The sequence below is a fragment of the Rhipicephalus sanguineus genome, unplaced genomic scaffold, assembly GCF_013339695.2.
Source record: "Rhipicephalus sanguineus isolate Rsan-2018 unplaced genomic scaffold, BIME_Rsan_1.4 Seq843, whole genome shotgun sequence".
Lineage (NCBI taxonomy): Eukaryota > Metazoa > Arthropoda > Arachnida > Ixodida > Ixodidae > Rhipicephalus > Rhipicephalus sanguineus.
In genome coordinates this window covers 17128-89216 of record NW_023616115.1, presented here as the reverse complement: position 1 = coordinate 89216, position 72089 = coordinate 17128, and the positions used below count along the sequence as shown (strand labels likewise).

General features: G+C 47.9%; 1 protein-coding gene across 1 annotated transcript; it reads left to right on the top strand.

Moving 5' to 3' along the window:
* The first annotated feature begins 30859 nt into the window (after positions 1-30859).
* Positions 30860-64947, top strand: LOC119378475 (uncharacterized). The gene is made up of 6 exons (XM_037647604.1): positions 30860-30889; positions 33706-33781; positions 61669-61737; positions 63596-63684; positions 64506-64850; positions 64936-64947. The coding sequence occupies exons 1-6, from the start codon at positions 30860-30862 to the stop codon at positions 64945-64947; spliced, it is 621 nt and encodes a 206-aa protein (XP_037503532.1).
* Positions 64948-72089: the final 7142 nt, after the last annotated feature.

Sequence of the window (72089 nt, the reverse complement as noted above, 5' to 3'; positions counted from 1 at the left end):
AATCTGGAAGCCCGATGTCCATGAGTATATCGAGTGGTCTCGACCTCGATCGCATTAAAGTGACCGTGTAGCAGAACCTGAGCCGGATCAAGCCTAATCCGGATCGGCCCTGATCGCGACCAAAAGTGCCCGTGTGACACCGATATTGATTACGGCATTGTCTGATATATGACAATTCACCTGATGAATGTTTACGCTTAGTGTAAAGGCGCTGCAGTTGCCCCTATTAGGCTTCATACTTTGATAGACCTTTGAAAACAGCGCTTGTTTGCGCCACGGGATACCACGTCTACCAATGCTCACTGCATGTAGCTGATTTTCTAAAATGCTTCTTGGGCTGTATCCGACTGTAGAGCTGATAAAATTAGTGGCTTGAGTGTGAACGCGCAGCGAATCTCAATTACACCAATATCCGCATGCAATATTCTTTGCAAAAAGTGACTCGCTCAAAAGAACAGGTGCAACCTCTCCTGCAGTGTCACTTCCGAGAAAATAGAGCCGCTATTTGTAACGAGCTAGCTGATAGTGCGAGATATCACCTTCCCTCCACCTTTTGTCGCAGTAACACTTCTGTGTCATGTGTAAAATGGTGCGCATTTGTGCAGTAATATGTGTTACCACTTTTCTGTTTTCTTGATACTGTTTTTTATGGAACATTACTACATCATAACATAGTTATGCACTGCAATTATTCTGGCGCTTAATATGATGCGATGCTCTTTTTGGTTACTATCAACCAACGAGTTGCGCGTCTATGAAAGTAAATATCCTGTTTACAGTGCACTCTGATTTGGCTATGTTTTTTTTTTTTGCCTAATGAATATCACAATTCGTCTGTTACTAAATACTGTAACGATATTTCGTCAGCCATCATAACGTTACTAGAGGCGTTTACTTATCCTCAAGTTACTTAATGTCTCCTCTCCCAGGTAAACCGAGTGTTAGTTTCTTTGACACCAACGTCAAAATACTATTATCAAAATCGTTCTCCGGCGCTTCTGTTATTGGGGTAGCCGAGTTACTGCTGGCGCCACTTGATCGTACTGACACTGCGCAAGTCTTGTTCAGTTTGGAGGCCAACGCTCAAACCTACTTTCACGTCGATATGACATATGGATGGACAATGTATTATTGACGAAGTGATTAAAAGATGCGACGCTGTAAGTACCCGTGTTGCACATGCGTGCACAGGAAAGAGACAAAAAATATTCAGACACAGGCGGACATGACGCAAGCTAAACTAATCAGATGTAAATGTAAAGCATGTTATCATGTAGCGAAATAACGCGTGCATGACGGAACGCTCCATAAAGCTCCTTTAAATTAGCATGCCCCATTTACACGGCTATCTGAAGAAACTAACCTATAGAAAATCTCATGACACGTATGACCATATCCATAATCTCGTATGATGATACGAGAACACATATGATTCACTTGTGTTCATACGAGATTATTGGATGCGAGGCATATGTCTCATATGAGACTTTCCGGTAGGGTTTCGAAATGACTATATAATTATTTAATAACGTTCATTTCAGTGTTGTCGATCTTATTATCACTATTTTTCAAAGTTTCATACACCACCATGGCGCTCAAGTGGCCCGAAATCACGCGCCTCCGTTGAATTCCGCGGCGCATCCGCGGCGAAAATGGTGCCGTGCGCAGCGTGCGCCGGCGGCGGGCGAGGATGAATCGAAAGAAACGCGCACGCGGGGAGAGGTCGTTACTTTCCGAAGTCAAGGGGCTTTTGGTGTGCCCGCTGGTCTTTTTTTTTTTTCGTTCGACATCACGCGTGGCTACAGAAAGCAGCCACTTTGTCGTGCGCGTCTCAAGGGCAGTTTTCAAAATGAAGAAATGTAGGAGCGTTGAGTGATAGAAAACACGCTCAAGCTCCTGCGAGATCTGCGTACCACCAGAGGCGAATGGTGTACATAAGTAGCTCGCCATTATTTCGCTGGCGCATACATGGCGCGTGGCTGAGTTGTCTAGCTTTCGAATCCCCGGTCAGGTGCTTCAGAAATTTTAGATGCGAAGCAGCTCTTTGACTGACGTGTGTAACGCCGTACGTTACGTGCGTCGGTACGAATGCGCCGCAACGCGTTCCCCTCGCGCTAGGTGTTGGAGCGTTGCCAACTAGGTCACGCCACAGGTTTGCGTTGACGTCACGCTCCCCTCGAACGCTTCCCTCGCAGGTACGCGCTGACGTCACTCTCTCCCTCACCGGCAGCATGGTCGCCGTAGCGCCCGCAGCTGCCGGCTGCTCCGCCCGCTCGCACACCTCTGACGTGTCATTTCTCTCTCGCTTCACCCGCGGTAGTCAACGCGAAACGCGCGCCTGCTCCGGTCCAGCGTCCGTGTCTCGACTCTGAAGAAACACCGACTACTAGTCTTGCCAAACGCTTTATTGAAACTTACACGAAACCCAACCCACCTCCCGTGTCTTTGCGTTTCAAACAAACGTTTACACCAGTAAACGCTACACCGAGTTTCGCTTCAAACCGCTCTTCCACCCCGCGATGACGCTCGGTTCAACCGGTTAACGCCGTGCGCACCGCTGCTGCTTCGCATTCCATCAGGGTTCCGTTCGGGGAGATGGCCCAAGTTTTTTATCTGCTTTATTTTTCTTTGTCAATATATTATTATATTAATTATATATATATTATATATATATATATATATCGCATACTATTAGGGACATGACGGCGACGGCAAAAATCCGACGAGAGTGTCCATATAATTTCCGCAATAAAACGGCCCCGCCCAGGTGGCGAGAAATTATGAAGTGCAGCGAATAATCTGGAACGTCGGTACACGATGTAAAATGCAGTTGAATTATAGGCGAATCCAGGGTCAGTTATAGCTGGGTCATACCGCGCCAATGGCCCCAGCCATTTTGGCGACCACCTGAAACGTATACGATAAAAATGACGCGTACTGATTGAAGTGAAAACAGCAAATTTCTAGAATATTTTGAGAGAGAAAAGTTTCGGCCACGCGGGAGCCTTACGAATTTCGCAAAATGTCGCCTGAGTGGTGACGAATGAATGAATGAAACAACTTTACTGCGAGAGCCGTCTAGTTGCTGGTCCGGCCAAGACAGCTCAGATGTAGGACGGAAGAGCTTAGCCTCCCTGGCCCGCTGGATAGGCCAGGTTGGTCCTGAGATCGGAGCTGAGCAACATTTTCCGCCATCGTTCCCGGAGAGGCTCTGGAGAGTCTGTTTGCTAATAGGGACACCCCCATATGATATGGCTTAGGGAGGCCTCTTCTATTTTACATGCCTTACATGTTGTGTCTGGGTAGATCTCTGGGAACATCCTGTATAGCAGAAAATGGTTGGGATAAGAATTTGTTTGCGATTTGCGCCCCTCTGTCGCATGTTTTCTATCTAATTGTCGTTGAGGCGGAGGGGAAATTCGCCTCAAGTCTCGATAGCCTTTGTGCATTCTCGTTGGTTATTCTGTCTTTCATTAGTAGTAAGACGTTGTGGGCGGCGATCTTATATCCTCACGGACTCGAAAAATAGCGTGTCGCTATTTCACTAACGGCCGTGTACCTGCGTGCGTCGCCCGCCTCTTAGGTGCAACACTAGGGCCAGGAACATTGCATCATATGGTACTCCGGACATATAGCAAAAACGAGTAACGATAGAGCGGACACTGCAGCTCGAGCTATTACTCACTGAGCGACTGTCCGTCGTCCCGATACCCGTCTGCTCCAGGTTGCCCACACTCCTCGGGGTATCCTAAAACACCAGCGTCGACAACGACGGCAATACTCCCCGCCTCACTCTCGGCTAGCTGTTAAAGAAGCGCATGAGTGGCGCCGCCTGCAGACAAATACATATCCGCACCTGCGTTTAAACATGTCATTCACCCAACCGCATACGCGGGTGCTTGCCCGTGGTGTGGAGGATAGCTAACTCATTCTCACATTACGTGGGAATGTGAATTAAGGCCCCCAAAATTAACTCGCCTCAAATGCCGGCGCAAAAATTCAGGACGGAGCAGTGGGAGACCCTGCTCGCCAGCGAGGAAAAGGAGGCCCAAGTGGCTCTCCTGGACCACGCGCGGCGGGCTGCTGAGGCCAGTGGAGCCCTGGACTAGGGGCCCCACCCACCTGCTTCTCAAACCCCTCTTCGTTTAAATGCGAATGCATTTCTTAGTCGGGTGTTGTCCTGCGTCCCTGGCCGGCGTGCGCACAGGTGTTATCTCTCCGCGCGCGCTCCTCCTCGCCCCTAGCAACCGGAGCAGGTGGTGAGCGGCGGAGGGAAGGGAGAGGAGGAACGCACGGGCGTGTGATGGCGCTTGCATCGCGGAGCAGCTAAAGTCCCTGAAACTTCGTAAAGTAGCGACATACGTGCATAAAAGCGCGCCTCCTCTCTTTTCTCTCTCTCCTCTGCCCTCTCCGAGGCTGACGCCGCGTCGGCATTGGCCAGCTTCCGTCACGTGGGAGCGCGCCGCGTTCGTTTGTTTACACTCGCTCGCTGGTCGCTCGCGACTGCCATCTTTGCTCTCGAAGTGCGGGCTCGCTGGTTCTCAGCGCACGTGTTCTATGGATACGCACTTTCCCTACCGCGTGCGTTGTGCTCTGTGATACCTTGCACAAAGACCGACGTCGCAGTTGGTTGCCATGGGCTTCTGCTGCGCTTTCGGATGCCGAAACAAATAAAGCGAAGGCAAAAACCGTCCGGAAGCGCAACGAGTTGCGAAGGAAGGCTTAGTTACACCGAATCGGAAGATAGAACTTTCGGCCGACGCTTTCGACGCGACTGTGCGAGGTAAGCTGCTATCCTCCCACTATAAGTACTCGTCGAGGTTCGCGCAAATAGCTGCGTGCTATAACGCCGTAGACAAGTGTCAGTTAATTGTGCAGTACGTCGCTATTCCTCACACGTTTTATTGCTGCTTCTGCGGGGTCAAGAATATGTGGTTAGGTTTTCTGCTTGTCGTGATGCGCCGACTGGTTTGAGTTTGCGGTATTGGTTTGTGCGCCTAGCATGACACGCCGACTACGGAGCACGCCGACTGACGATCAAAAATGTGATTGCGAAACTTCAGAGATTCGGCGAAGTTCTTTTGAAGAACAAAGCTGCAGTGTGAAAACTCACACTAGGAGTGGTACTCTCTGTTTGTTTTGTTGCGTGCTCGGTTTTTTTTTTTTTTTCCTGGAGCAAAGAGCTTTCTCTGGCTCTTGTACGTCGACAGATCCGCCGGTGGACTTGCGATAGCAGGTAGGTAGGCAAAACGTGCGTGCTCAACCGAGTCGCAGGGTGCGTTCATCGTTTAGGAACCTCACGTACACGTGTTATTTAGCGCGAAGTTTTACGTGCCATTTCGTGTGGAGTTTATATCCGCGAGTGGCTCTCCGCCGCGGTGGAGCAGAGGTTATGGTGCTCGGCTGCTGACCCGAAGGTCGCGACCGACCGTGGCGGTCACATTTCGATGGAGGCGAATAGCTTGAGGCCAGTGTGCCGTGAGATGTCAATGGTCGTTAAAGAACATCAGATGGTCAAAATTTCCCGAGCCCTCCACTACGGCGTCTCTCATAATCATATCGTGGTATTGGGACGTAAACCCCAGATGATATTATTCCGCGACTGGAGCTCTCGCGAAGGAAACGTTTACGGTGGCAGCTGGCTAGTTTATTCTTCCACTTGCTCGTTCATTGAGCAGCGAGTATAGTTCGTATGTCAAGTACGTCTACGAGGCGCACTTGCGCACTATGGTTGGTGCGTCTAATCTCTTAACGAATCAACCAACGCTGTCTTGACTGGAAATGATGTACGCCTTCTGGCGCATTATTCTTTCAATGAAGCTCCGAGCTGCTGCTTGAACTGACAGTCATTTTCTAAATAAATATTAGTCGCCACTCTTTAACTAGCATAATACCGCCAACACCCACTCCCCATGTGTTTCTTGCACTCTAAAAACTGTCCCTACCCTTTGTGGAGTCTTCTTGCCCCTCACCAACAACCGTCGTGTGGCTAGTTTGCGCTTCCTTTCTTGAAAACTCGGCGTTCACCGCTTTCCTATGAAGGTGCTGTTTAATAACACGCACGCCATTCGTGCCTGGAAGTACGGTGCGCCCGGCGATTATGCAAGGAAAGACACGCGAGATTGATGGTTATTGTTTCGGGACAGGAATACGCCTCTTAGCACGCAGAGATTTGGCGAAAACGAAAAAAAAAACAAGCGAGCCAAATGCTGGATATCGTTTTGTGGGAAAGAGATGCCTCGAATACGCCCCCTTTTATACTGCAGTGTACAGTGCTACATAATACAGGCACGTATAGCGGCGTTAACTATATTTACCCAACCGATACTTCGGAACGGCTACCTCTAGTGCGTACTGGCAGCCTCAGTGCGTCATTGGTATGCACGACGAATTCGCCTCACGAGGATGACGTATACAATGTATACGTTTCGGAAGGCTTCATGTAGAGCGGGACATTAACGTTCAACATTACGTATGTCCTTTACAAACGCGTCCTAGCATCTCCTAAACACAATATAATTTTAAAAAAGGATACCAAAAGCTAGATGGCTAGTGCGAATGCTTAAAGCGCGCCGCCTGGCAAGCGCGCGCTCTCTTTGCGAAGCGTCGTCTGCTACGCGGGAGCAAGGTAGGTGGCGCCATGCTCGAAAAGAGAGTGCGAATGAGAGGAGAACGAGGAGGAACGCGAGCGGAGGAGGAAAGTGTCGCTACTTTACGAAGTTTCAGGGGTTTTAGGAGCAGCGGAGGGTAAGGGAGGAGGAGTGTACGCGGTGAGGGCGCTCGCATCGCGGAGCTCGCTCGGCGGAGAGAGAGCTCGGCGGCTCGGGCGCTCCTTCTCGCCGCCCTCGCACCTTATACATCATGCAGGGAGCGCGCGCTTTGGTGTCTTGATAGCGATGGAAGTCGGTGAAGTCGAATCTCTCGCGGCAACGATACCGCTAGGACGAAGTGTAACACAATGCAACTTGAGCATTACGCCTCTCCCTGGTGGTGACGTCACTGCAGTTGCTTCAACGTCATCATGGGTTGGAGAAAAGACTGCTGCGAAGCGAAGAGCGCGTAATGCCGATCGCATGCGCTTGAAGCGAGTCGCCTATGCGGAACTCCGGGCTCGGGAAGCCGCTGCGAAATGCCAACGACGAGTCGGAAGGTCCTGACATGTGTGCTCGGCATGCTGCTGTCCGGCAACAACAGCGAGCTGAGAACGCTGCAATGAACGTTACGTGCACACTCGTCTCTCTTCATTAATTATTTGCACACTCATCGGGTGCACCCAAATGCTTTCGCATTTCCTCACGATCCCCTTCGGGGAGGTGCGGGGGATTTTCATAATCATTTTTCAATTCAATTCGTTTTCGGCAACAGCATCTACCGACGAGGGTACCCCTTGGGCTTCGCGGCGGATTAGTTCTCGCGAGAGCACGTGGAGCGTTTCGTTCGGTATTGTAGGTTGCTGTGTATGTATGTGCCGGGAATCAGATTCGATATATAGGTTCATTTAGACCGTCAGTTCTTGGCGCTGTCTTCGAATTCACAGGGCGTGTTGCGAAATACGTCCGTGCGCAAAATTCCTGATGGCGACTTGCGAATCGCTCAGAATGAAGCTGTGCTTAGTGGAGGTGAGGGCCATGACGATGGCCACCTCTTCAGCTTCCTCTTTCCTTGTAGTTAAGACAGTACATGCGTTAATGCATTTTCCAGTCGCTTCTACAGCCGCTGCAGCATGTGCTCTCTGCTTCGCTCGTGCTGTGTATGTTGAGCAGCGCTTTTGCTCGGTGGCGTCTGCGTTCTGGTGTTGGTGGTGTTCATGTTCTAGGGTGTGGATTTGTCATGATTTTGGTGCGGATTTGGTTGGGAATGACTTGTTCTCTCCCTGGTGAACGTGGTATGTGATACTCAATTTTGTCAATATGTTTCTGCCCGTTTTAATTGTGGACAGCCTCTCTAACTGCGAGACACGCTGGGCTTCGACATTCTCCTATCGTGTTGTGAACGCCTAGTTTCAGAAATAGTTCCATGCTCGGACATTCTGGAAGGCCTAAGGCCTGTTTGTACACTTTCCTGATCAGGGCGTTATTTTTTGTTTTCCGCTTTGTGCCGATTGTGGAAGGCCGCTACGTATGCAATGTGGCTAATTACAAACGCCTCTATTAAGCGCATGACGCTTGTTTCCTGCATGCCTCGGTGTCTGTAACTCTGCTCACTAGCCTCATTGCGTTAGCGACTTTGCCTTCTAGCGTGTGGACGGCTTTCCCGTTGGCTCCTTTGGACTCAATGATTAGTCCGAGGGCCTGTGTATGCTGGACTATGGGTAAAATTTTGCCATCGGCCGTGTAGACGCTCAGCTCTTCGTATTGGCGGCTGTCTACGTATATTATCCCGGCCTGCTTTTGAGCGTTGCTCTGTACAGAAGAAATTCCGATTTTTCTGGCGAACATTGATGACAAGGGTAGCTGTTTGCGTTTGTTGGTTTGGCATGACACAGGTTGAAAGCGCAGAAGATGAAGACAGAGAAAGAGGCTTGACGCACACAGCGTTCGTGTGTGTCAAGCCTCTTCTTTGTCTTCGTCTTTTGCGCTTTCAACCTGTGTCATTGATGACCAGTTCCATTTACGTTTCTCTCAACTGTATCTGCAGCTTCTTGCAGCCTCTGTTCTATGTAGCCGTTGCTACCGTCACCTATCCAGGTGGTGATATCTTCTGCATAGATGGAGTTATCAACTGCATGAATTTGGTCGAGTTCCTTCGGTAGACCTACCATTATCACATTGAGAAGCAAAGACGAGATCACGGAGCCCTGTGGCGTTCCGTTGCTGCCCAACACGTAGAGATCTGATTTAACATCCCCTATGGTGATCCTCATTTTCCTCTTTGACGGGAATTTTGACATAGTTGTACGCTTTCTCTCCCATGTTGAGACTCGATATTCGAGCTACAATCGCGCCATGTGTTGTGTTGAAATATTTGTGAGATCCAGCCCGAGGAGGGCCCGGGTGGATCTAGAATAACTGTCGAGGATTTGATGTTTAAGCTGCAGCATGCCGTCCTGCGTAGATAAATGCAGTCGAAAGCCTTGCATTGTATCTGGATAGTGACCACCGTCCCCTTGGTAGTTGTGTACTCGATTGAGAAAGGCGTGCTCCATTAGCTTTCCCACGAACGACGTGAGCGAGATGGATCGGATGTTTATAATGTCGATTGGTCCTCCAGGTTTAGGTAGTACAATTTTTTTGCTTCTTTCCATGCCTCGGGTATCTCTCCGCTGATGCAACACTCGTTGATGTCCTCGGTTAAGAATTCTATAGGATCCTCTTCCAGGTTTCGGAGCATGCGGTTGGTTACGGCGTCCAGCTCCAGTGCCGATTTAAGATTTAGCTTGTGAAATACTGCCCTGATCTCTACCGTGGCAATTTGCTGGTCTAGCTTTCGATTGACGCCTCTCGAGTAATCTGGGTGTCGCGCGGGCACGGCCTGTGCAACGTATATGGCCTTTAGATCCTCGATTATCTGGCCCTCGTTTCCCTTGTGATCGTGCATTATTTCAGAATGGTGCGCCTCTTGCGTGTTGGTGCTTGTCTGGTCGAGAAGGAATCTATGCAACTTCCACGTCTGAGAAGCGCCGAGCTGCCTGTCCATGTGCCCGCATATCTCTTCCCATTGTTGCTCGTTTAGTTACCTGCAATAGCCTCAAGGTCCTTGTTTAGTTGGCGATCTTTTTCCGTATCCCTCTTTGGTACCTCTGCTTCCTCGATCTCCCTTCGAGCGACTGTTTCGCCTGCCATAGGTGTGTAAACCTAATTTCCAGCCTGTCGAGGGGAATGTCCGTTGTTATGGCACGACATAGCCAATCCTGTGGCACACGGCAATAAATACTCAATGCGTAGTAGAATGAACTACGATCGCTTTAATGGTGACATAGAATCTGAAGAAGGAGAAAAGCACGTGCGTAATGGGTCGCTTCTCCGCTTCCTCTTCTCTTCTTTTCTAGGTCCCAACATCTTCCGGGGCCTCAGTTTTGGTAGCGCCGATCTCCAGGTAGTATATCTTCTGCGCGGGTCTTTTCAAAACTTTTCCGCTACCCAGGCGTAACAAGCAAGCGCGAACAATTCCGTCATTGCCGAGGTAAACTTCTTCAAGAAGATCCAGGAGAACGATGTGCAGATGGTAGAGTGAGAATATACTCGTGCTTCCAAATTCTCCAAATTCTCCAAAAATGATCCAACAAACTTTGGCGGTGTTGTAAACGCCGTGAATATTCCTTCGCACCGCTGTGGTTCACTGAATCTTCTGTTGTATCACCATCCGGCAAAGTGGTAAATTTTTGGTCTATAAGAAAATGTGCTGGCGTAATCGCGGATGGCTCACCAGCTTCGAGGCAGGCGTAAGGAAGCGGTCGGGAATTAACCACAGCTTCGACCTCGGTAAGTAGCGTACCGAGTTCTTCAGCAAAAAGGCTGTTTCGTCCGAGGACTTTTCGTAGAGTCGTCTTCACTGATCTAATTAGTCTTTCCCACCAACCGCCCCACCACGGCGCCGCATCTACGATGAATTTCCATTTAATCTGCTGTGTCGTGATGAACGACTGGAAGCCGGTTTCTTTGATTCGGTCCATTACCTCCCTGAGTTCTTTGGACGCTTTCTTGAATGATCGAGCGTTGTCTGAGTAAATGACGCTGGGCAATCCTCTCCTAGCAATAAATCTTCGGAATGCTAGCAGGAAGCCTTTCGCAGTCATTTCGTCCACCAACTCCAAGTGTATCGCCCGCGTTGATGCACAAGTAAAAATTACAATGTAAATTTTTTGGTCGCATTGTCCAGCTTTTTTGGCAAAGACTGGTCCTGCGAAATCCACTCCTGTAGTGTCGAATGCCTTGGATCTTTCAATCCTGCAGGTCGGAAGTGGAGCTTGTGGCGGCGAGCTTTCTGTTGGAATGTGATCTTCCATTTCGTCCGATATCTTCTTCAGCTTGTCATTGCTGGATGTCAGCCGCTCCTTCAATGCGATGATTATCGCTCTATCGACGCTGTCGCTTTCCAAATAGCTGTCGCCTCGTTGATTATCTTGGTATTCTGAGCGCGTGCCGATGATCTCTTCTGCTTCAAACGATCCATTGCTGCAGTGTACTCACAGGAAACCTTGGGCTTGCGTCCACTGGTTGACGTAGCTGGGCGCGGCCACCGACGAGGCTTACCAAGCACCGACGATTATTCCTCGGAAGAAATCGTTCTTGTCGATGCTGCCGTCCGTGGCGGCGAGCTTGCCGTTGCTCTATAGCGAGCACATAACGCACAACGGTTAATGACCGCCTTCACTGTTCGGCGAGCTCTTATAACCCAGAAGCGCTCTCTCAGGTGGTTTAGCGTGGCGGTTATGCCTCCATGCATTGTGCGAACATGGGAATCTCGAACTTCAAGAAACGTGAAGTAATGACCGCCAGGTAGCACCAGTGGGTGTTTGTACCAAGGCTTTCATTTAGGTTTTGTAGCCTCCCACCAATTCGAAGCAGGTTTCTTCATCTAGAAACGGTCGCAAGTCATTCACCTTTGAACTTTTAGGTAGAACCTGCTTCTTAAGAAGCGCAAACATTTCACCACCAAAGGCTTCACTTTGAACTTGGTGTATCCAGTAACGCTTAGTTGCCAATATTTCCTGTGTCTTCAGAGATCCATACCTCGGGCAACTTTTATTAGCGTTGTGTATGAAGTGCCGTACCCACGCCGTGACATTCAGCAGTTTGATGAGAGAACTGTGTCTTGTTACGTCAAAGATTGGCGCTCTCCGCTCATGCGATTTGTCACCTATTTGAAGGGCTATATGTCGAGTTGATTGCTTCCTGATCCTGTTCAGCAGCTAAAAGCTTCCTGAGTGGCCATTCAGAAGGGCTCAGCCGCAGCCAACTCGATCCTTGCCACCAAACGTTCTTTTGTATGAAGGCGTCTAGCGATTCACCCCTTGTTAGCAAATCCGCAGGATTTTCGTCACCTGGGCAATGCTGCCAGCTGCAATCCCGTATTTGAGTCATTGCTTTGATTTCAGCGATGCGGTTTTTAACGAAGACTTCTTGCTTGCATGAATCTGCTTGAATCCAATTCAGGACAATTGTAGAGTCTGTCCACATAAAAGAAAGTGGTCTGTCAAAAGAGGAGTATGCTTCTTCAATATATTTAGCATCTGCTGCCTATTAGCGCTCCCATTAGCTCGAGGCGTGATAAAGAGAGGGCTTCACTGGGGCTATTCTAGATTTCGCAGCAATGAGACTTGTGCTGATGTCGCCGTTAGCTAGCTCAGCGCGAACATACGCGCGCGCTCCATAAGCTTCGTGCTTGAGTCCACAAAGACGTGTATTTGAATGCCACGAATATCAGCTGCCTTTGACGTCAAACGTCGGGGAACATTGACCTTGGGAAGGTGAACCAAATCACTTCTCCAGCTCATCCACTGTCGTGCTATATCATCTGGCAGCTCTTCATCCCAGTCGAGATTACGGACCCACAGCTGCTGAAATAACATCTTTCCTCGGACCACGAAAGGAGCAACTAGTCCCATGGGTCATAAACTCTCGACACCGTTTGCAGAAGAAATCGCTTTGTATCTTGAGCCTTCTCCAGGAATGACAAGATATTTTGAGAGCTGTAAGTAAGGCTGTCGGTCTCCATGTTCCATGTCATTCCGAGGACTTTTGTTGTGGTTGACGTTTGTCCGCTGCTGTTAGGTATAGCTTCGTTTGAGTCGAATATGTCCTGCAGCTCTTGACAACTTGTTGTCCATTTTCTGAGTGGCATTCCAGCGTCATTCATTATGCCTTTGTGGTGGGGTAAAGCTCTACAGCTGCTTGTAAGTTATTCGCCCCAATCAGCAAATCATCAACATAGAATGACTTTGCAAGTAGTTGGGCCACTTCGTGCTGCTCGTTGTCTACACCAGTTTGAGGTGATGTTTAATGGTCGTTGTAAGCATGAAGGAACTTGACGTCGATCCGAAAGGTACTCTTGTCATTCGCCAGACCTGTATGTCGTCTTCCCTGAATGGTAATGTCGGCTCTCAGCAAACCACAAGAACCTGAAGAGATCTCTGTCTTGTGGTATAACACCAACCTGCAGAAACGCTTTTTCTATGTCTGCAGTCATTGGTACTTTGTACCAGCGAAATCGCATGACGACCTGTAGCAGCTGAGGATTCAAGTTCGGCCCGGTTTGTAGGCAATCATTCAGCGATTTTTGGTCTCTTGCATGCGACGAGGCATCAAATACCACCCTCAGCTTCGTAGTGAGAGAGTCCTCACGGATAGCTTCTCGGTCCGGCATGTAATATGTACGCTCTTCATTGGGTTTCCTTTTGGAGACTACTTCCGCGTGTCCCGAGTCAGCGTACTGTCGAATGGCATGGTCGTACCGTTCCAGCAGGCCTTTTTTGGTTGATAGTCGTCGTACACGGCTCTGAAGGCGGATATGTGCGAGGTAGTTGTCTTCAATTAATTCTATGTCAGGTTCTTTGCACAGCACTGCAACTTTGTACCGTCGATCCTTCTTGACAATATTCTCTAGGAACCTGGACAACGTGGTTAAAGAAGTTAGCTGTTCTTCCTCTGAGGAGATGCCCATAACATCCAAAGTCCAAAAGGACTGCAGCTCATCATTAATCTCCGATTGTGAACGTGTATCTGTTCTTAATACACATACCATCGCTCTGGATGTGCTTTGAACAAAGCTTTTTCTTCACAGGCCCTTGTAGTGTCCAACCCATATAGTGTTAATAGCCACTAGTCCTTCAATTTCTTGGCTTCTGATGACTTCACCGGTGATGATCTTCCATATTTGGTCTGATCCAATAAGCAGACTTATTCCAGGCTCGGATTGCGCCATAGGAATGGTAAGCTCGTCCGCTAATACCATCTTCAGTTCACGAAGGTTCTTGCCAATGGAACAGTCAGTATTTGTCACTGCGACATCTCGACAGATCACTGGTATCGTTATAGCTTCGATGACCTGTTCTTTGTCTCCAAACTGACTTCTCACGTGCACTTCGACTATTTTACTTCGTCGTGGTTGGGAAGGTACTTCAGACGCAAACGTGTTGATTGCCAGCTTCGTTTCTCCGATTACTTTCAGCTGCAAACGTGTAGCGAGTTCTTTTTATAAATGAACGCTGGCTGCCGCTGTCTAAGATTCCTCTTATGTAGCAAGCCTTATCTTCTCTTCCCACCCAAGAAAGAAACGTTTGAAGATGTACACCTTCGTCAAGTTGGCAGCTCGTTACGGCAGTTGATCTTTCCTTCTGATCTGGCTGCGTTTCGTTAACGCATGCTGTCGTTGTGTTCAATTTCCTAGTACTCTTTTCATTGGCGTTTGGGTTGCACATAGTTGTTGCGTGCCTTTTTTACAAGAAAGGCACTGTATGCGTCTTCGGCAATCTCTGGCTAGGTGCCCCGGTATAGTGCATTTATAGCACTTCATGTTTTTGCTTAGTCTATCTTTCTTCTCTTCGAGCGTGAGAGAACTGTCGCAAACCTCCGTTTCATGTCTCAGGGATTTGCTGAAGAAGCACTCACCATATTTCGGCTTTCCCGTATGCGCGATATGCAGCACAGATGCCGATGGAATATCCTTGCGGTTGTGAGTGCAATCTGACGATTCTTGTGTCCCTGATCGCTCTCGGCTTTCGATTTCGATGCGGGTAAACTGTAGCAAGCTCTCGAGCTCCTGACACGATGACACTGTTTCTTCGTTTGTAGCAACCGATGTTCGGAGCATGACTTCACTTCTACGGCGCTGTCGGTGAAAAGAAATGACGATCTCTTGCGGCAGTTTTTAGTAGAATGTCATAGAGCATCGCAGAAAAGCTGCTTGTCGGCACCCCGAGAGCGTCGAGACCACGCATGTTCATCTGGACTTGGTCGTATAGATTGCGCAGCTGTTGTACGTCAGACGCCAGTCTCACGCATCGAATGTCTCTCAAGGCTCGTAGGTGATGTTGCTCTATTTGCCGTTTATCCCCATATCTGCCTTTGAGTAGCTGAACTGCATTTCCGTAGCATGCGCTTGTAGTCGCAAATCCAGCGATTCCTGCAGCAGCTTCTCCTCTCAGGTAAATTCCGAAGGTAATGGAACTTGTCCGTCTCGCTTAGTGTCGCATTTGAATGCACGGTGCCTTCAAACTGCTCCCAGAAAGCCGTCCACTCACGTATGTTTCCGTTAAACGGCTTGATCTCCAGTCGAGGTAGGCGGGGTCCGATATGTGCATTGCCGACATTCGTAGGAGCATGGACGGTACTTGCTGAATTTCCAGCGTCGACGGCTCTCGGCGCGTTGTTGATGTCTTCGATTCGGTGCTGTAGGCGTGCAAGTGTCGCTACTGCTTGGTCTTCGTAGTCTGCTGCTGCGGCGTATTCAGACGCGAGCTCCTCTGTTGGAATTTGATCTTGCATTTCGTCCGATACCTTCTTCAGCTTGTCATTGCTGGATGTCAGTCGCTCCTTCAATGCGATGATTGTCGCTCTATCGACGCTGTCGCTTTCCAAAATAGCTGTCGCCTCGTTGATTATCTTGGTATTCTGAGCGCGTGCCGATGATCTCTTCTTCTTCAAACGATCCATTGCTGCAGTGTACTCACAGGAAACCTTGGGCTTGCGTCCACTCGTTGACGTAGCTGAGCGCGGCCACCGACGAGGCTTACCAAGCACCGACGATTATTCCTCGGAGAAATCGTTCATGTCGATGCTGCCGTCCGTGGCGCCGATTAGCCGCAGATCCCGGGTCTTCGGCACCATATGCAATGGCACGACATAGCCAATCCTGTGGCACACGGCAAAAATACTCAATGCGTAGTAGAATGAACTACGATCGCTTTTATGGCGCCATAGAATCTGAAGAAGAAGAAAAAGCACGTGCGTAGTGGGTCGCTTCTCCGCTTCCTCTTTCTCTTCTTTTCTAGGTCCCAACATCCGTCTCCACTACCTGCGTGACCTGACTGACGCTGCTCATTACGTTTTCACACCAGCTCTTAATGTTAGATGTAGGCGTAGAAGTCGACTGTCGTCTTATGTCCCTGAACTTGTCCCAGTCGACTTGGCGTTGCGTTCGGTTGGATGACTGAGCTTCGTCGTTTTCGCGAGGGTGTGTGTTACTGGTATTATTTGGTCATTACCCAGATCATCGAAGGTGTTATGCCACGTCGCTCCCGGGGCGCGTTTGGTCATAGTGAGATCCGGGGTCGGGTCCCTTCGGACGCTCGTACCTAGAGAGCATAAACTCCCACTTGCAGTAGAGCCCTCGTCCCGTAACTTTTGCTGCCTCTTACACATGCATCGCTGAGCGGTTCTTTAGTGTTCTGTACGGACGCCAACAAGGATGTCTAATGCGTGCCTAAAGCTAGTTTTCTAAAAATTGTTCCCATTGACCTTGTCAGCACTAATCTTGTTTTGCTATGCTTATCTAGCCTTCATCCTTGGTTCATAATTTATAGACTACCTGGTGTCAGATATTTCCATGACAGTACACTTCGTCTCATCAGTGCGATTGCTGCTTTAACCAAGTATTATAGCCAACGAACAAAGGAATGTAATGAGGGAAAAAAAGAAGCCTGGAATATTTTGCGCCGATCATCTTCATACCTATTATTCTGTTGGCGTCCACCTGAGATATAAAATTCCAGCCTATGCTATCGACACGGCGCGATATTGCTTCTTTGTAACTCATTGAAGAGGAAATCGCAGAGCGGCAAAGATGCAGTAGTGTTCGCATTCGCAACTGTTTACTCCACAAATTTAGCAAAGCTACATTATTCCTACTGTGCCAACTGCCTCGGCGTTGCGTACGTTTCGTTTTTATTTCTACACATTCTGCTCACCTCAAGATCAACACGACCTGGCAAACGTCCGCATAGCTAACGGGAATCCGTAACGACCGCATACAACGCCTTGAAACTGCGACGCCGCAACACAAGCAGAGCAATATTATTTCAGTGATCACCGTCTTTATTTTGATGCACGTATTTTTTCAGGGTTGAGAGTGATTATACACTTGTTAAAGCGCTCAATGTGTATGAGCTACTTGTTTTGTCCGGACATGACGGAATATTGTTGTCTCATGTATATATTGCTTGTGCAAGCATGAACACTCAGAATAAACGGTGCAAGCCTTACTATAGTGACGTTGTTTTTGCCAGTCGAGACCAGTTTGGTCACCTGGAGATTAATACGCCCGAGAGCCACAATTTTATTAACGAGCGCTAGCCGATCGCTGCAGTATTTTGTTTATTCTCGTTGGGTATTAGGAACGAGAAGAAACAAAATACCACAGTGAGCGAATAGCATGACCTGCTATTCACCACGACCCGTTCTCACTAGCGAAAATGAAGTTTGCATAATGATGATAACGATGGAATGTGCAGCACCATCTCTCCTCGTGCTATTGCTGTTCACTAGATCACCGCTATTTTTATTTTCGTTCAACAGCGAAGGGTACAGTATCCGGTCTCTTAGAGGCAGTAAAATACAACACTTCCTTACAAAGAGCTAATTGTGATTATCTGTGATATTAATGTCACGTTTTTTTTTATTACAGAGGCCGTCTCTGGGATCACAAGCGCTGTCTTGCGTTTGTACGTATATTAAGGTTCTTATCCATTCGTATGGAATGGTAAATCCAGCTGAGCAAGTAAAGATTATTTGTATCTCATGTTTTCCCATCCTTCCATCAATATGCCCATTGATATATGCAATAACAACGCATACGAAAGAATGAATATCCCGAAAACCAGAAAAATTTAGCTCTATTTCTAGAAGACAACATCGTCCAGCATATTCTTCATCGTGCATGGGAACTTTGCTAGTCGACGGCTCTGCTTCAGCGCGCTTGTCGTTATCATCATCACCACTTGTCATGATCAGCGTCTTCTTCATTAGTTCAACGCGTTTATCACCAGTATATTCATCATGATAGTCCTTCTTGGGCCTCTGCTTCCTAATGGTTCTGCTTCAACGTGGGCTTCACCCTCGTTCATTATAGCCACCGTTAATGCCTTTATTCTTATATTTGAAGCTTTCATCATCATCGTCATTATTTGCATTCAAGGCTCATTTACTACTCCACAGCACTGCTTCAACGTGTTCCTCATCATGATTATCAATACGCACATTGTAATATTTGAGTGCAATGCTTTCATCATCAGCAGCAGCATCGCTGAAGAGGCCTTTCCTTGCCGATCGCTGTGATTCAACGGGTTTATCGAAGCTCTTCGAATCAGAACATTGGCTTCATCTAGGCTGCTGGAAAATAATGACATATTAGGCCTTCACCATTTACTGCGCGTCTCGAATAAAGCAAATAAATTCTAAAGACATTTTCTCGAAGGCATATTTAGCTCTATTACCGAAATGTGTTCCGCAGAGGAAAGCTAGCGAAGCGATACAGATACGAATAAGTTTATTTTGATTATTAAAAAGAGGTTAACAGGATGTCAGTATGCAGATGGAGGTCCCGAAGTCAAAGACTGCAATGGGACCTCCTTTACAAACTGTAAGTAAGAATAGGTTACAACAGTTAATGTACAATATACAATAGCTGCTTTAAGCATGAACTTTAATTAAGGAGTAGAAAGTGTGCAAATAACAGTCTTTGTGGGAGTGCGCAGTTATACATTAATCAATCGTGTGAATTACATGACATAAAACAAATGAGAAATGCATAACCAACGCGGCAAAATATATTTTCAATGAAGCCGGTAAGCGCAGGAAGACGGAACAAGAAGACCAGGGGGCGGGGGGGTTCAAACCCCCCCCCCCCGAAATTTTTCAATTTTGCTTGCGTATATATACACGCACACATACAAACGCACGCACGAACATACATAAAGTATGGTTGAACCCCCCCCCCTCCCCGAAAAAAATTTCTGGCTACGCCGTGAAGAAGACTACACAGAGAGCGCTCTTCTTGTTCCCGTCTTCGCACGCTTACCGGTTTCATAATGTCCCTGTACCAACTAGCTCGGACCCAGCCTCTCATTCAATATATTTTGAATGATTTCAATAAAATGCTTTTTTATCTATCCAAATTGAAACTCGGCCCTAGCTCGTTTCACTCATCCGTTCGCTGCGCTTCGTTCGCCACCTAGTCTCTGTTCCTCTCCAAGTGCTCCTCCTCGCCGTGCGAGGAGTACGATCACGGAGGGCGCGCACCTGCTGACAAACAAGCAGGTTCTTGTTCGCCTGCTCGTGACATCATCTAATCAGACAGGTGACGTCACAATGGCGGCTGGGGACAGCGGCAAGGCACGGAAAGGAGCACGTGAGTGTCTGGTGGTGGGTTATAGGCCATCTAAAAGTGCTCCAGAGAGGCATGATAGCTAGACATCGCCATTGCAAGAACACAAGTTGACCCTGCTCTGCAAATCTGGTAGGTTGGACGAGAATTCCGAGTGCACACGCCAGCACTTCGTTCACCGAACCAAGCCTGCCGAATCTAAAGCAGACAACTGCGTCTTGGACATGAAGAGTTTTGGAAGGCCGAAGTACACCGCCTCGATCTATCATACACCTTCCACAATGACTGGTGTTAATCACGCAATGCCGACCGTATACATGGCAAGTTAATACGGCTACTTCAACCGTTCGCACAGCTTGGTCTTGCATCACGGCGACATGTTTTGCCGCACAAACATACACCTTGATCTACAGAACTTATACTGGGGGAAATGCGTTCGAGAAAGTTCTAGTGATTCAACGTCTGGAAATTCGGGCGTATCCAGAACTCGCTCGTCACCCACGACCACGTACAATGATTCGTTTTCTGGCAAGGCGCTTCTAGTTACATTAGCAGCTTTATGTCAGCTTACGATCCGTCCCTGCGCCGAAACACGTTTAACACCGACCACTGACTGCCTGCAGCCAATAGAAATCTCAACCGAGGTGTCTTGATGGGCGAGGCTGGATTTTCGTTGATGCGGTAGGAGGTCTGCCCATAGGACGGGGAACCAGCCAGGCCTCAGGGAGATGTAGAGTTCAGGAGCCGGAGCTGATTACAAGAACGTTTATTTACATGACGATTGGTAGCGCGTTTTCCCCAGTCTTTTGGAGAAAATCATTGAGTCCAGGACAGTTCAATCAACAAGTTGTCTTCACTTCAGGCCCCAAAGGGGGAAGTTCAAGCACCACTTCCTTCACTCCCCAGGAATGTGAGAAGCGGCGCGCACGACTCGACGCGCGGCGCACACAAGGCACAATAGGGCACCACACACCTAGTGAAAGGGTAGCGGCGACGCAAATTCCTGAAAACTGGCCGTATTGTGAGGTTCAGTCTTTCCTTGCCTCGATAGCGCTACGGGCTGTGCTGACAGCCAGCTACTGGCCAGGTCACCAAGACACAAAGGCACCGCAGGAGTGTGAGGAAGGTTCCCGATGAGGGATCTCAGGCGCTTAGTTAATTTTCTTGCGCATCTCTTGAACTGTCTTGTGCTCATCTGTGTGTGTGTGTTTGCGTGTTCCTTCTCCGTCCGCCTCCAGTCGCGCTGGAGAAACTTAGCATGAACAACCAACTAGCCCGCCAACGCACTTTGGCCTTCTGAATGAGGCAACACTAGGCCGTATTCCAGATTTTCCTTGAGCCTTGTTAGAAGGGTACCTAGTGACTTGAATATTTCGTCGCCAGCGCATTCGTCGCGGCTGTCAACTTGTGTGTCAGCAGCGTTTAACTATTCCCGAATTGCGCTGCGCTTCTCAGTAGCGGACTTGCATACTCTCGGACGCGTCAGAGCTTCAACCGTATGGTCACCAGAACAAAGGCCCTTCTTTCTCAAAAGCATATCCGACTCATTCCAAAAGGGCTTGGGTAGGTTTCCTGACACGGAAGCCTCCGTTTCGAGCAGTCCGAACGCTCCCTCAATCTCCACGCGGCAATCAACTTGTGGATCAGCAGAGTTTACCACTTCCTGCATCTCCCAGCGCCTCTCAGGTGAGGACTCGCAAGCCGTTCGTCGCGTCAAAGCTGCAACCGAATGGTCACCAAAACAAAGACCCTTCTTTTTAAAAGGCATATCCGAGTTATTCGAAGTAAGATAGGGATAATGCTTGGGCAGGTTTTGTGACCCGGCAGCCTCAGTCACGGGAAACCCGAATGGTCCCTCAATCTCCAAGCGGCTGTCAACCTGTGGATCATTAGCGCTTTCTGCTCCTTGAATATTGCTGCTGTTTACCAAAGAGAGAATATTGCTAGGCTTTCGGCAGGCGGTCGAAAGGTGACCGGGTTCTTGGCAACGGCGGCAGACGACCGGCTTTCTAGCCTCAAACGCTTTATGTTTCTTTTTTTTTCGTTTAAGCTGCCCGCTACGGTTGTGGTCTCGACGCTATCAGAGCGGCTCCAAACGAAATTGTTTTGAGCCGCTCTGATTGCGTCGGTGCGACAGAAGTTGTTTCTGTACTCACAAATTTTCATGTTTTGCGGCCTTAAGTAGACACCACGCCGTCAAAACGCGCTCGTAGCGAAAGCGAAAACGTGAGTACGGACATACATGCAGGCGCTCATACATGCACCGTCGGTCGCCGCGAACCCGTGCGATCGCTGGATTGTGACTTCTTTCCGTTATGCTCCATTTCGTTATACAGGTAGTCTATTCAAACAAGAGATTTCACATAGTTTACACTCAGTGACTGTCTACCTTTCACGAAAGAAGCCGGTGCAGGGGTGTGCATCGCGGTGACCGCTTGAAGCGGGCGTTCCGTTTTCTACAAAGAGACAGTGGCTATAAACTATCTTGTGCTTGTATTCGTTAAATTTATTATTTTGACAATAAAGAACATATTTCGTTTCGAAAGTACTTAAAAAATGTCCTGGAGGGCTCCCCGCGAGGTGTTTTTGTAGAGCGCCGACAGCAAAACTATGGGGAGCGCGCCGGCGGTATCCTACCCAGCACGCAATCGAGGCGCGTCCGATAGAGGGCGACTCCGTAACTCCTCGCCCCCAATATTTTACCCCTCTTTAGCGAGCGGAATTTTAGGCCCCTATACAGCCACTTAGCATGACCATTGTTCACATTCGCTATCATGTCATGGCGCTCTGTGGCCATAAATGACCCTGGCGCCATTAAACTACATACATCATCATCATCATCATCATCATCATCATCATCATTTCACGTATTTTCAAAATTCCTTAGGATCGTCCACCAACTTCTGGCCCAAGTTAGTGAAGTATGTGCGTTTGGCTGATCCAGCGAGCTCTCTAAAGCTATGTTTTAACTCAACTAGCTGTATGTAGCGGCTATCCGATATCCAAAAAATACGCATTAGATTCAGAGCATTTATAACCAGAAGTGATTCTGTAAATAGGACAGTGGTTGCACGTACCCGAAGTATTGGATGTAGGGCACTAGAAAAATACCTGTCCCACAGCAGTTGGGCAATATTCTGCCTTTTTCGCGTCATTTCATAAGCAAGTCACACTGCCGTGTTCATGTTCCAGTTTATAAGATGCAGCCTTATTCATGAAATGTAATTATTCGGCAGATATATGCCTGGCTGGGGTAACAGAACCTTAAGGAAAAGAGAAAACTTCAACCGAGATTTGTTTTAACGTACCCGACGTTGCAAAGCCTGGCCGGCTTCTTCAGGCGTTAGAAGGTCCGAGATGTATAGAGCGCTTATATGCGCCTCCTTGACGTACGTGCGAGGTTTGCGGAGTGTTCTCATAGGCCTTGGCAGTAGGCTTAGGACAGTGTCTCCGTGATCCGGTTGATGTTTCCCGCTGTCTGTTCTGTGTGGCACGATTCGACGAAGAGCCGCCGTCGTAGGTAGCTTTGTTCTTCCAAGTCTACCGCACCGTCGAGACTAATCCGCCCGTCAAACTCATCGCGCGCTCTGCCACTGCGTTCCATTCACTGTTTAATTGAGGGAGATCATTTCTGTGTAGCCTCATACGTTAGAATAACTTTAGGAAAGAATTTGGCAGCGCAGGTAAATCCAATAATATGGTCTATAATGGTATAATAGGTGAAATAGGTGATTAAAAGCAGTCTGCCTTTTACAGCGAAAGCTGTTATGAGATCACAACAAGGGCCGTTTTTGGCGCCGTAGTTGTCCGCCACCGCCGCCGAAGTTCTTAACCACTATCGCTCGAAATAAGAAAAAAAGGAAATAATAAAACATTTCTAGGATGGAACGAGGTTCAAACCGGGGCCCTCAGCGTGGACGCCCAGTATTTTCTCTCAGAGCCATGCCGGGCTTGAAACAGCTTCGCAAAAAGACCCTATACGGGCTTTATTTCGAGAAGGAACCCACTTAAACAAATGTAACGTAGCGTGGTAGAACAGTAAAATAAGAACCAAGTGTCACACAACGCGAATTCTGTAACCAGGCGTCTCACAATGGGAATTGCGCAAAGTTGGTTGTGAATGCTTCAACCCATTACAAAGGGCATCTGCCATATTATACATCGTCATCAGCGGCAGCATCAACAAAGTGCACATAATGCCTCACAGGTGCTTACCAGATACCACGGTTCTCCGCAGAATGGCGAAAAATTGCATAGTGGCTGCAACCCCCTCACAAAAATTGTGATGATTAAAGCGTAGTGGGTTACAAACAATACAATACTCTTTATTTCCAGAAATACATACATTCTGGGGGATACCATTGGCTAAAAGCAGTTTAATAACAGCTTGACTGGGCCGATGGTCCGTTACAAGCCCTACGTGGCGGTTGCGCGAAAAGTAGTAACATTGTTAGAAACTCAAAGTAAATAAATATTTACACAAATGCAGAAACAAGATAATAACTATTACAGAAATAATTACATAATACAAAGAAGAAAGAATATATGCTACGGTACAAAAAAAAACCATACGTAGGTGGCTCTGATTAAAGAACAATAAGATAAACAATCAATCGTCACATGTTAACGAAAGTATTCGAAGTTCCTTCAGTGAGCTACACTTTACACCTTGATATTTATATAAAATGTGTGGCAGATTATACTGTAATGATTGTAGGCTATATTTATACTAAACCATGGAACATACCACATGTCTATTTCTTGTATTGACGGATATGACTCTAGGTGTCCAAGATGCAGTAGACGCAAGGAAATTTTTGAAGGCAGTATTGAGAAGTAAAAATAATTAAACAGGCGAAAAGTGTAGAAATGTTCTATTTTGATTATTTGATGCTTTAGAAAAGCTGGCCGTGTTGTTTCCAGAAAACCCATATTGTCAATGTGCCGAATCATCTTCTTTTGCAAAGAAACTATTCTCATAATATTCGTTTTTCCAGTAGTCGCCCACACTAAGCTACAATAATTAAATGGGAAGAAAATAAGGCGTAATAAATGCTAAGCTTTGCTTTCGGTGGTAGTAGATATCGACATCTAGACAAAACACCTGTGATAGCGGACAGTTTTCGGCAGTATTTTCAATGTGTTTATCCCAAGTCACTGCAAAGCAAAGTAACGCCTATAATTTATGTTCATCAACAATTTGCAGTTCTTTACCAGCAAACATTACACTTTGATTGCAAGTAAGAGATTTGTTTTTCGCCCTAAATAAGATTACCTTAGTTTTCGTAGGATTGATTTTAAGCAGTTGGCGGCTGACCATTCAGATAGCTTAACAAGTAGATCGCTGCATTCTTCCAAATAATTTCTTTGAATCTGGACCAGAAATAAGAAGAGTAGTATCATCGGCTTATATGATAAATTCAACAGCTGTATCAATGTTAATGTCGTTAACATACAGGTTAAAAGCAGAGGACTTAATACACTACCTTGCGGTATGCCATTTAGTATTGGAAGAAAACATGATTTCTCGTCTTTTATACAAACTGATGATTGCGATCACTTAGGTAAGACTCGAAAATTGTAATGAAATACCTCTAAAGCCATTCTGCGATAATTTACATAGCAAAATTTTGTGATTTATGCAGTCGAATGCCTTGCTAAAATCAATGAAAAGTGCCAAAGTGAAGATATTTTTTCGATATTTTTTAGGACATGTTCCTTGAGGGTGAGCAAAGCGGTTTCCGTCGACCTGCCTTTTCGAAAGCCGAACTGATAGAATGTTTTGTCTGTCGAAAAAATTTGACACGCGAGAAAAAATAATTTTTTCTAATCCTTTAGAAAATACCGGAATTATTGAAATGGGTCGGTATTGACACGTCATTTCTGTCGCCTCCTTTAAAAAGTACAGTAGCACTTTTGAATTTCTTGCAAGAGCACTTCTATAGGTTGCCAAAGAAGCACATAAGGTTCCCATGATTCATTTCCTCAGGGTCTCAGTAAAGCTAATTCCTCTCTCGATCTGCTCACGTTAGCCTATGTAAAGCATGGTGGGAGAGTGAATAACGACCGGGCGTCACACAATGCGAATCACGTAACTAGTGGGTCCTTTAAAGCTTCAACCCATTGCAAAAGCTCAGTCATAATCTTTATCGTCATCAGCCGTCGCGTCAAGAAACTGCATAATGCCTTAGAGATGGTACCTCGCTTCTCCGCAGAATGACAAGGAATGTTTGGTGGTGCTTCCTAACTTCACGAAAATTATGATTGAGGCATGGCGTTTTAGGGGCGAAGCTCCTTATAGCGGCACCCGTTCGTCCCTCGTAGCGTAGTATGTAACCAGTCTTACGCTTTGACCTGCAAGGTGGTGCCGGTGGGAATTTTCCTGTGCGTTGTTGAACAATAACAAATTCGCAGCGTTAGCTAAAAGCCGACTTCTCTGTCTCTCATTCCCATTAGCAGTCATTCTTTACCTCCAAGGTAGTGCCTGGTGAGATTTCTCCTGTGCGTGATTAAACAATAAAAATTTTGTTCAAAACGCCGTTGATTGATGAAATAAACCAACAAAAGACGCCAGATGTTTTGTAAAAGCAAAACGAAAGAACGCCAGATGTTTCTAAAGCAAAACGAAAAGACGCCAGCTGCTTAACGAAAGACGCCAGATGTTTTCTAAGCAATGGTTTTCTAAACAATGAAAATTCACAGCGTACATAAAATTAAAGTGCGCTGCAAGTCGTCATAACTCATCGAACCTTTAGTATAAACGCGCCCGATCTCACGTCGGTGATGACGTACTGGGCAGAATTCACGGAAGATTCACGGTTTACCGATGAACCTCCGCAGCTTCGCCCACTCATCATCATTCACTCCGTGGATATGCTGTGATTTTTTATTGCAATTATATGGACAGTCCCGGCTGGATTTTGTCGTCGCCGTCATGCACCGTGTATGATGTATGTATTATATATATATATATAATATATATATATATATATAATATATATAAAAGCCCCAAAGAAAAATAATTCAGAAAAATGCTTCCGACGCGGAATCGAACCAGGGCTCTCTTGCTCCGCAGCTAGTGGCGCCAACCACTACGCCACGGAACGCAGGTCCTCCACGTAGCTAACGGCATGCGTTATATACATACGCTTTACCGCTGGACGGACTCGGAGACGGCCGGCGCTTATAAGCGTTTCTTCATTACCAGCGAGATGGCGCTAGGAGCGCGAGGGCGCATTTAAAAGTCGTCGGCGAGCTCGCTCGCTTCATCTTATATTTGCGCAGGGAGAACCTCGGCCTTCCGCTGTGTGCTCGCGGGGTTTTCTCGCGATGAATGCAAGAGGGATGTCCGCTCATGTCATGACCATGTCATGAGGGATGTCCGCGCTCCGTAACATGACCGCGATGTCCGCGCTCATGTTACGGAGCGTTCGAAAGTCACCGAGCTCAAGAGACGCCGCTAAACGAAAAATTCGGCAGATCCCCCGCTGCTTCGGCCGCCTTTGCAACAGGAGCGCTTTTCAAACTGAGAGTATTCGTTGGCGAGCCTCACTCGTTAGCAAGTTTCTTACTATCGCATTCATTGCTTCGCCCTTGCTACGGTACTGTGATTTTTTTTTTATTCTACTGCCTAAATCGCATGCACCCAGGGTGTTTCATGTCAAGGTCAACGTGTGTCTGTTTTCAATAAACTTGGTTGAGATAGCGTCCGTCCCGTCATATCTTTCTTTTGCTGTTGTTCAAAGTTTAGCGCTGGACATCTTTCAAAAGGAAATATGCATCAGCAAGGGCCATTATAGCATGTAACCACTAATGGTTCTGTACAATTTGTGATTGTGCAACCTATGCATTAGTATGTCTGCATCTGTTGCACGTGCATTTCCCAAGATCTTTAATTACCATTCTCCTTTGTTGATATGCAGTGCAAGCCAGGCAGCGGAACATCGATGTGCAGACAGTGGTGCAATTGCCTACCTTTTAAGCTTTTCCCATTTATCGGTGCCTGTGTGGACCCAAATTTTCAAGTCCCGTGGTTTTGATGAAAGAAAACAAATCACCAATTAGCAGGCAAGAACGCCTTATTGGTGATTAGTTGTTTTGCCTGCAATATTGCGTGCAATGCTTTTCTCGAAGTGAACTGTACGTAATTTTCGCAATAAAATTTCAGAAAGCTTCGTGCCTTACAGATTTATTACACTGGATCTTTTTCAGTAAACCAGGTAGAATCAGAAAGAGAAAAGGCATAAGTAAGCACGATGTACAATCAACTTTTATTTTTCCAGTAGCAGGCTTCTGTTTGCCGCGCACATTTGCTATTAAATTTGCAGGAGTCATTTGCATTTTAACAGAAGAGCGGATGTCTTTAAGATCGCCGGGGTCCATGACGGGTTTAGAGAACTGATCATCATCATGAACCGGCACGCATTCTCTTTGACCTCTTCTCTCTCTTTGTCCACTTCGTCTTCTCCTTCGCCCTCAGAACACGTGCGCCAATTCGTCCGGCGTGGCATGAAATAAATCCGATGGCGAGAGAACGAGTACAGAGAGGGAGAAAGAAAGAGAGAGAGAAAGAGAAAGACAACGAAAACACAAACATACAATAATTCGGCAGATCCCACGTACCGTGGGAATCGATGTTATGCGAGCATGCACGGGTGGTGACTGTGCCGTAATTTTTCACATTGAGCGACGTTGCGGAATGACCTAGAGAAATGTGGAAGTGGTATACGCACACTCATGTTTGAGGAGTCGCAATTGTATAATATAGGCAGTTGTTTACAGCTGCGTAACGACGCCATCTGCAACATGGTGTTCCCAACCGCGGTAACCTGATATGCAGCGCCTATATTCTTCACTACTGGATAGTGCGAAACCGAACAAGACAAAGAAGGAACAAAGATCTAAAGGACAGGCGTACTCGCAACTAAGCTTTTAGAAAGTTTCCCTAGATATATGTACGCAAGCCGAGTGGCACGCGCATGCGCACTGCACGTACTTACAGTCACAGCTGCAATTGTTACAGTTGTGTTACAGGTGTTATGCTTATACTTGTCCGTTATGACGGAGAATGCACGCACGTTTCACGAACCCGTGTATGTGTAGAAGGGGTTGTTGACAGTTCTTGAACAAGGTCATCATCACCGTGATCAGTGAGCAGCAGTAGCTCGACCGGGCTTGTTAATCGGATCCGTTTGTGATGGCGGCTATGAGGATTATAAGTGTAGTGAAGTGCGAGGTATGGTGCAGCTCGTGGAAATCTCAGATGCTTCTTACGACGAAATGATCTATGATGTCTCCTGTCGTGGACGTGGCAGAGAGATCTTTTGATGTCCTGTCCACATCCAAGCCCTCCTTCACGCAGTATAGGAGCATTCATTGTTGGGTCTTGATAAATCAATGCTCAAGTTACCGGCATGATGAGAGGCCGCGTTCTCTCAGCAGGTTGTTTGTAGGAAGCATTGACCGCGGTTTTCGCCTAGTCCACGTGGACGAATGGATGGCAGTTGAGCGTCTTCCAGGGGTTTCTGTCTTCAGCTCTCTCACTTTCTTTGCGTCGGCCGCGGTGGTGTAGGGGTTACGGTGCTCGGCTGCTGACCCGAAGTTCGCGGGTTCGATCCCGGCCGCGGCGGTAGCGTTTCGATGGAGGCAAAATGCTAGATGCCCGTGTACTGTGCGATCTCGGTGCACGTTAAAATTTATCAGATGGTCAAAATTTCCGGAGCTCTTCGCTATGGCGTCTCTCATAATCATATTGTGGTTTTGGGACATAAAACCCTAAGAGTTATCACTTTCCTTGCGTGTCAATCTGTGTGTTTGCCGTTAGTGTGGTGGTTGAGACTCTGTATCACTTGTGGCACATATCCGCATAACGTGAACTCTGATATGCGGGTATGTGCCACGCGTGACTGAGAAAAGGGTTTCATGACGTACCTGACAGGTATTTTGCGTTATTCATGTCATGACCAGTGAATCACGTTCGTCATACACTGATTACCTGCTATGCCAATTTCGGCATATACAAGTTTTGGAGACGACAGGGAGAGCGCCCAGACGTAGGCGGATAGATAGATAGATAGATAATATAGATAGATAGATAGATAGATAGATAGATAGATATAGATAGATAGATAGATAGAAACGGCCAAAAGCCTGAGGTTTGCTAAGAAATACTTCGCATTTAAAAATTCCGGAGATCCGACGTATCGCGATAATAGATGTAATGCAAAGCATGCGGTGGGAAGGTGACTGTGGCGTAATTCTTTACATTGAGCAAGACGTACGAAATGAGGCTAAATATAGGCGCACATGGTATAAGCACATACCAATGTTTGAACAGTCGCAGATGTCTTGTTCACAGCTGCGTAACGATGCAACAGCCACATAGGTATTACCAACACCACATGTGGCAAGCCGATATGTAAGGCTTATATTTGTCCGCTATATTGGAGAATACACGCACGTTTCACGAACCCGTGTGTATATGTGGAAGGGTTCATTGACAGTTCTCACGTAAAGGCGGACGCAATGTCTTTATTATTGTGACTGATGTGCGCACGCACACCTCGCTGATTCCACTGCTTGTCTGCGTGGTGTTCGGTGTATGGCGGCCGGCGGCCGGCGAAGGCATGCGGCCTACGTTGAAGTTGCGCATCGCTGTGTTCTTATATGTGCCTACGGCACCGCATCTACAGTGAAGTCGCTTGCTGTGGACGACACATTGGAATCCCGTGATTAGATTGGGCTGGTCGCTTCAGATTTCAGAATGTGCTAATACGCCATTTTCTGTGAGCAGAGCGTGTAAAATACCATAAACGAGACGGTCGAAAAACAAAAAAAAAGAATCATTCTCCTTGGCGCGAGTGCGCGCAACCTCATTTCTTCAGAATAAACCTTTTTGTTCGAAGCAGTCACTAGTCTGAATTGTCTTAACAGAGCGTCTTTTTTCGTGGTCACGCACGTGCGCGGTGCACAGACTACGTTGAGAGCGCCGAGTGTGAGGGGTTTTTGTGGTTGTGGCACGAATGAATGTGCTAGCCTGGTCGAAGCAATGTCTAGGGCCTGCTTGTTAGCTGGGTCATTCGTCGACAGGACTGTGTCGACTAGACGCGGCGACATGCGGAACCTGAAGTCACCTTTTGCGTTGGTGAGGTGTAGGCCGTCGAGGCTGGTAGCCCTGGCAGGTGCTACGTAGACCAACCTCAGTGGAAGGCGCTTATTGTATGCGAAGCTACCTGGGCGTATGTGGCCCTTTGTGACTTATATAGTTATGGCGTTTTTTTGCGTAAGAGGAAACTGCGCCCCTCACATGAGATATTTTTCTGGCGTATGTCGTGGTGTGGTGGTTCGCAGTCGCACGGGCACTCATTCCATTCCTACTGAGGGTGTGCGGTAGTGATTGGGTTCGTACTGGCAGGACGGCAGTGCCTACCGTGGACGTGGAAATTGAAGCCACAGTCGCAAGAGGATGCCGTGTTCGTCAGGTCGCGATGTACCATAAGGTGCCCATGTTTCTAATAATGAGGCCGTCGCTTACGTCCATGTTGGCCGTGATCATGGAAGGCTTGCGATGCTGAGGCAAATTGAGGCCGGCAGGCTAGCCATGTCGCTTGTGTTCATGTTAGCCACCTTGGTAAGGGCATCCCTGTGTACATGCTCGTTCTTGTAGCAGCTAGGCTATCGTATGCGGGATGGCATAACACACTTGCGGCAGCGTCGAGACAACATGCGTTATAGCGGTTGACGTCCGGCATGGCTGTAGTATACCGGGTGCCGTCAGGGCACTCAGCGGCAACTTCTTCGCGTGCCACAAGCGGGGTCTCAATCAATTCACGTCATCTTCGGTCGGCACGAGGCCATCGCCCAGCCTTACGTGAAATGAAGAGAACATTGCGTCACTGTGGCGGACCACGTGGACGAGCGGATGGCAGTCGAGCGTCTTTCAAGGGTGTTCTGTTTTCAGCTCTCTCATTTGCCTTGCGTTTCATTGTGTATGTTCGCCTTTCATGTGTCAGGATCGAGACTGTGAATCGCCTGTGACACATACTCGCATAAAGTTACGTACCTCACTAGCGGAAAAAAAACGTGCACCACGGCCGCGCGAAGCAAGTGATGCTGTCGCGAGCAGCAGGAGTACAACAAGCGGCAGCAACGCGCGGCAAACGCGCGAGTGCGTGCGAGGCCCATTTTTCGCGGCATGGCCAAAATCAAAACAACTCAGAAGCGAGCCTGCGCAGTTGCGACTCCACCTATCTGCGCGCAGTTGCGACGCCACCTATCTGCACGCGAGGAATTATAATGCGTGTCCTCCAAGACTAAACTGACAGCACTGACAATTGGGCGAGTTGGTACAGATGCATGGCTTCAGAACGGCGCAACAAGGAAGACAAAAAGACGAAAGATCACACGGCGTTTGTGTTCGTGGCGATCTTTCGTCTTTTTGTCCCTGTTGCGCCGTCCTGAAGCCAATACTAAACTGACACCAACGCCGTAACTCTCGAAGACCCGTGACAAGGAAAGAGGCCGTTGACAATGCAGGTGCCAGCACTGCGAGACACGCGCTCGCGGAAAAGGAAATTGGCTGAAGGTACGTTTCACTTGCGGCAAAGAGACGCGTGACACGTCGCGTGCGGCGAGCGATGCTGTCGCGAGCGGCAGGAATTTCAAAAAGCAGCAGCGACGCGCAGCAAACGCGCAAATGAGTGCATTTTTCGCGGCAGCGGCAAAATGAGAAGCCAATCAGAAGTGAGCCGAGCATTCGCGTCGCTACCGTCTGCAAGCAAAGATAATAATACATGGCCTCCTAGACTGAATGGTAAACTTGCTGGGGTTCACACGTCTCAAAACCACGGTATGATATGAGAGGTGCCGTTGTGGAGGGCTCTGGAAATTTGCCCATCTGGTCTTCTTTAAAGTGGACCCTAATCTAGCACAAGGTCCTCAAGCATTTTCGCCCCGATGGAAATGAGAGGAGAGCGACACGTACGCCGCGAAATCTCGGAGGTCATACCTATAGCCAATAGACCGTTGACAAGGCAGTTCGTCCACACTTCGCTGCAGGGTTCGGTCGACCCCTGCAAGTGCACGAGCGACGTTCAGAGGAATAATTAACGGAAGATCAGACACGGATAGCACATAATGGAAGCAAAGAACGAGTATTTAATCATAAACAGGGCATGAGTGAATACGTAGTCACTCAAAGTAATAATGAGTGACAAGCAAGCAACGAAAGAAAAAATACCAGAAACATTAAATAAAACAACGCGCGGTGTTAGGAATCCAAATATATTATATGAAACAAACGAATACGTTAGTGTTATTTAAATATTGTTTCCATTCTCATTCACACCACGTCAGATTAGAAAAAGACACTTTACTGACACAAGCCGCTTTCAAATTATCGATAACAGAGTAGTAATCCACAATTTAACTTCTCGAGTGACATCATACACTATAAATTACGCACTAAGTGGTTGAAGTACGCACTAGGGACAGAATATCGCTATCGCGTTCACTTCTTAAAGGCGAAGCTTGGAGGTCCCAAACATTTTGTGTTTTTTTTCGATTACAGTTGAAAATTCCTAATATTGATGCGGGAAATGCATCATAATTCGGACGTACTTGAATATGTGATTCAGAAACGAAAAGGGGATTTTGAACTAGCCTCTTCTTTGAGGAGGTCACTGAACGATGTCGGGTTTGCATTCAATCTCTACCTTTTTTCTGCAGTTTGTTGAGCTCTAACAAATATATGTCTGGTAGCGAATATGACACGATTGGACATCTTCACGCAATAGCGCGAAATGAAGAATTTGTACACTAGGGATGTGAAGTGTGTGTCTGCATATTCTCAAACCATCATCACCAGCTCATCAGCTTTTATTATTTCTTCAAATTAGTTTTTCAAGTTATGAGAACAGCAGGGGCGATTGGGCGTCCTTGGTTTGAAAACCCCGCGGGGGCCGACGCAATACAGTAGGACTAAATATATCGAAGAGGATGAGAAGAAGGGTTCCCATTCCAGAATTCGTCTTTTGCGAGCACAGCCAAGCGTCTAGCAAGCACACATTCACCGCAAGAAAACGGCTGACTCACAATCGAGCAGCCAGCCAACCGCTCGTAGTACGCGTTGCTGTTATCAATCTGCGATTGTGGTTCGTGCTCGGTGGTACTAGTGGATATCGTCTTCTTGCCTTTTATATCTATTGTCGTTTTGTCTTTGCCGTGGCATATGCGCCATGGTTTAGTTGAAGATCTTTACGCCACGTGGTGTGACATACGGTGAACTAAAAGCGATATCCCGAATTGCTGGGTACGGTCCGCAGGATTCTTTCACCGCTGCTCCTTCCGTTCAGTACGAAAAAAGGGCGCTTGCAAACGCCATTCACGCACCGCCGCAATGGAGACTTTTTTGGAGATGGTCTGTTCGTACCCCTGTTTGTACGACAGTCCAACGTGGATTTCAAGGACAAGGAGCTGCGTGCAACCAGGTGGCGCATTATCGGACAACAGTTTGCCATGACAGGTAAGTAATTCATAAACTTTTCAGGGCGTTGTGTGCCTCGCGGGCACGTGTACCAGTATGTGAACGTGTTTTTTATGTATATTGTGCAGATGAGTAGGTAGCGGCCTAGTTCAAGAACTTCCGGGACCCTGGCTAAGATATCCGTGGAAAAAAGGAGAGCGCGTAAATGGAGAGCTGCTGGCAAGGACGGCAAAGTGAAATCCGAGTGGGCTTAGTACGGCATTGTTGATAGTATTCTTCGAAACACTCCATACTATGCAGAAAAGTAAGATTCAGCTCTCCTTCCCCGCCGTTATTTCTCGGAGCGGTGAACCGATGTGGTGCAGACAGTGAAAGTTATCCTCTCGGGGTAAATGTATGCTGCCGCATGGATTTCATTCAGAAAAAAATTCACTTCTCTCCAAGGGAGATGTCATATGTTAAGGTCGTGTTGAATTTCATAAACAGATTTGGTTAATGCGTTGTAACTGCAGATCTCGTTTAACATTGCATTTGGGTCTTTTGAGTCATTCAAAATCATTTATTCAGTTTTTATTGACCATGTGCACGATGGTAGTCTACATTTATTTGCCTGCGATAGCTTGTACTCGCAAATTTGTATTTCGGTGCTCTCTTGGCGCTCTCCGACGTCGTTGTCGGGGATGTTTCTAAACAACTAATAATATTGTTTGACTTTTTTGTTTTGTTTCGCTTCGTGGAGACTTTCTTGTGCCAAGCAGAACAGCAGTATTCGCATAGAGCTGTATTTAGTAAGCATGACCTATCTGCGTGTAGCCATAAATATTATATTTGATGTGCGGTTGTTTGCCAGATTAACTACAAATATCCCGGCGCTACAAGATGGGTACGTGTTAATTCTACATTTTACGATGTTCTGCAACGCTCAAATTATTTATATTACAGTTCTTTCCACCACAGAAACCTGCAGCAGCCTGAAGGGGCACAACCAACCAGCAGCGTAGCAGTGGACAGGTATATTGATTATCTTTACGAACCTTTTCCTGGGTGCGGTACCGTAAAAATATGCACTCGGCATTGCAATAAATTTTGATGTGCAGTTGTCCCAACCCATCGCATGCTGAAGAATTCCTGAATGAAACATAAGCTTTATGGCGTTTCGCTTGCACTGTTGTATGTACTGTGTGCATCTTATTTTATTTTTCCATTGATATCAATGCAGTTATTCGGGTAAAACCCGTATACGTCACCCCGAGTACGAAGAGAAATGCGAGTGGGTTCTTCCGCATTTATTAGCATTGATCGATCATAGAAACACACATAAGCTTAAATGTGCATGCAGTGTTTTACCAGTGAAATAATTTATTACTTTTAAACCCGATACCTATTATAGGAATAGTGCTTCTAGTAGTGATAAAACTGCATAGCGCATGCAGATTTTTTATGTACTGTTGCTTCATCGAACCACATTCTCTGTATTTCGGCTTGGTCAGTCCAACTTACAGTGAGCCCGCCGCATGTTCAGGGTGAGCATGTCTGAAGTTGCGTTGCGTTGGACCTCTCTAAAAAGATGAATTGTTTTCATGCACCGCCGGCTCCAGAAGTACAAGCAAAGGGCAGTCAGCACAGCCTTCAACACTGCCATCAACACCGTCATCAGCACAGCCATCAGCACAGTCATCAGCACAGTTCTCCCAACATGACCCTCAGTGGCACCACAGTCACGGTAGCTCTGCTGCTCATTTTTTGCAGAACAATTCAGTTATGTTTAACTGTGCATTAAAACAATTGCTTTGTCATTACAGCAAAAAAGAAAAAACGAGCAGTTCGAGGAACCCGTGCAAGATGTCCTAGAAAACTGCAGCAGTAGGCTAAACAAAATTCTGAAAGAAAAGGATGTCGCCGCTCCCAGTGACTCAAACCCACCAGGTGAATGCCAGCAGGCAGCCAACTGGATGGTTATAAAGCTCGGCAAGCTGCCGCCAAGAAAACGTAAAGAAGTACTCTTGAAAATTCACTCGCTTATTTTTGAACCTGAAATTGCAACGCTTGATTTAAGTTTAGACTAAGGAATAAGCAATATAAGATTTGATTCTTGATGCAATAGTTATGCCCCTGTATGTGTGTGCAATAAAGAACGTAAGTGAACTAGTCAGCTTCATTGTGAATTTGTCTCTGCGGCACAGGCTTTGCGCAGATGATTTTAAAAAATGCATTTACATCTGCTCCTGCGCGAGTCACTATTCTATCCTGCCACGGCACCTGTCCTTCTTTCATGAAGTATGTTGCCAAACGCTCGCGCATATCCATAGCTACCTAAAAAAAGCAACAAAATGTTGTACCATCAGTATCTAAACAAGATATTCTTGATTGTCTGTGCTTTCAATTGCAAAATACCTAACCTGGCTGAATGATATCCAGATATTGGGATATCTGCCAAGCCTTGCGGGCCATCGTTTTCGTTTCTCCATGATCCCTCCACAATGTTCCCATCCCAGTGCTCATGATGAGCGAGACCTGCAGGGCTGTATGCCGATCGCGATTGCTGTGAATAACTTAGCAGGAAGTTAAACAACGCATGACCTTACGATATGTCTTGTTTTCTTCGATGCCTGAAACGGTCGCAGCTATGTTTACCACGTACTCGACATAATGCCGAAAGAATTCTGAATTAATCGTCTTGCACGTTTCAAGCGGTAGTTGAAGGTGGCCCTCTTGAAATAGTCTCGCCACAGATCTGGGTTGTTCCTGAGCCTCCGCAGATCTGAGAAAAAAGTAAACAGTACACATAAAACGCACTTTCCATTTCACTAAAATATGCTGGCTAAATAGGCGTTGTTGTTATCTACCGTGTAGGCCTATTAAATGTCACTGGTGTAGGTTATTGAAAGTGTCGCAGCCTACATGTGAAGTTTCAAGTTTTGGTTGTTAACTTTTGGAATAACGTAGCACAACACTCTGCTGTAATACAATCAGAGCATAAAAAGTATTTACGGCACATATTTGAAGTATACAGTGATAACTTCTTACTAACTCCGCGTGGATAAGGTCTCATCATGAATGGCTTGAGTGGGAATGCTTCGTCACCAACCATCTGGAAAGGAATCGGAACGACTGACCCAAAGTTCCTTGGCTGCGGAATGCCAATTATATCTGCTCTAGGATATCTAGCAATTGTGGCCGCTGAAAAATGCCGCTTTCGCGTTCACCGCCGAAATGTCCCATGTCCGCATAAGTGAACCTAAATTGCGACGCACATATTTGTACAATGAATGAAGTGCACACCTCCGTACACACTGAAATTATTCTCCGAAAATCGACTTACTTGTAATGTGCATCGCACGCATCTAAAAAAACAGTACTGAACGTTTTCTTATAATTTAAATTTCGGCATCCCGACCTGCTTGGACATTCGGTGTTGACGTGTTTCTAATCTATACTTCCAATACAGTGCAAAGTGCCAATAATCTTGCATGTCTGCAGCAATCTGAAAATGGCATAGATGTCACTCATAACAAGCAAACCAGCATCGCTGCTTACCACTCAGCCACTCCTGCTGTGTCGCGGGAAATGTCATATAGATTGGCTGTTACTTCTGGAATTTTACCTTGATTCAACATATGCTACTTTCGCAACGAGATTTTTGTTCAACGGGAGGGCATATGTATTGGGTCCGTGCGTGGCCTCAGGATTCCATATGGTAAGCTGTCAGCGAGAGCATCGATGAACACGGCACCGTCCGGTTTCAGAATTCGTGTGGCACCAACACGTCAGCCTTCATGGAGTTGCTGCGGTTTCTACCTACGTTCTACGTTCGTCGAACATGTCTTGCCCCCGTTTTGGCGATTTGCTTCTGGCTCGCCTCGACAGGCAGCTGCAGGACGCCCTTTCAGGCTACAGTATACTGAAGGTCTTCAGATTCGTGGATGATTTCCTGGTGCTCTCAGGCTTGACAGTTCAATCGATGAAGAATCACAGCAAATATTTGGCGTGTTCGCGGCCATTCTCAACGCATTCACATTACCATGGAACTGCGCAGTGACGGTTGCTTAAGGTTTTAGACCTGGTGCTGCATGTTGGGGAACAGCACATTTGCTGGGAATACGCGGCGAGGTCACAGAAGGGCCTTCTTCCGTTCAGCTCGGCGCATACTAAGCTTGTGAAGCGCGGAGTTGCCTGGGTGTTCTCAGAGGTGCTCTGAAGAGGTCCTGCACCACCAAGTGCAAAGAACCTTTAGCGCCCAGGTCGAGCGACTGAAACGCGCCGGCTACCCGACTGAATTACTCAGTGCCTTGGCGGCAATTCTACTGAGCGAGCTTTCAAAACGTGGTACCACGACACGCCCAACACAGGAGAGACAGAAAATTTCTGTCATCCCTTACGTACACGGTGTGAGCCATGCGCTCAAGAGATGTTGGCAAGGCAGGCGTGACACTCGTTTTCTCGGCTCCTCGTAACTCGGCCGCCTTTGCAAGGAAATTGAATGTTGACAATACCAAGGAGCATGCGTGTGTCAAGAAACACAGTACGCAGTACGTCGAGTGTGTGAGCAACGTAGTGTACGACATTCCATTGTCCTGTGGTCTGTCCTATACTGGACAAACCGGTCGGTGTTTGAACGACCGCCTGAGAGAGCACGCAAATAATCTCAGGACTTCAACGAGCAGCACCTTGGCAGCCCATTGCTCCTTGTGCGGCTGCGCCCCGCTCTTTCATGATTGCAAGATTACTCTCGAGATATCGTACAAGACAGAACGCGAAATTAACGAGGCTTTTCATATCAAGACGAAAGGGGACATGAGCGTTAGTGAGCCTTCACTCGCCCTCCTGGAAAAAGAGATAATCTTTTTGAGCAGTTAACTTGTACTTTTTGACTCGTGACAGATTCGTTTTTGCCTTTCACTCTGATGTGCACGTGATGGTTCTTGTTTTTTGTTTTCGGTTTTCAGCTATATATATCCAGGTGTAATAAATTTACACACAGTTGTTCGTCAGCGCTTGTGTCGTGTGCTCAATCTTTCTCCGTCCCGTTTTTTGCGCTGTTCCCCTCAGCATCATGTACCAACTGGCCCTTCAAGAAACCCTTCCGCCTGTACTAGCTGATATTTTCTTGGCCAGTGTTGATCGTGATTTGGTGTGCTCTTTGGACCAGGATATAGTGCTAAAAGTTTTTAGATACGTAGATGACTACTACCTATACTTTTTAAAGAACAGCCTGGTTTGACTCACACTAATTCAGTGCAAGATATTTAGCGATCTTTGAACGACACGGGAGAGCTTTAACCTTCACCTTCGAACTACCGTACGAGAATAGCATTCAATTTTTAGATATTAACCTATCTTTGACACCAGATCACACGTGCTGGATGTACTTATCGCGAGCAAAAAAAACTGTTATTTTACGATTCTGCGCATTCCAAGACGGTTAAACGGGCCATTGGTAAGTTTTGTTTGAAGGGAGCCTTGGAAAAGTCATGTGTTCACCTGGTACATGACAGCCTGGACATACAGATTTCCAGGTTGATGAATGCTGGTTACCCTACGGAGTCGTGGTGCTGTGGCAGAGAAGCTCCTGCAGAGGTACAAGGCTAGTGCGATTCATGGTTGTAAAGGTCGTGAAAAAATGCGACCGGCTGTTGGCCCCTTATCCATAGGGTGTCACATAACCTGAAGAATGTTGCCAATCGTCATGGTGTGCCGGTGGTGTTTTCTGCCCCATGCAAACTGGCGTCACTATGCACCCGCATCGACTCTGGAAATAGGAGCGTGCAAGCTTGCACTAAAAGTCACGCCACTCAGTTCATCGAGTGCTCGACGGGGGTGGTTATGAAATCCCTCTGACATGCGGGAAAGTATACATAGGCCAAACGGGCCGGGTATAAATCAACGACTAAGGAAGCACCAGCTTTCAATAAAGAACGGACAAGATTCTAATTTGCCTATTCACTGCAGCGCATGCCCGTCGGCTGCCTGTGGCAAACAGTGCCAGCCTTTGCTGGCAACAACAAAAATCTTGAGGCGTAATCAGAACCAGTTGGCACGGTGAGCTTGCCGAGGCTTTCTTCATCACGAAAAAAAGAGACGTTTGCGTCAGTGATACCTCCATAACATTGTACGATAATGAAAGCACGTTCCTCGCATGCGCATAGATGATTTTGCGGTTTCTTTCGCATAAACATGCGTTTCGTTTTTAATAAAATTCAGTCGCGAGTCAGCGCCAGTCCTCGTTCACTTCCTTGTCCGTGTTTACTTTGCGCAGCACCTTGTTACTAGATTGGCTGATGTGCATCCCAGAGGGCAGAAGTTGTGTCTCTCACTATATTACATGCGGTGGTCCTTCCCACTAAAAAATTGTATGATAAGCTCCTTAATGTGTGCCCGTTCGCAAGACACCTGCGAGAAAATAAATGAACTTATTTGAAAATTACACTAAACATTGTGCTGTACACAATATTGTCACGTGGTCGTGACGTCGACGAAGAGAGCAGTCGGCGTTTGCAGAATGAAACTGTTTATTTGGCCGAACTTGTGGCCGGGAAAATGAGAACTAGAACTACAGCAATACACGCTGTACAATGATAGCGGCGAACAGGGCGTCGTCCGTCGATCAACTGACAAGCGGCGAAGTGCGTCGGCTTTTATACAGGTGCTGTCGAACTTTCCAGCGATATCGCTGTTGCGGGCGTTATCTCTCGACAAAGCTGGAACATTCTCGTGCGGCGCGCAATCTTAACGGATTGTTCCAAAACAATCGCGAAGCTTCCTACACATCACGGCGAGGCCTGCGCAGCGCGTTGCCCACAGTCTTTGTGGGTGAAGCTTCAACTCATCCCCCTCTCATCCCCTTCAACCCCCCTCTGAAAAAGCATCGTCCCGATGCTTAAAAACAGAACATGAATACATGCAATACTAAAGAAAACTAATAAAGAAAGCAAACATTAGAGTCATCAGATGCGTTAACGAGCATAGTACGGTTAAGGCGCACCACATGCACGACCTCAGGTCGAGCTCGGCGCCTCTGAGAGGTCGTGACGCCGTCGGGGACAACCTCGTAGTCGAGTGCGCCGAGACGTCGAAGTACCCTGTACGGTCCGAAGTATCGTCGAAGAAGCTTCTCGCTTAGTCCGCGTCGTCGTATTGGCGTCCAGACCCAGACATGGTCGCCGGGCTGGTACTCGACGAAGCGTCGTCGAAGATTGTAGCGACGGCTGTCGGTGTGCTGCTGGGTCTTGATGCGCAGGCGGGCCAGCTGTCGAGCTTCTTCGGCACGTTGTAAGTAAGCGGCGGCGTCGACATTTTCTTCGTCGGTGACGTTGGGTAGCATGGCGTCGAGCGTCGTCGCCGGGCTCCTTCCGTAGACCAACTTGTACGGCGTCATCTGCGTCGTTTCTTGGACGGCCGTGTTGTAAGCGAAGGTCACGTACGGAAGGACGGCGTCCCACGTCTTGTGCTCAACGTCGACGTACATGGCGAGCATGTCGGCGATGGTCTTATTTAGACGCTCGGTGAGGCCATTGGTCTGCGGGTGGTAGGCGGTGGTGCGGCGGTGGCTCGTCTCGCTGTATTTTAAGATCGCCTGAGTTAGGTCCGCAGTAAAGGCGGTACCTCTGTCTGTGATGAGGACCTCTGGGGCGCCATGACGCAAGACGATGTTCTCCACGAAGAACTTGGCTACCTCGGCTGCACTGCCTTTGGGCAATGCCTTTGTCTCGGCGTAGTGGGTGAGGTAGTCAGTTGCTACGACGATCCACTTGTTGCCGGAAGTCGACCGTCGGAAACGGCCCCAGTAGGTCCATCCCGATTTGCTGGAACGGCCGGTGAGGTGGTTCGATTGGCTGCAGAAGTCCCGCTGGCCTAGTCGGCGGTGTCTTCCGTCGCTGGCAATCTCGGCAAGTCTTGACGTAGTGGGCGACGTCGGCAGCAAGGCGTGGCCAGTAGTACTTTTCCTGTATTCTGGCGAGCGTGCGGGAAACACCGAGGTGTCCAGCCGTCGGGTCGTCGTGTAGGGCCTGGAGGACTTCTGGTCGCAATGATGAGGGCACGACAAGAAGATAGTCCGTTCGAAGTGGCGAGAAGTTCTTTTTAGGGAGAACGCCGTTCCGTAAGAAAAACGACGACAGTCCTCGCTTGAACACCTTCGGAACAACGGCGGTCTTGCACTGGAGGTACTCCATAGGCCCCCCAGTTCCGCGTCGGCTCGTTGCCTTTCGGCGAAGTCGTCGGCACTTATAGTTCCGAGGAAGCAGTCATCGTCGTCGTCTTGCGGCGGCGCGTCGACGGGGGCACGAGAGAGGCAGTCGGCGTCAGAGTGTTTTCGTCCGGACTTGTACACGACGGTAATGTCGAATTCTTGAAGCCTCAGACTCCATCGTGCGAGACGACCTGAAGGGTCCTTCAAGTTAGCTAGCAACATAAGGCGTGATGGTCACTGACAACATTGAAGGGCCTGCCATAGAGGTAGGGGCGAACTTTGACGTAGCCCAGATGATGGCGAGGCATTCCCTTTCTGTTGTGGAATAGTTGGCTTCTGCCTTGGATAATGACCGGCTAGCATAACTGATAACCCTTTCAAGCCCGTCCGTCATTTGCACAAGGACGGCACCGAGTCCTACGCTGCTTGCGTCGGTGTGTATTTCAGTATCGGCGCAATCGTCGAAATGCGCAAGTATGGGTGGCGTCTGCAGGCGTCGTTAAAGTTCCTCAATGCTTGCACTTGCTCCGGTTCCCACCTGAATTCCACGTTAGTCTCGTGAGAAGCGTGAGTGGTTCGGCGATGCGTGAAAAGTTTTTGACGAAGCGTCTGTAATAGGCGCATAAGCCGAGAAATCGGCGCACGGCCTTCTTGTCGGTGGGAGGCGCGAAGTCGGCGATGGCCGCTGTTTTCCGCGGGTCTGGGCGCACTCCAGACTTGCTGATCACATGACCGAGAAACAGGAGCTCGTCGTATGCGAATCGGCACTTTTCTGGTTTCAGGGTCAGTCCAGAGGTCTTGATTGCTTGAAGTACTGCCTCAAGCCGCCGGAGATGCTCGTCGAAGGTCGAGGAAAACACGACGACGTCGTCCAAATACACAAGGCACGTCTGCCACTTCAATCCAGCCAGTACGGTGTCCATGACGCGCTTGAACGTCGCAGGTGCCGCGCAAAGACCGAAAGGCATGACCTTGAACTCAAAGAGGCCGTCGGGTGTTATAAAAGCGGTCTTTTCTCGGTCTCTTTCATCTACTTCGACCTGCCAATAGCCGGTCTTGAGGTCCATCGACGAAAGTACGTTGCGTTGTGAAGTCGATCCAGGGTGTCGTCTATCCGTGGGAGGGGGTACACGTCATTCTTCGTGATTTTATTCAGGCGCCGATAATCAACGCAGAAGCGCAGTGTGCCGTCCTTCTTCTTCACTAATACCACGGGTGACGCCCACGGACTCTTTGAAGGCTGGATGATATCGTCGCGTAGCATTTCGTCGACTTGTTTCTTTATGGCCTCACGTTCTCGCGTCGAACTCTGTAGGGCCTCTGTCGGAGTGGTCCGAGAATTTTCTTCTGTTATAATGCGGTGCTTAGCAAGGGGCGTTTGTCGGACCCGCGAGGACGACGAGAAACAGTGCTTGTATTGCAGGAGCAGGGTTTTGAGCTGGTCTTGCTTGACCTTCGGAAGGCTCGGGTTGACGTCAAAATCCGGTTCGGAACCTCTATTCGTCGAAGCAGGTTCGGCAGCATCGAAGAGGGCGAAAGCATCGCTGGCGGCTACACATTCGTCGATGTAGGCAACCGTCGTACCCATGTTGAGGTGCCTATATTCGTGGCTGAAGTTGTCAGCAGTACCTTTGCTTTACCGTCATGCAGCTCGGCGTACCTCTTGCGACGCAAATTTGACGATTGAGGAGTAGTTGCTGATCGCCATCGATTACGCCTTCAAGGTTTGCAGGTTTTTCAGTGCCGACGGAAATAATGACGCTGGAGCGCGGCGGAACGGTCACCTGCTCTTCTATCACATTCAGTGCATGGTTCCCTGGCGTCGGGTGGGGAGGGAGCGCTTTGTCTGAGGTTAGTGTTATCGACTCAGACCTCAGGTCGATAACGGCGCCGTGGTCACTTAGGAAGTCCATTCCGAGTATCACATCCCTGGAGCAGTTTTGTAGGATTACAAAGCTCGCAGGATAAGTGTGGTTATTGATGGTGAGTCTCGCCGTGCAGACACCAATCGGTGTTATCAGGTGGCCTCCAGCTGTCCGGATTTCGGGTCCACTCCAAGCGGTCTTTACTTTCTTCAGCTTGGTGGCGAATGGCCCACTGACGACGGAATAGTCGGCTCCGGTGTCGACGAGAGCTGTGATGCTGTGGCCGTCGATAAGGACATCGAGGTCGCTAGTTCGTCGTCTTGCGTTGCGGTTAGGTCGTGGCGTCGGATCACGGCTTCGTCGAATTGTCCCGCTGTTTCTACGTTGCGTCGTCAGGTTTTCTTCGGGCCGCGAAGTTTCGTCGTGAGGGCTCCGTCCGGTTTGCGTCGTGTTTCTGAAGGTCTCGTCGCGTTGTCGTCGTCGGCGGCCGCGGAGGATCTTCGGCATTTCGTCGTACAGCAACCGCACCTCCATCGGTTGCTGCCCTTAGTTTCCCGGATACGGGCTAGGCGACCGGCCCCGGTTTGGGCCAGTGTACTGCCGGCGGTGCGGGTGACATGTAGCGGCCGGGCGACGGCGAGCGGGAAGCTCGTCGTTCTTCCCACTGTGTTCCGGTGAGGTAGTCGTCGATGTCGCGAGGGCCGTTCGCCTGGCTGCGGGCGCGGCGCGTTAACGCCGAATCCGCGTAGCCCCATCTGTCGATACTGGCATCGGCGGTATGTGTGGCCGGCTTCCCCGCAGTGATAGCAGAGCGGCCGGTTGTCAGGGGCACGCCAAACGTCGGTCTTTCGGGGGGCGCAGCGTTGTCCTGTCGGCGGTCGGTATGGCGTCGGTGGTGGCGGCGGTGCCTGCGGCGGAACGCTGCGGCGACGCGGCGTCTTGACGTGGGCGAGGGGGTGGGGCGTTGCGTCGGGCTGCAGCAGCATAGCTCATGGCTTCCGGCTGAGCCTGCGGTGCTTCGGGAATTCCAAGCGATTGCCGGACTTCCTCGCGGACAACGTCGGCGATTGAATGCACTTGATGCTGCGGCGAAGGTAACAGTTTGCGCAGCTCTTCCCGCACAATCACTGATGGTGTCACGCAGGTCATCAGACTGCAGCGCCTGAACCTCCCCGTAGGTCGTCGTAGGAATGCGGCGGTTGTACTGCCTAGTGCGGATTTCTAGTGCCTTTTCGATTGTGGTGGCCTCTGAAAGGAATTCCGAAACCGTCTTCGGCGGGTTGCGCACAAGTCCGGCGAAGAGTTCTTCCTTCACTCCCCGCATCAGGAAGCGAACTTTCTTTTCTTCGGACATGGCTGGATCGGCATGGCGGAATAGTCGAGTCATTTCTTCGGTGTACAGTCCGACGTTTTCATTGGGGACTGTACACGGGTCTCGAGAAGGGTTTCAGCCCTTTCTTTCCGGATGACGCTCGTGAAGGTGTTGAGAAATCCGGTGCGGAAGAGGTCCCATGATGTTAGCGTGGACTCTCGATTCTCGAACCAGGTCCTTGCGCCATCTGGAAGGGCAAAGTAGACATGGGCGTAGCTTCTCGCCGCGAGTCCCAGTTGTTGAACGTGGAGACTCGGTCGTAGGCCTCCAGCCAGCTTTCTGGATCCTCGCATGGTGATCCGCGGAATGTCGGCGGCTCCCTCGGTTGATGCATGACGACCGTTGTAGGCGCCACAGCGGTTGTCATTGTGGCTGTTGTCTTCTTCGTTGTGATCCTGGTCTTGTCCGGTAGGGGTCCGTATTGTGGGGGTAGTCCTTCCAGTCTGCGGCTGGCTCGACTGCCGCTGATGGTGCGGTGTCTTCTTCGCGACGTGGGCTGGGTTCAAGGCTTGTCAGGGGCGTCCGGAACATGAACGAGCAGCACCTCCACCAGATGTCACGTGGTCGTGACGTCGACGAAGAAAGCAGTCGGCGTTTGCAGAATGAAACTGTTTATTTGGCCGAACTTGTGGCCGGGAAAATGAGAACTAGAACTACAGCAATAAACGCTGTACAATGATAGCGGCGAACAGGGCGTCGTCCGTCGATCAACTGACAAGCGGCGAAGTGCGTCGGCTTTTATACAGGTGCTATCGAACTTTCCAGCGATATCGCTGTTGGCGGCGTTATCTCTCGACAAAGCTGGAACATTCTCGTGCGGCGCGCAATCTTAACGGATTGTTCCAAAACAATCGCGAAGCTTCCTACACATCACGGCGAGGCCTGCGCAGCGCGTTGCCCACAGTCTTTGTGGGGTGAAGCTTCAACTCATGAAATATAAGACTTGCGGCAATATTGCTTTCCATTCCAATTAACCTGTAAATAGAGTTTCTGCAGTAACATAATTTGTAAATAACTATTTACTGGCTTGTTGGTTTGTACACTACTGCGAATATTGAGTGAAAATAAACTCAGGTTTGGCGTCAGAAAGCAAAATTTTAGATTTTTGGGGAGGCATAACTGCACTGTACGCTAGTGGTTTGTTTGTGACCTCCCAATGAAAGCTCCGGCTGTGCGGTAATGTTCCTGTTCCTAATGCAGGATTATCCTTACGTACTGGTACAAGCGTAACATATTTCTGCATCAGCTCCGTCTGAACCAAATCCTCCGTTGACGCTTCCTACAAACAAGAACCTCATCGATGTGCGTGTAGACGGTATTTCTTTGACGGCACTAGTTGATACTGGAGTACACGTGTCAAGAATCAGTGCTCATCTTTGTCGCCGCCTGAAAAACGTACTCACGCCTGCTACTACAAACGCTGTACGCGTCGCTAATGGCGGAACTGTTCCTGTCACAGGAAAGTGTACAGCTCGCATAAGCATCGCCGACCGCTACGTTTCCTGTCTTATTCACGATGCCCATAATTGTCCTCCAGACCTTATCTTAGGGATGAACTTCCTGTCGACCCATTCTGCCTGATAGATTGTTCCGCCTGTTCTCTTTGCTTGGACTTTCTTCAGCCGGATATTCACACGGAACTTCAGCACAGTCTCTGTGAAACGGATTTCATCCGTCTACCGCCTAAAGCCCTAACATTCGCCGAATTGGCCACGCCTTCATCCGTGTTGGATGGGGACTACATCGTCACGCCCATTCCTTTTGTCCTTCCGGAGCTGGCGTGACATCACTGTGCCTCACTGCGTCATAACTATAGCCGCCAACCGGATACATCTCCCCGTTATAAGTTTCGGCTTCACGAAGCAAGTACTGCAGAAGTGTTGAAAGGCGGGCTAGTTGGTATAGGTTCATACTGAAATATTGGCAGCGCAACTAACGGGACACAGAAGGGGTACACAAAAACGCAAACTGAAACTTGGATTTATTCACAGACGATGATAATACCAGGAAAACATGAAGGGAAAGGGAAATACATGAGGGAAGGATCCACCATAATCAGGTGTCGTCCATAAACGAGATTCCACAATCTAAAAGCGATACAGAAGGTGAGCTGACACAACTATATATTATCGTCTGTTAATAAATCCAAGTTTCAGTCTGCACTTGTTTGTGTACCCATTCTGTGTCCCGTTAATTCGCGCGGCCAATATTTCAGTATGAGGCAAGTACTCCCTCAAGGCATATTAATCGGCACATTGCGGTCCGTAGCCGATGACCACGTCACCACTTTTGCAGCAGACGTATGCTCAATCTTCCTTGTCGCCCACCCGATACCACATGCCTCGACATGGCATTACGCCCCATGATCGCCCCAGACCTCCCCCCAGAGCAATCAGCCGTCCTCATTCGCTTTTTGGCTTACTACCGTCACATCTTCTACCTTGACAATCGACCACTCGGCCAAACTCCGTACCGTACAAAGCACCGTACAAAGACAGCACCGTACAAAGACAGGTGATGCTGTTCCCATTCACCGTCGACCGTATCGGTTTCCATGTCGGAGAGCAAGATTATTCAAGAAGAAGTGATCAAGATGCTAGCTAAAGGCATTATTGAGCTCTCATGAAGCCCTTGGGCGTCGCCCGTCGTCCTGGTTAAAAAGGAGGACAGCACATGCCGTTTCTGCATCGATTACCGGCATCTAAATCGAAAACAAAAAGGACGTGTATTCTTTGCCCCGCATTGATGACGCTTTCGATTATCTCCATGGCGCACGCTTCTTTTCATCCATAGACCTTCGCTCCTGTTATTGGCAGATTGCCGTGGACGAGAAAGACCAGGAAAAGACCGCCTTCGTCACTCTCGATGGCCTGTACCAATTCAAAGTTATGCCTTTCGGTCTACCAACGCCCCAGCCACGTTCGAGCGTATGATGGACTCTCTGCTACAAGGGTTCGAATGGTCAGCATGCTTGTGTTACCTAGACGACGTCCTCGTATTTTCACCTACATTTGATACATACCTTGAGCGTCTGTCGGTTATTCTCGACGTCTTCCGCAATGCTGGCCTCCATTTGAACTCGTCGAAGTATCACTTCGGGCGCCGACAGATTACAGTGCTGGGCCACTTCGTTGATGCTTTTTGTGCGGCCGGACCCTGATAAATCCATGCCGTCACCAGTTTCCCCGTACCCCAATCCGCCAAAGATGTCCGGAGTTTTCTGGGACTCTATTCCTACTTCAGGCAGTTCGTGAAAGACTGCGGCAATCGCTCGACCACTTACCGATCTTCTGAAGAAGACGTCGTCTCATTTTTGTGGGTCCACTCAAGCTGCCGCCTTCTCACACCTCATCACGATTTTGACGACGCCACCTGTATTAGCCCACTTTGACCCATCCGCCCCGACTGAGGTCCGAACTGATGCCAGTGGTCACGGGATCACAGCCGTTCTCGCCCAACGCCAGCAGGCACACGACCGCGTTACCGCCTACGCTAGCCGCCGCCTTACACCTGCGGAGCGTAACTATTCAATCACGGAGTGAGAATGCCTTGCTCTTGACTGGGTGGTCCCCAATATTCCATACTTATATGGCACTCACTGCTCCGTCGTCACTCACCACCACGTGCTCTACTGGCTTTCATCATTAAGGCATCCCACAGGTCGACTTGGTCGCTGGGCTCTGCGACTGCAACAGTGCACTTTTGCAGCGACATACAAGTCTGTACGCCTGCGTCAGGACGCCGACTGCCTCTCTCGCTATCGGGTCGGCGAGTCGGGCACCGTCCCTGACACCGACGCTTGCGTGCGCTCCGTTTCCCAACGGACCCACATAGCCGACGAGCAACGCCGTGATGAATCCTTACGGGCTATCGTCGAGCGCCTCGAATTCTCATCATCGAACCGATCTCACCGCGCGTTCGTACTCCAGAATGGTACACTATACTGCCACAACTTGCATCCACGGACCATCACTGCTGCTTGTTATACCCAACACCTCCGCTCGGCTGTACTCCACGAACTTCACGACGTTCCAACTGCCGGTCACCTTGGAGTGTACCGCGCATACGACTGGATCCGCCGTCGCTTCTATTGGCCAGGTCTCGCACGCTCTGTCAGAAGACACGTCGCGGCGTGTGAGAAATGTCAGCACCGCAAAACACCGTCGACGCTTCCGGTTGGGCGTCTTCAACCGCTCCACATTTCGTCCGAACCCTTCATTCGCGTCGGCTTGGACCTACTCGGCCCTTTTCCCCTGTCTTCTGTTGGCAAAAGGTGGATAGCTGTGGTCACAGACTACGCCACACGCTACGCCATCACACGAGCTCTGCTAACAGCTACGCCACAGATGTCGCCGATTTTCTTCTGCGCGACGTGATCTTGCAACATGGTGCTCCACGCCAGCTGCTCACGGACCGTGGCCGCACATTTCTATCGAGAGTCATAGCGGACATCCTGCGTTCATGTGAAATGCGGCACGAGCTCACTACGTCGTACCATCCGCAAACAAATGGCCTCACGGAGCGTCTGAACCGAACCCCAACCAACATGTTTTCAAAGTATTTTCCTCAGACCACTCCGACTGGGACCGTGCTCTACGGTACGTGACACTTGCCTACAATTCTTCGCGTCATGACACGGCTGGTTACTCCCCATTTTTCCTGTTGTTCGGCCGCGAACACACATTGCCTCTCGATACATTCATTCCGTTGCCAGCAGCTCGGACCTCTGAATATGCCATGGACACTGTCAGCCGGGCCACACATGCACGCGAAGCCTTTCGTACTCGCCTTCTGACCTCCCAGAGAACCAACGCCGTCGGTATGATCAACGACACCGCGACGTGACTTTTCGCCCGGCTCTTTGGTTTTGCTATGGTCTCCGACCCGGTACGTTGGCCTGTCCGACAAACTGCTCTCTGGTACACAGGACCATACCGAGTGCTTCGTGCGGTGACTCTTGACACTTATGAAATCGTTCCTGCTGCCTCGTCGTATTCATCGACCGCGCAGGTCAGCGACATTGTACGCGTCGCACGCCTGAAGCAGTACCACTCGCCCGATGACACTGACGTCTAGATGCACCGAGACGGCGCCTTTGCCGCCGGGGGTTATGCTACACGTAGGCTGCCGGAATGCATATTGTCGACGCGCGTGTGCGCCCGACAAAGAGGACAAAGGTCGCTCGCTACTTGAGCTTGGAGCCGGACTGGTCAGCGCTGCAACCGCTCCTGAAAATATATCTTGTAAATTGCCTACCATGCAAGCGACTCGTCACTCGCGTAAAAATATTCATTGAGGGTTCTTGGGCTGTAGAGGGAAAAACGATTGCAACAAATGTTACCGTATTGCCATCGCCAGCCGATCATGACCAGAAATGGGCTCCCGGAACGATGTCACCTGCCGCTCACTCAGGGGCCCGCAAGTGAGAGAGCAACGTGTCGAAGACACTCGGCGGCATTCGCAGGTGACTGCAATTATAAAATGCACAACATTCTGTAGCATCTACAACGTGCGGTTCGCATGCACGAACATTAAAAAAGTAATTATGCATCACTTTAATTATGATTTATTACATCACTTATTATGTGCATAATAAGTAATTATGCACGAACTTTAAAAAGTAATTATGCATGTCTCGCGCGCCGGCGCGGAAGCAGAGTTTGCGCCTGGCCGTCATTGTCCCTGTACCGCCAGATCGGACGCACCCAGAACATTCTCGGCCACCTTCGGGCACGTCGGCGTTGTAGAAGCAAAGAACAATCTAGCACTATAATATTAACAGTCACCACTAGTTCCTCGTGAGAAATAAACATCGCTTAACGTGGCCGGAAAGGAAGCACAGCCGACGAAGGCCTTCGAGTACACCCTCCCGCAAAAGACACGTGTAGCGAAAACAAAATCGGCTGAACAAAGGCCGCGCGCGGGTGCATGTTGTCACGAAAAGTATCGAACGCATCGAGAGAACTCGAGACTACAGGCGCTGCCGCGTCACATAAAACGCAAATGGGAACACGAACGCACGCGCCTGCCGCAGACGCGTTTCCCGCACGCGGCGTGTCACACCCTTTTCCGATGTGAGTACGTACCCTAACATGAACTGTGGTATGCGGGCATGTGTCACACGTGACTGAGCGAAAGGGTTTCACGACGTACGCTACTGGAGTTTTGAGTAATTCCTGTCATGACCAGTGAATCCTGTTCTTCATACATGGTTCCCCTGCTATGCCAATTTCGGCATATTACATGGAGATGACCAGGACAGTGCCCAGACGTTGGCGGCTAGATAGATAATAGATACGTATATGGAAACGGCTTAAGTGCCTGAGCTTCGCTAAGAAATGCTTCGCATTTAAATTATTGGCGAAAAAAATTCTTGACAAGGCAGGATTCGAACCCGCGTAACCACGATCCTAAAGCGAGCACCATAGCCACTCGCCTATCCAGACACGCTAGTAGAGGATAGCACACTTTGGATTATAGTTTAGCAAGGTGTGGGTGGGAAAGGGAAGTGATGCGAAGGAGGGGATGGGTGAGAGTAAAGCATAGCATTGAAAGAATGCGACAGTTATAGAGAAAAAGAAAGGCAGAAACAGAAAAAAAGGGAGAAAGGGATAAAAAAAAAGAACGAGAGAAATATATAGAGAAGAGGAAGCAGAGAGAGAGAGAGTGAGAGAAAGAAACAGAGAGAGAGAGAGAGAGAAAGAACAATAAACAAAACATGGGCAAAAAATCCCAGTTCACCGCGAAAGGAACAATGATGCGATAGCAGCAAATTGTAATGTATCGTAGTAAGGCTGGCAGCCCACTCTTTAGACATGGTCTCGGGTATACAAAATATGGTGTAGAGAATGTGGCCTCAAGGGACAGAAGCGGTTTTGCGCGCTGGCTCCGCGTGAGAGCACAGCACGCAGAAGGGTATACGAGCCGCCTTTTGATACATACCGAGATAGCGCGCGCGCCAGCGATCGCGACCGCCCTTATCATCTTCAGTACCGAACAATGATGTAGGCAAAAAAAAAAAGAGATGCAGTTTTGTAAATATAATTCCCGGAGTTCCACAAGTGGCAAGCAAGAACACTGCGACAAAATTTTATTTTCAAGGGTAAAAATGGGTGTCCACGAATGGGGACTTTAGTTGCAAATATGACAAAAAAATGCAGATAAATGCTTGCTCAATATTTATTTCAATGTTCTCAAGACGCCAGCACTTGTGTTCGCACTTTGTGCAAATAATATTATTTGCTACTTTAAACAGTTAGGCCGAAGCAGTCACACTGCGCAATCTCCCCACCGCAATTTTTTTGTCGCACACCAGCCGCTAATGTTCACTTATGCTGCTACTCTTCAAGAAGGGGTAAAACACCCTCTAGGAGACACAAGGAACCAGTTTTAAATGACACTGAGCAGTTTGCTGTGTGTAATTTGCTTAAGATGTCATGTCCACGAACGGACGCAGGAGTGAGGAGGATATAAATCAAAGTTTCGCAGTTCTTCTTGAGCGACACAGCCCTCCCCCCCTCCCGGTGTCCCCTTCATGCCCTTCAAGACGGCCGAGGTTTCCTCTCTGACAAGAGGAGCAACAACGGCAGGCCTATCACGCGGAATAAAGTTATCCCATGTGCCCTTCGTCGACTGAGATGGGCCGGCTCGTTTGGTCTCGCTTCACTCACGTTCGTCACCCCCGTTCGGCGTGCTTATACTCGCGGTGCGCGGGGGGATGTATCGATTTGGACTCTATACGACATGACGGCGGCAGCAGCGGCGGCAAGAAGTCTTCAAACTGCCATCGCAAAAAGACGCACAAAAACAGAGAGCGGAAATAGAAAAAAACATGGCTGATCCCTCCGCCATAGGAATCGGTATAACACGAAAGTAAACGTGTCTTCACAGAAGTAGTGCTTATTGTGTAGTTTATATACGAATCTTGTAAAATGCCTATCGTGTTTGGCAGCTATAGCACCGTTTGACGTGGACCCAGTTGGACAGCATGTCTCTATCGCGAGACTAACGCCGAGGTAGCTGGTAGCTGACCGTGAACATAATTGGGACCAGCGAATCGTGAATCCCGCGTAAGGAGATATCAACAAGCTCATAATCAACACTGGTACCCGGTAGCGCCTTCTTCAAAGCGTCGTCAATTAAGAGAGAAACGGCACGGTGTGCGTTTTCCTAGTAAGGGTAGCCGACGCTGTGCTCATGCATACATAACACGCACTGCGCTTCAGCAACACGGGAGGTAGGTTCGTAGCTGAGCCCACAAACGCGTGCGTCCCGCTGGCCTCTGTCTCGCAGGCGCGGCTCTCGCTCCCCAAGGCACGAATTCGCCCGTCGAAATCGCGTCCTTCCGCAACGCATAGCAGAGTTTTTAGTCGGTGCTCTCGCAATTGAAGCAGCGGCCGCGAGAATCCCGTTAGTGCACGTGGAAACTGCACTGCTCCGATGAGCCGACGCGAACACTAACACGAAGCCAAAGGAAAGAACGTAACTGCGTCAAGGGCGCCTCGGCGACGCCAGCCGCGGCCAGTCTACCTCTCTGGTATCGAGACGCTTTAAACCATTAACCGACTGATCGCGTGCACTCGGGGGAAGCGCTAGTAAGTGTCGACCGTGAAGCATTACTTCTTGTCACATCTTCTGTCACCGCGCCGAAAGAGAATGTGTGAAAGATATACGGCGCGTTCGCGCCGTGCCTAGCATCTCCAAGTTAGCGTACTCGGTAGGGCGTCGGCTGGCGCTTGCGTCGCGGCCGCAACTTCGGGGTTCGATTCGCAGCGGGGTATCTTTGGGTTTTTTCTTTCTCAGCCGTTGGCGTCCATTTTACCAACGTCATATCCGTGACGGATGTACTTGGGGACCCGGCATAAAAACACTTTCGTGTTAAAAACCAAAAGAAAACTAAAGAGAAACCAAAGCAACCACGATGCTCGGCACCACCAGCCCTCTAAGAAAAAGAGTATGCGGGACTCTTTTCGAGAGTTGACTGGCCACGTATAGGACTCTCTTTCAATAGTCACGGTGACTCTTGGTGGGTCAGGGTCGGCCGATCTAGGAGAGACCCTGACCCCTAGGCAGAGGGGAAAGGACTATCCTCCGAAGGATCACGTTACCACTTATAGGGAGTCAGACGACTCTTAGACGTCTTAAACAGTCGAGGTATAGCACGGCAGAAGCCGAAGTTAGATCGCGTGTCACAGCAACAACAGAGCGGAAGCTCTTCTTTCTCTTTCCCTACAATGGCCCCGGGACTGAAAAGGAGCCATCCTGGCGACTACGGCGCAGGTAGGATCAAGGGTCGTAATATGCTGTGAGTCGGCTGACAGCACCGTGTCACGACCGCGATGTCTGAGGTCGTGGGATGGCGTCACAGGTTCAACGACGTAGTTAACAGAGGATGTGCGGTCGATTATGCGGTAAGGGCCATCATAACGAGGAAGAAACTTCGTTGAAAGTCCAGGGCTGTGAGGTGGGACCGACAACCAAACGAGTGAACCGGTCGCAAAATCTTGTGTAGACAATCGTTGTCATGCCGCAGCTTTTCGCGACCTTGAGCGGCGGTCGTAAGTGTACGCGCAGCTGCCTACAGTCCCTGCGTATTTGGCCGCTTCAGACACCGTTGTGCACTCGGAAGTGTCGGTCGGAAGCATGTATCCAATTGTGCAGGAGGGCTCTCGTCCATATAGTAGAAAGAACGGCGAAAAGCAGTGGTAGTTGTATGGCAGTGTTATACGCGTATGTTACGAAACGGCAAAACAGTGTCCCGTGCTAGATCCGAGGCGACGTACATAGTCAACATGTCGCCGAGAGTACGGTTGAACCTCTCCGTCAAGCCGTTCGTTGCGGATGTAGGCTGTTAGACTTGTGGTGGACGATGTTGCATGCAGCGAGAAGGCTGGTATTACTTCGGAAAGGGAACACGCGCCCTCTGTCACTGAGCAGTTCACGTGGCGCTCCATGTCGAGAACGAAGTTCCGCAAAATGAGAATGACTTCGCGCGAAGTAGCGGCTGGAAGTGCTGCGGTTCGGCGTAGCGCGTGAGGTGATCGACTACATTATCCATCGGTTACCCGAGGAGCTGCATGGAAGAGGACCATAAGGTCTATGCCGACGCGATCAAAGGGACGAGCCGGACAGGGCAGCGGTTGTAACTCGCCAGTAGGCCGCTGGTGAACTTTTCGTCGTTGACATGCTGTACAAGCTCGAACGTACTGGCGGACGAAGCGATACATTCCGGCCCAGTAAAGCGTTGTCGTAGCCGAGTATACGTCGTCAGCTCACCGGCGTGCCCGTTAGAGGGGCAGCATGAAATATTCGCATATTTCAGAACGCATGTGCCGGGGAATCACGAGTAGCCACTTGCGACCGTCGGTTAAATAGTTTCGCCGGTAAAGAGCGGTCATGCACAGCAAAGTGAGCGCTTGGCGACGAAGTGTTCGAGAAGAGGGTGTAGTGTTTGGGTCGTCGAGGAAGTTTATTATAGCTGAAGGGATGGATCCTTTCGCGGCTCGACGGGCATGTTAGCGACGTTGATGGGGACACGGATGCAAAAGACATTGATGCGGAGGCCACGTCGACAGGTATCGGCGATCGGGAAAGCGCATCGGCGTCAGAGTGCTTCCTGCCGATCGGTAGACAACGCGGATGTCGTGTTCGTGTAAAGCGAAGCGCCAACGCCGAGCCGTCCTGATGGATCTTTTAACGGGACAGCCAGCAAAGGGCGTGGTGGGGTAACAACGTCTAAAGGGCGACCGTAGAGGTAGGACGAAATTTGACGAGAGCCAAATGATGGCTAAGCATCCTTTCTGTGACGGAGTAGTTTCTTCGCTTTCGCTTTGCTTAAGTGCGACTGGCATACGCCACAACGTACTCGTCGTAGCCGTCTTTCCGTTGCGCTAGGACTGCACCAGTCCGATGCCGCTGGCGTCCGTGTGTATTTCTGTAGGGGCTGTGGGATCGTAATGACGAAGGATCGTGGAGAAATTAGTAGGCGACGTAGTTGCTCGAAGGCTTCGTCACACGAGGTTGACCACGCGGAGATGCCGTTGCTTGCGGTAAGCAAATTGGTCAGTGGCGCGATGATGCTTGCAAAATTGCGTACAAACGCCGAAAATAAGAGCGAGCCCTATGAAGCTGCGGAGTGCCCTAAGAGTAGTGGGCTGGGGAACTCTGCGACCGCACGAAGCTTGGCGGGATCAGAAGAACACCATCCTTTGATACAACGTGCCCTAATATTGTTAACTGACGGGCAGCAAAACGGCACTTTTTGATGTTCAGTTGGAGGCCCGGCAGAGAGAGGCAGGTAAGTATCTCACCCAAGCGAATGAGGTGCGTTGGAAAATCGGCCGAAAACACGACGATGTCATCAAGATAACAGAGGCATGTTTCCACTTGTAGTTGCGAAGGATTGTATCCATCATACGCTCGAAGGTTGCGGGCGCGTTGCACAGGCCGAAAGGCATGACGGTAAATTCGTACAAACCGTCAGGTGTGACGAAAGCTGTCTTTTCGCAGTCATTTTCAGCCATGGGCACTTGCCAATAGCCCGAGCGAAGATCCAGAGACGAGAAGTACTCTGCGCCTTGCAAACAGTCGAGGGCATCATCTATCCGAGGCAGCGGATAGACATCTTTGCGAGTGATCTTTCAGCCGACGATACCACACAGAAGCGGATTGACCCGTCCTTCTTGCGTACTAGCACCACAGGAGACGCCCAAGGACTGTGGGAGGGGCGAATGACGCCACGCTGCGCAATCGTCGAATTGCTCGCTAATTACCCGTCGTTCCGCTGCCGACACGCGGTATGGGCGCTGGCGTAATGGAGAGTGGGAACCAGTGTGGATGCTGTGAGTGATGCTCGCCGCACGTCCCAAGGATGGTTGGTCGCAATCAAACGATGACCGAAACTTTTGAAGCAGGGCGAGGACTTGGCGGCGGTATGAATCCGGCAGATCGGCGTCCAAGGCGGCTTCAAGAAGTCTGACGACGGCGAAGACAGTGATGGTGAGGTGCAATGCTCGGAGGATGTAAGGGCGTCGAGCTGATAACAGGGCGTGTCGTCAGAAGTCTCAAGGATGTGAATTGGGTCAATGGGAAACACGACCTAGTGATTCTCCGCGCAGTAAGGTTACGGGGTGCTTAAACGGATTGCCGACAAGCATAGATGATAATCCGATTCAGTGGCAAGAACGGCAAACGGGGAGGTAGAGCCTTCCGACGCAGGAAAATAGGCGACGGCGTAAAGAGTACGGTGGCGTCGGTCGCGGCGGAGCAAGATACGGGCACAAGGACCGACATTTCGGGCGGTACTTCCGTGTTGGATACAACAGTGAGCTTTGCGGCTTTAGTTGCAGAAGGGTCGGGCAGTACGAATCCAGAGAATGGAAAAGCGCCACTTCGGCTCTGGCACAGTCTATGATGGCCCGATGTTGCGACAAGAAATCCCAACCGAGGATGAGTTCATGGGAGCATGAAGAGAGCACGAAAAGTTCGACAACGTATACAGCGCCGTCAATGACCACTCTCGCGGTGCACGCAGCATGCGGTGCTACATGCTCCGGTAACAATTCAACGGGGGTCAAGTGACCCAGACCGAAGCGTCAAGCGACTCCGCAAGTATTTTAGGCTACTCATTTGACCCTTGCTCCTCTTTTGCGCGACTACTGTTGAAAATAGTGGAGTATCATTTTAAGCAAGTCCATAATACCTGCCGTTCTGCCCAGTGACTGCAAAAAAGAATAGTTCAAATTTAGCATTTTAATAAAACTCGTCAAAACAACACATATTTTCCTGCAAAGTTATATAGAAAGCGCGAAAAGATGGTCAGCGATATCCAAATAAGAAGTTAAGGTATTCCTCATTTTCATGCTTGTATAGTATAGCCAACTAAAATTTGTGACTGTGATGTGCACAGTGTCATTGGTGCAAAACAGCAGAAATCGACATCATGTTTACATATTTATTCCTCATGTTCAAGAATAAATCAAAAGTGGGACGGCTGGAGGCATCAGATTGTGGCTTGCTAGGTTGTCGCTCCTGTTCAGGGTGAGCACCATGAAAAACGGTCTGAAAACCAGAACGTGATATTATGATGAGAAAATGAAATTGCAGCAAAGGTTTGTAAAGCCTACACAACAAGTGGTTCCCACAGACATAATAAAGGCTGATAACAAAACACAAATGCAAACAGACATGGTAAGGAACCAAGTTTTTTGCTGTTATCGTGTAAAACACAACTTGCAAATAGTACCTTTCTAACGCGTCACTTGACTAAACATTTGCAGCACAAGATGATGCGAGCCTCTTTTAACCAACAAAAGAAATTGGTTTAGGCTCCTTTGCTTGGGTGCCACTCGCCTCTTTTCCTACGTCGTCTTGTCCAAAGGAAATGTAGGACCGACTGCCTCGTTGACAGGGTGAAAGCCGCTGTTGATTTTCCCATCACGAGCGGTGAGAAGCCAGACCAGAGCGGCACCTTTGTTTCCCCGAGTGTGGCTGTCAACTGGAGTGAAGAGGTGGGGGAAGTGATCCGGGATTATGGGAATAACCAAAACACACACATGGATTATTTGTATTTAAAACCACCCTTTGTTCAACACACCGTTATTTTCACACATCTGCCACGAGTTTTTCTTCAAATTTCGCAACAAAACCCTATCGGAAAACCCAGTGGCACTGTCCCAGTGCCATACCTGATTATTGGACCAGTGGCGCTGGGTACTGGGACGCTGCACGAGGCACGCTGGACGCTGGCTTACTGCACACTGGGCCAGCCGTTACGGGCCGAAATCGGGCTTTTAAATTGTTCTTAAAAACTGTAGTCATATCCAGACCGTAATTAGGGCTGATACGCGCGCACTGCGACAAAGAAAAAAGAACCTCAAAAAAAAAAAAACACGAGACCGAGCGGGAGTCGAACCACCACCTCAACACACCATGAATCCTGAATCTGACACGTTACCGCTGCCACAGCTGCAAGACGAGTGACGGGTTCTTTTTACTTCATGTTTGAACTACGTCCGGTAGCTAGTATTTTCTTTTTCTTGTTTAGGGACTCAGATTTCAATCTCTTCGTGCTCGCGAGAACCTAAGCGAAGGTGCTTGATTTGTTTTTTATGTGCTGCCTAGAATTAGAACGTCTATTTGGCACGTTCTGCCGCAAAAATATTAGCGTAACCGCAGATGTGTTGCGGCAATCGCACTGACTCGCTAAGTAGTTAGTCATACCTATGTAAAAAACAATGTGCAACTGACGTGCACACTGAACACTTTCATTTTCGTCACCCATTTGAACATATTTTCTGTCCTTTTGTTACGTTCTGCGTACTATACAGCCGCAGTAGTTCATCCTAGCCTAACCGACCGTTAGGCTTAGAGCTGTACTCCGTGCGCCACGATCGCTGTGAACAACGTTGATATTCAATTACGAAGAATCTAATAACAGTTCAAATGTAATTTCGATCATACCTGACTCATGCGAGGCCATATTTGCACCTTCGACTACATGAATCAGAAGCTTAAAACGCCGGGATTCGGCGTTACATTGGCTCACTGTTGCCGGTGACGTGCGGCTTTCAGCGGTACGAGCACATATGGAAGGACTGGCTGCTAGAGTTGGTTTATGATATTACCAGACTGATAAATGTCATATTTGTTGCGAATGATAAGTTCTTTCGATGCAGTTATATGAACTGCATTTACGACACTCAATCACACACTTCGGAGAAAACGCGCGCGCTCGACAGATGACTGCCTAGCGTAACGTACGTCCGTCGCTTAACTAAAACTAAAGCTGGAGATGTGTAGGACACAGAATAGAATATTGTCAAGATATTCGATAAGTTCTTTGTTTGATTTCTCGCGACCCATTACCAAATCTTATATGAATTCCACCCAGCGCGCCAAGTTTTTTCCAATGTGCGGCCTGTGTTCCCAGTGCGCGGGCAGACACTACAGCGTGGCCAGTGCCCCCCAGTGCGCTGTAAGACACTGGGCCACACTGTACAGTATTCCCAGCGTCTTCCAGCGCACTGGGCGGCACTGGCCACGCTGTACAGTTTGTCCCAGTGCCTCCCAGCGCGCTGTAGACTGGGACACACGGTACAGCGTTTCCAGTGCCACCCAGCGCGCTGAAAGGCACCGGGAAGCACTGGGAACGCTGTTTTTTTCGATAGGGAAACAAGTTTTCACGTAAAAGGCAGCGTGAACCTCGTCTCGCAACAGTCACTGGCTATTCGCAATGCACACAGACGGTTGAGCCGCGTAGCGGCCGGCGAGAGCACAATTTCAAAGAGTATGGCGCATTGTAATGGCTGTTACAGAGTGGCTCCAGGCGCGTTTCTCGTTGGTTAGGCAACCTCTATCTACGCGATGGAAAAAAAATTTAAAAGCAACAGGATGTGTTTGCGTGCCTCAGTGCACGAACCGAGCGGTGAAGGATGAGATAGCCTTCATTCGTTCCCGCTGGACGCGCGACTTAAGAAGGAGTGGGTGGTGAAGCTCCGGATCGGCAAGCCCGTGACGCCGCCAATGAGGTTTGCAGCGCACATTTCATCTCCGAAGACTTCTTCTGGAGCAGCATTGGTAAGCCAAATGCTTATTGTTGACATTGTCCCGAAAGCACAAGATGGACGCTTTTACGATGTTGTAACAGCTTTCGTGAACGGCACGTTCAATGCGGGACGTAAATACACGCTAACAAGTCGCTGCCTATCTATGCCTTACGACGCCCGATCGCTCCCGCAACAATTGATTGTTATTTGTAGAGCGGTTAGGCAGCTGGTGTCTGATGTTCTGGCGTCAGCAAAAAATGAACGGCGTGTTAATCCTGAGAACCGGTCGATCGTTTCAACAGATTATAATGTGCGATTGCGCTTTGAAGCATCTTTCCACGTGGGCCCTTCGATCGCAATCAAGGCCAGTCCGGATCGGATTTCGCGATCGACACTGGTCGCTGCTTCACGGCCAAAGCCTATCCGAATCGAGTTTAGCGTAGACGTCACCCAAACCGCAATCATTGATCCCAATCGGGCCTGATCGCAAGTGACACTGTAGCAGCAGTTGATCTGGACCGAGCACAATACGAATCGGCCCTGATCGCGCGAGAAATTCCCTAGTGCCACCGGTATTACTTTTCAGCGCGATAGCTTTATCACTGGTTTTAAACAGTCTCCTCTAGAGTGATTGTGTAAGTGTGCATTAGCACTTTGTTTGAATGAAGAAATTAATCAATTTAATTTTATTCCTACCCATGGCAGCTGCACTTTTATGAAGGCAGAATTAAAAAAACGCTTCGGTACCGCGCACTGGATGCTCTTTTAACACCAAGGTAGTCGAAATGTGCTTTCTGTAATGCCTCAAATCAGATTGTCACTGTGGCACGTAAAAACGGATATCGTTTTCAATTCTCATTTTGTGTAGACCCCAAAGTGTGGACGCCTAATCGAGACGGCTGAAGAAGACTGCTGTACCTTCACAGAACTTGCCCGCAAGAACCCATGACAAAAAGAAAAGGACTTGTCAAGAATACAGGAAGCAGCAGCGCGAGATGCCCGTGCCTCTGCTAGACATTGTCATGGTATGGTTGTTTCATAGGTTAAAACCCTATGCTTCGTCAGTGCAGTAAAAAATACATTATTCATGGCTGTGTTATTGCTAATATTTATTATGACATGCCACGTAGGGCACACAAGAAACCTTGGAAGGCTGTGGATTTGATCATATTGGTGGCACAGTAGTATATTGTTTTAGTTGGCATTTGCTTTACTACTTTGAGAAAGTTTGCTGATAAGCCCGTAGAAAGTCAAAGGTGCAATGTCAATCTAATTAAGTTCTGTCAGGAAGTAGTGCAAGCTGTTCAAGCACTCCTGGCTGTCAGCCATCTCCACAGTATCCATAGGCAAAGGTTTCATCTCTTCTAGATTTATTATGGTTCTAACTTCTTCTGCAATCACCATGATGCTTTCACACACTTGCAAAACAATGCTACCAGACATTATGACTACCACTGCAGTGTGGTTCATCGAACTGATAGGAATGCAGACAACCAAACTCATGGAAAGTGTCATATGTGCATGCCACACTAGTAGCAACTGGTTGCAGTGTGAACTCGACACAAGGACAAACGAAGGCACAAAGAAGACACACACGGAGCGCTTCTTGTGCCTTTGTTGTCCCTCTGTCGAGTTCACGCTGCAACCAACTGCTTCTAGTTATCTGCTAACAAGCCAACTTCGCAACTCTCGTTGACATCACTGGTGTTTGCATCGTTCAAGAGCATTTCGTGATGTCTTGCAGCAATAAACTGGTCTCAATCCATGTTCCACTGCACAACCTCTGCCTTGGTACACACTGGTAGTTGCACTGCAGCTGCATTAGTACACACAAACAAACGCCATAAAATGCATCTGGCCGTTTTCCATACTCGACTTTTCTCTTTCGTCATTGTAGCACAACGAGGGAATAATTGTTGTGCATCTGTGCGTTGCAATAAACATGCGAAGAAGAACTTTTAAAGTGCTTGCGTCTTGCAAAAAATACAACAGCTGCCTGCAGGAATGCATGTTAAGGAACAGTAAACAAGCCAGGGCTGACAGGCAGCCAATAGTTATTGCGCTGTAGGTTATTTGACTTCAAAGGGCTGATGTGCATCTCTGAGTGCACGTTGTCAAAAATTACCAAAAAAACTAACAAGGCATAGAAAGTGGCATGTGACATTTTGTCCAAACTGCATGTTCTTATGCTCCAGCTCTAGAAGCAGTGAAGAAATGGCAGGACAGAAATTGAGAGCTTTCGGTTACACACCTACCTCTCTGGATAAATTTGCTTGTGGGTAGTAATGACAGTTGGTCACGAAATGCGGTAACACCAGGCGTAGGTTGGCAAAACATGTGGAGCTCACTCAGACTAACTCATTAAATAGTATATTTTGCCTTTAGGGCTTACTCGGACTCAGGCTCACCAAAATTTTTTTCAATCGGACTCACTCGGACTCAAATTCACCAGAATATTACTCACCGCAACTCACTCATGCACAGACTCACAGCTCCGAGTCTGAGTGAGTGCACTCGTGAGTGAGTTTGCCGACCTGTGATGCCAGATAATATTCAGAAATTCAAGACATAACAGGGTTAATTTTAAAGGATTACTCACATGGCTAGACTCTGTCATTGTAAACAAGAATAAAAATGTGGTGGTCAGTCTAGCTGCTTGCACTCATGTGGTGCTAGATAATGCAAACCACATCTCCAAACCATATAAAGTATACTCATGTCGTTCTATGGCCAAGATAAAGCGGTTTTCAATCAATCTTGAATATACACTGGCTCAGGCTTGCATATTTACAGTATCGTAAATACACCCTGAGCTGTCACTGTTCCTGCATACTCTTTGCAGTGTGGAATGTTTATGAATTCTTTCATTTCACTTTTGTGCAGAACCAACTTCTCAAGGAACATGTCGGGAACCTGCCCGAGCTGTGCATGGGCTACCTTGTGAAGAGAACCCCGATGATGACCTATATGATGTAAAGGCTCAATTACATGTTGTAATGTGTATTGCCATTGTAGCTAGATGCATCCAGGGAGAAAGCTTGGCAACCGAGATATGCATTTCTGCTAACCAGTGAGCACAAGTTCATGTCAATAGCTTAAAGCACATACCCCTCAAGGTTTCGTTACACCCTCTGGCAACTTTTTCACCATAATATGCCATACTCTGATCTGACCCTTTATATATTGCGAGGTATACAGAAGGGAAATTATACAAATCAGCTCATGGCATGCAAAATAACTTGTGCAATATCATCATACATGAAGTGAAGGTTTCCATTGCATTTCAAAGAGGCTCCAGGAAAGTAAAATGCCACATTTCACTTCTTCCAAGAAGTCAAACTCTTGTTTCAGAATAGTTGTGTCGCTGCAGCATGTACCTGCAATTCTCTCGTATTTTGCTGTGTAGGCAAACATCTCAACATGTCATGTTATTACGGAAACATGAGTCAGGTAGCTGATAGAATAAGTAAGCAGTGAAAAGCCACAACACTGGTAGGCATAAATTGATATAAACAGTATAAGATCTTAGCATCCCACTATAGCACGCCTCATCACCCACTATGCGGCTGTGCATACATATGACCCCTATCAAGTATTTAAAAAAATTACAAAGACAAATTAGCTAAGCTATTGCTTTTTATTGCAATGAATCCAAATGAGTTAAATCAGTGTGACACTATTTCCGCCAAAATGCCCAAAATAGCTCTAAAGCAGAGACTAGTATATCAGAAGATTCGTAGATGTGTTTTCTTGACTTGAATCGGTCCTTACGGGAAAACTTTCTTGCACGCAGGTACGACAGCATGGCCAGGAAACTGCATCACAACCATGTCCTAGTGGTGCAACTGGTACAGCTGCTTCCTCACTAGACCAGGAGGCTGCAGAAGCCCTTGTTCAGCTTTCACAGTTCATCCAGAATGTACCAGACATGTGTACACAAGACAAGAGCATCCAGGTCGATGTGGACTCCTTTATGGGGAAGAAGTTCAGGCTTGTAGATTTACTCACATCAGACAACATTGTTCTTGCTTTTACTGGTGTATCAATGAATCTGCTGATAGCAGTTAGTAATGAAGTAGGCAGAATTGAAGAGGCAGTCACTGAAATGTCAACTCTTGAACGCGTTATTCTTGTTCTTGTACGTTTGAAAACGTGTTTACCCTTTGTGTGTTTGGCCCCCCTATTTGTGTGAGCAGAACAACTGTCTCTCGCCACTTTTACAGCACACTTCATAACCTTGCAGCGGTTCTGGAATCTGCAATTCCATGGCCAGATAAACAGGAAATTGCAAGAAATCTGCCACAGTGCTTTGAAGAATACAGGGACGTACGTGTTGTGCTAGACTGTACTGAGGTCACAGTTGAAAAATCGCACTGTGCTTCGTGTAGAATTCTAACGTATTCGCATTACAAGGGAACGCACACAGCAAAGCTTCTTGTTGGTGTCTCGCCTGCTGGTTTAATCACTTTTGTCAGCCGTGGTTTTGGAGGCAGAGCGTCAGACAGAGCCTGCGTTGAAAAATCGGCAGTTCTAGCAAAACTCAACAGTTTTGAAGATGACGTAATGGTTGATAAAGGTTTCAACATAGACGTATTATGTGAAAACCTCGGGCTGGGGGTTGTGCAGCCTCCATTTCTTCGTGGACAGCTGCAGTTCACCGCAAAAGACTCAGAAAAGACATTAAAAATAGCCAGGCACGTGTGCACGTCGAGCGGGCATCCAAAGGATGAAACTTTTTAAAGTTCTGAGGGAACCTGTGCCTTGGGAAATGGTTGGTGCCCTTGATGACATATTTATTGTGATTGGTGGAATTGTAAATCTCTCCACTCCTATTCTCTCTGAGAAAAGGTTCTAGTGAAATTATGGACGAATCTGTTGTGTCCGCAAGCGAATTTTCTGCTGCTTCTAGCAGAAGTGACTCGGAGGATAATGTCAAATCATGAAAATATAGTTTGTATGATAAAAAACCGTAGAACGAGCCAGGATTGTAGTCAGGTGTTGATCAGTACGTTACGCTTTCTGGCATATCGATTTTTACTCAGATTGAAATGTCGTGAAAATGTTGGCAATATTATATCTTTTCTTTGTAGTGTCGCAACAGTATATGGTAAAAATTTGGTGACATAACCGTCAACCAGCAGAGAGACGTTCAGTCCAAGAAAGCTACCTGGCCGTGACCTCAGAGTAGTGTTGCACAGTGAAGCGATATGTGTCACAAGGAAAATCGGCGTTTCGGGCATCTTTTTCACCGCGGAAGTAATAAGCAGGATTTGTGCTAATAAAAATGAGAGTGCGTGGTTGCAAATCTTATATAAGCAGTCTTATGCCAAAGTTGATGATTCTTGGGAAATTGGGATTCTTGGGTCACGGCCGCAGAAATGATGAATTTCATTTGCCTGCTGATCTTATGGGCATTGTCGAGCTTCCACGACTATACCTCGCCAAAACAAGTACATTCAGAACAAGTCCTACCGATTGACGAAGCGGAGAAAATACAAAAGGTGCTAAGAGGACAAGAAACTTGACTGGACAAATGCTACTTGTAATGCTTGTTTTGCCCAGTGGCACACCAACCTTAGAAAAAAATTTTTTTTACATCTCAGAGCTTTCAGGCATGGCTCCACCTACTTCGATAATGTCATACATTGAAATGGGAAGACTTTTTGTAACTTACACGTTTAGATTATTTTTATTGTGTGCGGGGAAGCCGTGCTCAATGCTACCTTTTGGTATGTGATTTTTTTATGTGCTGCTATTTACCATGCTTTGCTAAAATACCTATGGCTGAATAGCAAATCTATTCCTCTTCTCAATTATCTTTATTGTATTGCTGTGTTTCAAAAATTTGTAGAGGGAAGAAATGTAACCGTGTAACCTGATGGAGTAATGCAGTTTTCAGTGTGCACAAAAAAAAAACTTGTAACTCATACGCTTTTTGAGCTACACCAAACTTTCCTTTAATAGAAAGCTGTTGGGCAAATATTTTGCTATCTTAGATTATTTTTCAATTTTTTTCCATGTTCGGGGTATAGCATTGAAAATATTCTATGCAATGTTCAATAAATCATATTAGAACTTGTTGGGCTAGTGGGTTACTTGTCATATTGAACATACTTAGCGCAACTTCGCACTCAAAAACACTCACATTTCACTCAAGAACACACCCCACACACAGCGCTTGACAATAAAGCTTGTTTTTATTAATGCTCTTGCATATTATACCTTAATATGCACTTTTTGAAGTAATATCACTACAAAGTACAATCACTTCGCTCCATATTGATATATATTACCACACTGTATCTATCATGTTATTCATAACAAAAAATAATTACTGAAACATACAAAATGTGGCCAATTTTCCCACGGTCACGAAAGAGTAAAGAACTTAGCATGGCAGAGGAGGTATACAAGGCCAAATGCTACTGAATAAAAACACATGGACAGTTTATCCTTAAGCAAGTTCTGCAAGTTTGGGCAAAACGTGCTTGAAATACACGAATTGAAGCTTGCGGACCAGTTTGTCGATGTGGTCATCATTTCTGTGCACAGTTAATATCATTGTCACCAACTTCTCTTTAAACTTAGTAAGCTTAGTCTTGACCCTAACCTGTTTAGATGGCTTGAGATTTTCCTCTTAAATCGGTCACAGTACATTGCATCAAACGGTCATACTTCTTCATTTAACGCTGTGGACTCTGGTGTGCCGCAGGGATCAGTTTTAGGCCCTCTTCTTTCCTAATCTACATTAACGACTTACCAAACGCTGTTTCCTCTAACATTTATTTTTTCGCAGATGACTGTGTTATCCTCCGCGAAATCTCGGATAACAACGATAACAGGTCTGTACAAGATGATATTAACGCTATCTCTAACTGGTGTGACGTATAGTTAATGCAACTTAACGTGACTAAATGTAAAACAATGCGTGTAACTCGTAACAATATTCCTTCGCCAAACTATTATCTTAATAACATTCCCCTAGAAGCCGTGACATCCTACAAGTACCTTGGCGTCTACATAACCTCGACACTTTCCTGGTCCTTACACATTGATAAGGTAATAAGCAATACTAACCGCATGTTAGGATATATCCGGCGAAATTTCTCTTCTGCTCCTTCCTCATTAAAATTAACCTTATATGAAACACTCATTAGGAGTAAAATAGACTACGCATCATCCCATCTGGGACCCTCACTCCGCAACCCATATTCAATCGCTTGAACTAATCCGAAATAATGCCACGCGTTTCATTTATAGTAATTACAGCCGAACATTAAGCGCAACTTCCATGAAAAACTCCTTACTACTTTCTCCCCTCTCATCCCGACGTAAGTGTTTTCGCCTTGCTTTATTCCGTAACTTATATTTGTACAATTCCTACCTGCGTGATAATCTTGTATCATCCCCTTCTTACATTTCCTCTTGCATTGATCATGTCCATAAGGTTGGGATAATGCACTGCCATTCCAGAACCTGTCACGAATCATTTATTCCCAGGACGTCTCAAGAATGGAACCACCTTCCCGGCACGATTGTTCCTATCTTTGAAACATATTTTTTTGTTTTGCTGCTGTACTTCTCGATGGCTAGTTGTTCGCAGTGTTTACCATAACGCGTTGCGTTATTTCCATAGAAGCTTTCGGAAAACATTTTTGACACCTTGCTTTCCCAAGATGTGGCATCTTTTGGTATGTATGTAAAATAAGCGTGACATTGCCTCCCTGTTATCCTCACTTTTCGTTCTCTTCGCCATTTTGTGTTGTCTTGATGCCTTGTTTCGGTGCACATTAGAAAAGCCTCCTCTTCAGTGAGCTGAATGTGTGCCTTGTAGACGTGCAGCTCCTCTTTTGCAAGGTCATTCTGTGAAAACTTATATATTCCCATCGCTGCTGCATCTCAAAATGCCACATCATGGAACATTAGTTGGCTGTATTTTTTCATTTCATTCTTCATGGTGTGCTTGATCAAAGTTCGCTCCTCAAGGGTGACACGCTCGTGAAATGAATTGCTTTCATTCTGATGCATCCTGCCCCGCTGATGTAGCACCAATGCACTCTGTTGCGCTGCGGCAATCAGCCGCTGCCGTACTTCCTCTTGTCGTTTTGGGTCCAGAATTGGCCGCAGTTACGACTGTACATGGCGCAGTTCTTTTAAGTTTACAAGCCTCATATAGTGGACTAGTCTTTAACTTGCCCCAGGCTTGTGTCACATCAGTTGACGTCAGCAGGTCCAAGTTCTGGATGCCAGTCCTATCAATAAAATAAAACAAACCACAAAGATCACTTTTGATATCTTCTGCTCCTTTGCAGTGCTGCTTAACAGAATACTTGGGATCAAGTGCACCTTCTAGAGCATGTTCTGCAAAGTAACATGTAACGATGTTGCTTATGGCTCACTTTCAGAGACATGCCCATGCTGTTTCACAGTTATCTTGAACATTTTATTGCGCACATCAGTGTTGCTGGTCTTGATAACTTCTGTTTTGCACAGTATCAACACGTCTTTAGTAGTGATTCTAACATAAACCAAACAGCATAAAGAAACCATAGTTAAACATAAAATGACTTCATTCACTTGTTTGTAATTTTAGCTATTTATTACAAAACATTCATGTGCAACCTGTCTTCAGCTGCCTTGTTGAAGAGAGGCTAATTGCAAAAATGCTACAAAAGGTGAGCTCTTCATACAGAAATATTTTTTGACAGTGAAGCTTGTGGAATTAACATTCAGTGTCAACGAACAACTTTTCATGAGACAGAAGAAGCCACATCGATTTATACGATGGGCATCCCAAGCATTAGTGCACGATTGACTGCTTCAGCATTAGAGGCCATATGACATAAGTAGCAAAGGGAAAAGTACAACCACCTTTAATATTTGATTGTTTCAGAGTTTTGGATTGCACGGCTTCGAATGGTGTGTATGCTACGCTTGAGAGTGGGGCAGGGACAGCTGCTGTAGAAAACGTTGGAGGAAGTTTACATGGTTCTGTTTTGCTATCTGTACGCTTGGTTGGTGTTTTATGCAATTGAATAAACAGAGAAAACTGCTCTTGCCTGTTCACGTGTAGCAGCATTGCAATGATATTTGGAAGCGTAGCGCTAGTAGACACGGACTAGAGGAAGACACACGGACACACAGACGGAAGCGCTCTAGCAACTGGTTTTTTTTTTTTTATTGAAAATCCGCCCTACATATATACATCGCTTTTATGGCCACGTGACAATTTCAGCGCAGTGACGAATTGAGGAACATAATTTCTTTTTCTGACAACACTATCGACGGTGTGCTCACACATTTCGCCCCTTCTTTGATTATGGTCTTTGCTTCGATGATTTCTCGAGTGCACTTATCTTTGTGGCGGCTGATTATGATACAATTTGAATAAACAGGTGAACAACCACAATCATTGCAATGTGTGTCCGTGTGTCTTCCTCTAGTCCGTGTCTACTAGCGCTACGCTTCCAAGTATGAATTTCCAACTCGCCCAAGAAACAGCACTCCTAAAATTGCAATGATATGTTTGCAACGCTCTGAGTTTCCGGCTTTGCAGGAGCAGTGGCCCTGCAGAAGAAAGTGGGTTATACACAAATACCACCTCTCAGGAAATGGTAACACCCATTCCGAATAAATATTGCACTACTACATTAGTCACTTTGACTTGGAAAGGGAAGCGGCTGCCAGACATCAGCTCGTATTTGCCAAACTTGGTTCACCATATCCACACATGTGCCATAACCACACAATGTTTACCTAAAGGTGCTGCAATTTAGTCAGTTATGCAAACATAAAATTTGCCAACTGAATTTACGTATTTCTAACAGATGTGGTTTAGCTTACAACCAAAATTTTGGTTGCTTTCGGTAGTTATAGATCAAAGGAACATTGCATTATTTTGGAGAGCAGTATTTCTTGTGGGCTTACATTTTGTTATGAACCACTCTGCATCACGTGCGTGCACACACATCACACACAGTTCAGCCGCACTGTGCATGAATTTAGAGTATTTGATACCTTGGCCCGAATGAAATCAAATTCTGTAGTACAGAGGCGTAACTCGCAATACAGGAAAAAATGGCAAGGTACTGGCTGTTGCACATTTAAGGGAAAGCCCGAAGCGCATTGCAATGTGCTCCAAGTTTTCCCCTAAGTGTGAAACGGTGTGTACGTACACTGATTAAGGTTTTGGGTTGCGACTATTTGCGGCGCTATTTCTAACCCACGTAGGTTGTACGATACTGCTTTCAACCCCACTCCCAACATCCTACTTCGTTTTTGTTGCAGTGGCAGGCGAAACGGAAGCAACAAACTTTTTGGGTGGCACGCTGAAGTGCGTCCTGTGCCTCGCTAGGCTCATTGCATCGGAACGTAACTGGATCCGCAGCTGCGCGCCGTTCCTAGCTCTCTGGAATAGTTGCGTGCACGGACCGTATTCGATTATAATCCACTTTAAAAACGAGATCGGCGTACCTTTTCTGTCCCACCCCGAAAACGCGCCCAAGCCATATCGTTCGTTTTGGATACTTTAGCGCTGTATACATCCTTCAGTAAGGTTAAGTACGTCATTCGCGGTAAGATAAGCACGTACGCACTTCTTGTTGAGCACGCTAATCACCTATATTTACACGGGGTGTGACGGCACGATGTGGAGCACGACGCGCTATCTGGCACGGTGTGGACATGTGTGCGACCACTGCGGCTGCAACATAAACAAAAAGCTCATGCAGTACGTACGTACCTTGATGTGGCTGCTTACGTCGAAAACAAACTCCACCTCATGGGGCTTTCCTCGGACATGGGACGTTTGTAGGCAGAGTGCTTGAACGCTAACGGCGCGAACGCTGCAAGCTTTAACGCCACAACAAATTAAGTGGCCGGCGTTCAGAACTTCTTCGCCCTCGACGAGACACCGAATCCTTTTTTCGGAGGTTTCGAGGTGTCCCATGATATTCGCTAGTGATAGCTGTTTTGTAAAAGGCAGCGGCATTTTACAGCTGATGAGAATCAACTCTGACAGGGTCAAGAAAAGGCCGGCCTCTTACGACACGCCATGTGCCGTCAACAAGTTGATAATCTCTGTGTCCGCCATCTTGGATCGCCACGCGCGCCACCTATAGTTCGTGTGCATTGCGAATAGACTTTTCATAGTCAAACATGGACCAAGGGGTTCAAACCCCGAACCTCTGGATGCAGAGGTTCGGGGTTTGAACCCCTTGGGGTTTGAGTACATCACTTCGAGGAGATATATAATTTCGCCCAACGTTTTGAGTAATTTTTAGCTCTCATTATTTGAACTATTTGGTTTATCATGCCTCTTTGATCCAACACGGGATCCGGACAGGAAGGTGTGGTCGAGTGTCATTTTGTGCTCTGT

What these genes read in the sequence shown, in the direction of transcription:
- LOC119378475 (XM_037647604.1), top strand. Translation starts at nt 30,860, where the DNA reads ATGTCGCTTGTGTTCATGTTAGCCACCTTG. An exon ending in CTCTGCTAGACATTGTCATG is followed by an intron (nt 61,738 to 63,595) that starts GTATGGTTGTTT and finishes ACTTTTGTGCAG; the next exon opens with AACCAACTTCTCAAGGAACA. An exon ending in CCGATGATGACCTATATGAT is followed by an intron (nt 63,685 to 64,505) that starts GTAAAGGCTCAA and finishes TCTTGCACGCAG; the next exon opens with GTACGACAGCATGGCCAGGA.